The 72,089-nt window shown below is 44.6% G+C and overlaps 1 protein-coding gene across 2 annotated transcripts; it reads right to left on the reverse strand.

Moving 5' to 3' along the window:
* Window positions 1–4,113: 4,113 nt before the first annotated feature.
* Window positions 4,114–35,287, reverse strand: SDHAF3 (succinate dehydrogenase complex assembly factor 3). Of its 2 annotated transcripts, none has more exons than XM_075269890.1 (3): window positions 35,203–35,287; window positions 32,953–33,136; window positions 4,114–4,676 (listed from the first exon to the last, which is right to left on the reverse strand). In XM_075269890.1, the coding sequence occupies exons 2-3, from the start codon at window positions 33,121–33,123 to the stop codon at window positions 4,473–4,475; spliced, it is 375 nt and encodes a 124-aa protein (XP_075125991.1). In that variant the 5' UTR covers window positions 33,124–33,136; window positions 35,203–35,287; the 3' UTR covers window positions 4,114–4,472. The 2 variants fall into 2 exon arrangements, with proteins under 2 accessions (XP_075125991.1, XP_075125990.1); XM_075269889.1 differs by having other exon boundaries at window positions 35,208–35,273.
* Between the last annotated feature and the right edge of the window lie 36,802 nt (window positions 35,288–72,089).

Consider the following 72,089-nt stretch of genomic DNA (forward strand, 5'->3'; position numbering starts at 1 on the left):
TGACTGTACCAGCAGAATAGTGAGCGCAGCTCTGGAGTATAATACAGGATAAGTAATGTAATGTATGTAGACAGTGACTGTACCAGCAGAATAGTGAGCGCAGCTCTGGAGTATAATACAGGATAAGTAATGTAATGTATGTACACAGTGACTGCACCAGCAGAATAGTGAGCGCAGCTCTGGAGTATAATACAGGATAAGTAATGTAATGTATGTACATAGTGACTGCACCAGCAGAATAGTGAGCGCAGCTCTGGAGTATAATACAGGATAACTATTGTAATGTATGTACACAGTGACTGTACCAGCAGAATAGTGAGCGCAGCTCTGGAGTACAATACAGGATAAGTAATGTAATGTATGTAGACAGTGACTGCACCAGCAGAATAGTGAGCGCAGCTCTGGAGTATAATACAGGATAAGTAATGTAATGTATGTACATAGTGACTGCACCAGCAGAATAGTGAGCGCAGCTCTGGAGTATAATACAGGATAACTATTGTAATGTATGTACACAGTGACTGTACCAGCAGAATAGTGAGCGCAGCTCTGGAGTACAATACAGGATAAGTAATGTAATGTATGTACACAGTGACTGTACCAGCAGAATAGTGAGCGCAGCTCTGGAGTATAATACAGGATAAGTAATGTAATGTATGTAGACAGTGACTGCACCAGCAGAATAGTGAGCGCAGCTCTGGAGTATAATACAGGATAAGTAATGTAATGTATGTACATAGTGACTGCACCAGCAGAATAGTGAGCGCAGCTCTGGAGTATAATACAGGATAAGTAATGTAATGTATGTACACAGTGACTGTACCAGCAGAATAGTGAGCGCAGCTCTGGAGTATAATACAGGATAAGTAATGTAATGTATATACACAGTGGCTGTACCAGCAGAATAGTGAGCGCAGCTCTGGAGTATAATACAGGATAAGTAATGTAATGTATATACACAGTGACTGTACCAGCAGAATAGTGAGCGCAGCTCTGGAGTATAATACAGGATAAGTAATGTAATGTATATACACAGTGGCTGTACCAGCAGAATAGTGAGCGCAGCTCTGGAGTATAATACAGGATAAGTAATGTAATGTATATACACAGTGACTATACCAGCAGAATAGTGAGCGCAGCTCTGGAGTATAATACAGGATAAGTAATGTAATGTATGTACACAGTGACTGTACCAGCAGAATAGTGAGTGCAGCTCTGGAGTATAATACAGGATAAGTAATGTATGTACACAGTGACTGCACCAGCAGAATAGTGAGCGCAGCTCTGGGGTATAATAAAGGATAAGTAATGTAATGTATGTACACAGTGACTGTACCAGCAGAATAGTGAGCGCAGCTCTGGAGTATAATACAGGATAAGTTATGTAATGTATGTACACAGTGACTGTACCAGCAGAATAGTGAGCGCAGCTCTGGAGTATAATACAGGATAAGTAATGTAATGTATGTACACAGTGACTGCACCAGCAGAATAGTGAGCGCAGCTCTGGAGTATAATACAGGATGTATATCAGGAGATATACGTATATATATGTAGAATAAGTGCAGTAACATTGTGTAATAAGATGAGTTTCAGTCCTTTGCTTAATTATTTATGCCATGAACTAATATTTTGGTTATTTTTATCTCTGTACCTGCGAATTCTCATTAATTAAACCAGAAGCGCTCGCTATGACGAGTAACCCAATAAAATCCTGGTTATTACATTACTTACTTACGTTCCAGAGCCATTAAGAATAGAATCACGACCTGCGCTTTGTATCCCATAAAATAGGAGCAGCTTTTATTGACATGCAAATAAATTCATTTCTGATCTGCAGTAATTATGGGATGGGCTGATATTGATCATCTGTCCTGTGAGGACTTTAATGGCAGATAATTGTAGACATCTGAATAATGGAAGGAACGTTACAACAATTCATCCCATTACAAACAACCTGAAACAATTATCTCTCTCCGCAGAATACGAGGATTTATGCCGACAGCAAATACGGCGAAACATAAAATAAACTGAAACCATGGCGAGCTACGAGAGGAGCGTGCGGGGAATTATTAGGGGAGGTCAGGGGTCCGGGATAAATAATATTATTCCAAATTTTTAATGAGAGTTCTCAGGGGAGAAAAACAGCAAAAACACTCAAAACTACTCCAAAAGTTGCAATAATAGAACTTTCCGTCACCGTATCTACTCACCTTGTGGTGTCATGACCGTCACATACATGGACCAGACTGTTGGACACAACAATAATGGTCCGGGCCACACAGTGTTTTACATGCTGCACAACCCATGTCAGTCACTTGCCCCCTAGTGATGATGAAATGACTCTGTATATGAAGTTCTATTCTATACAGCAAAGATACCAAGCAAAGTGCTGAAAATAAGATGTGTCAGCCTGTTATGTCCACAATTAAAAGTGGACAAGAACATCTGTACAGGTGGAACGTGAGCCCCAAAATCTTCTAGTGGGCCCAGAAAACCCCTGTCCGACACTGTCTATGCATTACAGAAATGTACAACACAAAAAACACTTAAAGGGATCCTATCATTAAAACTCATTTTTTTCTGCCTAACTCGTAGGAATAGCCTTAAGAAAGGCTATTCTTCTCCTACCTTTAGATGTCTTCTCCGCGCCGCCATTTGGTATATAATCCTGTTTTCATCGGTATGCAAATGAGTTCTCTCGTAGCACTGGCGGTGGTCTCCATAGCTCAAACAGCACTGGGGGCGTCCCCAATGCTGCGAGAGAACTCTACAGCATTGCCTCCATCTTCTTCAGGAACGGGTCTTCACACGTCTTCTTCCGGCGCTGGCTTCAAACTTCTAGGACAAAGACAACTGTGCATGCCCGCCGGCCACAAGAAAATGGCCGCTTACACAGTATTGTAAGCGGCCATTTTCTTGTGGCCGGCATCCATGCGCAGTCGGCTGCCCGAGGCCTAGAAGTTTGAAGCCACCGCCTGACGAAGACGTGAAGACGGCCCGTTCCTGAAGAAGATGGAGACGGCGCTGGAGAGTTCTCTCACAGCATTGGGGATGCTCCCAGTGCAGTTTGATATTTGAGGACCGCCCCCAGTGCTGCGAGAGAACTCATTTGCATACCGACGGAAAACAGAATTTTTACCAAACGGAGGCGCGGAGAAGACATCTAAAGGTAGGAGAAGAATAGGCAGAAAAAAATGAGTTTTAATGATAGGATCCCTTTAACACATTTTGTCTGATCATTCCGAATCCTGCAAGATCAAACCAGAAATAATTGGGAAAAACAATTTCCCAGAAGTTCAGGATGACAAAGTCTGATCCAGATCTGACGGTTTAACTGTGTGATACTTGGGGGTATGTCAGAAAATCCCAAATAGCAGAATATCAGATGACGTTATCTGTCACATTGTGTTGTCTCACTACAATGAATAACAAAAAATAAATTTCATTATTTTCCCTTTGTTTGTTTTTTCATTGTGTGCTGCACATGTGACAAATGTATCTACACAGTTTGGTGGAAACGACAATATAAGTGTCAGTCACTATCAGTGGCGTAACTAGGAACGGTGGAGCCCCGTGGCGAACTTCTGCCATGGGGCCCCCACCCCCTTCCTGACCTCCCCCTCCTCCTAATACACAGATATCAGGACACTGTCCTCTCTCCTCCTCCACACCACACATACATACATACACACTCACACACAGACACACACTCTCCATCCTGCATCTCCCTGCCCCCCTCCCCTTCAGTACCTAGCAGCACATCTCTCCTTCTCTTCATCTCTTGTAGGACTGCACAGGCTATAAAGACATGCCCACCTAGTCATGTGATGGCTGACGTCACACAAGGTCCTTCAAGCTTTCCCCCCATCTTATCGCAGTTACAACAGTTTGTCTGTGATAAGAGCGGGGGTAGCAGGGGTAGCTGTCACCAGGTCCCTAATGTCCCGGGCCCTATGGCAGCTGCCTCTGCTGTTATGGTGGTAGTTACGCCACTGGTCACTATAATGATCAGAGGAAGTCACTGAAGATTATACATGGGATACATATACATATAGATTTTTTTCCCTTACAGTGTATACGATGGCTCACACAGGACAGGGTTGCATTGTTTTTGTGTATTTATTTCATTCATACAGAAAACTGGATTTTGTCTGGTTTTCTAGATTTTCCCAATTCAAGTCCTTAATAGGTTCACAAACATCTTCTTCCATATCACTACTTGCTCTCCCTCAGATTTGGAAATTTTTGGATCTTTGAGACTGTATTTGGAATGGCCTATTCATTACAATGGGACCGCATGTATAGAACCCATTAAAAAATATCTAGTTATTACAATGTGCCCGAGTTCTGTTTGCTCAGTTTCGGTTTATCGGCAGGTTCAAATTTCTGGACGTTTTGCTTCTCGATATGACTCATGTAAGTTTTGACAGAATATAATAATATAAAAATAAAATCTCATCCTAGAACTTCTATTTTTTCTTCCCGGCATCTTCCACGACATCAAACTGCGTTTTGGGTTTTGTGGCTTCTTGCATGAGTTCATGTAGTTGTCCGATCTGCTCCTCATTGAACCAGTCCAGTTTCTCCTCCGTTATATGAGCGCCATACTCCGATTTGGGCTGTGAATGTTGGATTCCTTGTCTGGCTTGTTCCCATAGCATTGCTGCATAGCCCTGGAGGACACAATGTTACAGTCAAAGACATGATAAATACTACAAATAGGTGATGTTCTCACGTTTACCTCTTTTTTTTAGAAGATTTCGTGCCAGCTCGTTCCAGCAACACGTTGTATTTGGTATAATAGGAGGATCTGAGATGGAACGCCAAGTCGCGTCACTGCAGCTCTAGGAACACCGCGAGAGAATCCACCGCCCGGACCCCAATAATACTGACCGCTGGTCACAATGGCAGAGGCCAAAAAGTTCAATTCTCACTGAAGTCTACAGAAGTGACGCGGATACATATATGGCTACTGAACAGGACTCATTGGCAGTGGGTTGAAAAAAAGGCTCATAACCATTGTTATGGGATCATTGTGGATATAGGGGGTATTGTGGCCTTTATGGAGTACATTTTGGCTACTATAGAGGCACTGTGGTCATCATGGAGTGCATGCTGGCTATTATGGGGCATTGTGGCTGCCACTTAATGTATAATGGCTACTTTGGGGCACTGTCACTGTCATGCAGTATATAATGGTTCTTATGGATACATTGTGACTGTCATGTGGAGCATATTGGATATTATGGAGACATTGTGGCTGTCATGTGGAGCATATTGGATATTATGGATACATTGTGGCTGTCATGGGGAGCATATTGGATATTATGGATACATTGTTGCTGTCATGAGGAGCATATTGGATATTATAGATACATTGTGGCTGTCATGTGGAGCATATTGGATATTATGGATACATTGTTGCTGTCATGAGGAGCATATTGGATATTATGGATACATTGTTGCTGTCATGAGGAGCATATTGGATATTATAGATACATTGTGGCTGTCATGTGGAGCATATTGGATATTATAGATACATTGTGGCTGTCATGTGGAGCATATTGGATATTATGGGGCGTTGTGGCTGTCATGGGGAGCATATTGGATATTATGGAGACATTGTGGCTGTCATGGGGAGCATATTGGATATTATGGATACATTGTTGCTGTCATGGGGAGCATATTGGATATTATTAGGCATTGTTGCTGTCATGGGGAACATATTGGATATTATGGGGCATTGTGGCTGTCATGGGGAACATATTGGATATTATGGGGCATTGTGGCTGTCATGGGGAGCATATTGGATATTATGGGACATTGTGGCTGTTATGAGGAGCATATTGGATATTATGGAGACATTGTGGCTGTCATGGGGAGCATATTGGATATTATAGATACATTGTGGCTGTCATGGGGAGCATATTGGATATTATGGGGCATTGTGGCTGTCATGGGGAGCATATTGGATATTATGGAAATATTGTGGCTGTCATGGGGAGCATATTGGATATTATTAGGCATTGTTGCTGTCATGGGGAACATATTGGATATTATGGGGCATTGTGGCTGTCATGGGGAGCATATTGGATATTATTAGGCATTGTTGCTGTCATGGGGAGCATATTGGATATTATGGGGCATTGTGGCTGTCATGTGGAGCATATTGGATATTATGGAAACATTGTGGCTGTCATGTGGAGCATATTGGATATTATTAGGCATTGTGGCTGTCATGTGGAGCATATTGGATATTATGGGGCATTGTGGCTGTCATGGGGAGCATATTGGATATTATGGAAATATTGTGGCTGTCATGGGGAGCATATTGGATATTATTAGGCATTGTGGCTGTCATGTGGAGCATATTGGATATTATGGAAACATTGTGGATGTCATGTGGAGCATATTGGATATTATAGAGATATTGTGGCTGTCATAGGGAGCATATTAGATATTATGGGGACATTGTGGCTGTCATGGAAGCTAGGTAGTGTAACGTTCCTCAGACTTGCGCCATATCTAGAAGAAGACATTGTGCTGGTCTAGGACACATGAAAAAGATGCCGGTAGTGAAAGGACTAAAATCAGTAAAATGTTAACTGTGCCTGGTCAGTACTGCACTTACAACTTCGCTATATACAAGGTTATGTTATGGCAGTATTATTTATACGGTAACACATTTAAAAAACAAAAAACAAAACAGAAATGGACCGCAAATCCCAATATTATACATGGATCTTATGCTTCTCAGCAAACCACCAGGTTCTTAGTATATATATTGATCAAGGTATATAAGCCCAGTAGCCACTTCACGGTGACATCTGTATAGTGGGTCTGTAGACTACCGCCGCTGCTAGGCCAAGTCCCCAGGATTAGGAATATTCAGGATTTCTGTGCAGTGTTTATTTCCTGTATAACTGAAAAATTCTACAACTTTCTCAGTCTCAGTTCGTCACCATTTCCAAGACCTCTGCTTGCTGTCAGTGACTGTGAAGACTCTTGTTTGCATTCCTAGTCAGTGACCCTGTACATAGCTAGTCCTGCTCTCAGCTGATACAGCTGTATCCAGTCTAGACAATGCTCTGTGAGCTCCGCACATCATCAATAGCTGCTAAAGTCTCCCTGGCAGTTTGCTACAATGTATCAGCCTAGAGTCCAGGTTGTCTCGCTCACAGAGCACAGCACCATACATTTGTGCCGCAGCTGTGCTTGGTATCGCTTGAATGGGACTGAGGCCATGTGACCGATGAATGTGACAACACATGGACTTTGAAGTGGAAGTAGCACCAATGCCGCTTCACATAACCGATCTGTGTGGATCCCGGGTGTCGGATCGCCGAGTATCTTAAACCTACTCAAGGGATAAGTCATCGATTAAGACAGTCCCCCCAAATAAAGGGCACATCCATGTATGTACAATATTTTACACATCCCCTTTAAGGACCTAATACTTTTGACTTCTCATAAGGCCATTTTTGTTACATTGCTACACGACATCTTATAGGAAATAAGGAGAAGAATTTTGGTAACAAAAAGTTGACTTTCGGTAATTTCAGGCTCGGCTCTTCGCGATGCGTTAGACGTGTTACCATAGTTTCATCACAGTCAGATTCTCCTCTACTGATGTGACAATTTCTCCGACGCCGCACGTAAACGACTCGTGTGTAATTTAATGTTGCGTTTTGATTTTCCCTCAAACACTGACATTTTACTTCCAGACACACAAATCTGTTCCCCCCGTAGTTCAGACCCCTACCGGAGCGGCCGATGCAGAAACTTCATGACAATCACGCGTATAATCATTGTCTACCTCGCCTGCCTGTCAGTGGCAGCATTATAATGTCAGACAAAGGGCATCAGTTAGGAAGACTCCGCGTTCCGGCCGCCACATACAGCTCCGATGATACAATATGTTATGAAGTCTCCGAGTCTTCCGGGCTTTCTAGATCAGCATAATATCAGAGTACAATGCAACGCGGAGGAGACGGCCGGGGATCGCCGCGGTGAGTCAGAAGATGACAGAACTTCAAGGATGAGGACGGCGGAGACTTGTCATTGTGAAGACGCGGGAATTCGACCAACTTTTACAACATTCTCTCTTAGAGTTAAAGAATCTCAACTTAGGCTGCATTCACACAGAGTAACGCCAGGCGTCATTTGTGTGACGCCTGGCGTTACTCTGTGTGAATGCAGCCTAAAACTTACAGGTCGGTTTACTCAGACAATTTGCGGCTTAAAAATTCTCTGATTAAAGACTCAACAAATTTTGGAATAATCGTGAAATATTCTTCTGACCCGATTTACCATCTGCGCTCTAGTTCATCTTGGGCCTTGGATGAGGTTGAGGTCAGAGCCCCATGCGGCCAGTCACTGGCTACAAACTTACACAACAATGCCTTTATGGGCCTTGCTTTGTCTAATGGGGCAGAGTCATTCTCGAACAGAAATGAAGTCTTCGCCAAAGTGATGCCACGGAGATGGAAGAAGCAATTGTCCAAAATGTCTTGGTCTTGGTCATTAAGATGAGAGGGGTTGTCCAGGATATAGAGTGTTTTGCAAAGAGGCTGAGGAAGGTGAAAAGAACCCTCCAAAACTCAGCTGTCCCCAGGGTACTGATGTCACCTACCAGAGTCTGGTTGAGCTGCTGCCAGGGTCGTCTTCTGGTGGAAGTCCTTGTAGCACGTGACTGCTGAGGCCTAAGGAAAGTACAGAGGACGTCACAGGTGATGTGCGTGTCCAAGTTTCTTTCCTTAGGCCATTGAGGTGAGGAACACCAAAGAACACCAAGGAACTTTCACCTGTTTCCTTGTGGATAATGTTATATCTTGGACGACCTCTTTAAGATTTCCCTTCATAGGACCTAAAGGGCTAGGGTCGACTTCTGAACACTTGTACTTGGCAGTCATGGACAGTCATGACAAAGACTCTGTATGGCAAGGCTGTCTGGAACAGTCACCACATAGACATGAGAAGTCTGTCTTGGACGGCCACAACATAAATTTGAGAAGGATGGCGTCTCTCTGTTATCGGCTGGTTGGTGCCCTCTGTACACCGGCCAATAGTTGGGAGCGAGCGCTGATATAAACGCTCACTTGCCCGATCATTGGCCCCTGTAATCGGGTCTTCAGTATTGAGCTCCTACCAGTTCACGCTCAATAATCTCTAGTAAAGGCGAATTTGCCCCCAACAAGACATTCCCTATTTGTCTCCACGGCCTCTTAATGCCCAGAGGGAAGGGCCGTCCGGCAGCCATGGTTCCCCAGAGGTTTCCTCTCCTGCCGGATGACTCTCCATGAGTCCGGGCCTCGGATATTTCATAATCTAATAACTGACCTTCTAATTACAATTATTACTAATAAATCAGGTTTTGTTGGAAACTATTCTGTGTCTGCTCCATTACTATTATAGTGTGATAAGTCTCATACACCTCCGAAAAGCCCAACACCAATAATACCGCAAACAACCCATAGAGACACTGTGTGGATCGGGAGCAAAGAGACAAAACCTATCCATCTGTTCCCAGTTATCAGCCATACAGGGGTCCGGCAGCCTCATCCGGGAGGAGAATGGGTAGGTGGTCGCACATGTGCATGAGCAAGCGAGCAACAACCAAGAGAGAATGGCGCTATTATAGTAACTAATAATCTGCACACTTATGGGACATGGTGCGGGGTGAAATATTTATAGACACGGTCATGGGTTTATTTGGTAGTCGTACAGGTGTAGTATTTGGGCACTCTATGGCAGCATCATTTATCACCATGAGGTGCTATAATATCAGTATGTTTATTGAGTCCTCAATATAGTAAAATTGGTGCTAGATTACCGAAATTCTGGGTATGGGTATAAGATCTCTGGCTGCTGCCAGTAAATAAGCCATCACTGCTGGATCCGGGATACCCCTTTAAGCTTTTTTGATCGGTTGCCAAAAGAAAAAACATTGTAGTCCCAGCAGATAATGTGGCATTGTACTGGAAGCATCAATTAGCCGGGACAGAATAATATTAAGAGGAAGGTCATCCTGTATGGAGGCTCGGCTGCAAATCACTCACGTTCCAGGGGTGAAGGCCAAAAACTCTGAAGCAGGAAATCAATAGAGGTAGAGCGATCATTCAGGCAGCAATTAAAGCAATTAGGAGTGGGCAGGATGACGGAGGCGCTCGCTCATTGGGGCAGGATGACGGAGGCTCGCTCACTGCATACTGGGAGTAGAGCGCAATACATAGACCATGGCGGAGGACACGTCCATCAAGCACAGGTCATCCCCGTCTACGTGCGCTCGCACTGCCTGACTTATACAAGAATCCATGCTAGGCTTGTAATGAAAAATATAATAATCAGTTTATACAATATGCAGGTAGAAAGGTACTGGAAGCAGCAGATCCTCGACTGTGCCGGCCGGGTGGCAGAGCTCAATAGTGTTACCTGCTGCGCCTGCACAGACCTCTGCAAGCCAGTGCTGATGACATGCCAAGGGTCTACGCACTGTATGACACGGTGGCCATGACCGGGTGGTCAGTCCTACACAATGCATGAAATTCTAGCAGGGGTTGTCTTCAAGAGACAAGCCCTAATGGACTCATCTAGTATAAGCCATTCACATATTAGCCCTTTAGTCCCATTCACAGTTACTCTATGGTGTCGGTGCTATGCAGTTACTGCCATGGGTTTACGGCGAGCTCAGAAGCAGAGCTCACACCGTCTGCACATTACTGCAATAACTGGGGTTGTTAATAACTCCCTTCTAAGGGTAAGTTTACACGGAGATTTTTGGTCAGGATTCTGAGGCTGTATCCGCCTCAAAATCCTAACCAAAAAGACGGCTCCCATTTAAATCAATGGGAAGAGAGATGCTCATTCTTCAGGCCGTTTCGCCTCGCGATTCGGCCTGAAGACACTCCCTCCTCCGGATCAGACCCATTCATCGGGCCAAATCCGGAATGCAGTGTGTAGCTGGATGCCGATGCACTGTATTGGCATTCAGTCGCGGCTACCCGTATTTTGGACCGGAACCTGGGGTGGCCTCCGCCTCAGGTTCCAGACCAAAAAACCCCCTCTGAACTTACCTTCAGCTACTGAACTCCTCAGATCCTCTAGGTAGTAGCGACAATGGCATCTACCTGGTAAGACAGAGAATGGGTATCAACTAGAGATGAGCGCGTAGTATTCGATCGAATACCTCGCTGCCATAGGAATGCGTGTAAACGGCCGATCACCAAGGAGTTAAGCGCACTGAATATCCGATTCACTTAATCCCTTGGTGTTCGGCCGCTTACACGCATTCCTATGGCAGCGAGGTATTCGATCGAATAGTACTCGCTCATCTCTAGTGTCAACCCATAGGCAACCTTACTGTGATATTGCAGGGTGTCCATAGGTTCCCATGGCAGGCAGGGTGTTGCCACCACCAAATGGTCACCCCATTAATCTAATTAATTAGGGGTTGTGCAAACTGGATGATCCCACTTAGATAACCATGGGACCCAAACCTTACAGTGTTTCAGTTAGTTTCGACAATCCAAAATAAGCAAAGGAAAAAGCCCAAGAACTTTATATGAGGCCCAGTGAAATCCATGGACATTTAACAGAGGATGGTACCTCATGGAGAGACCCCAGATCGGTGGACGCCCTCTATTACCACAAAATGGCCCAACGCATGGGGACTTCATATATGGAATAGCAGAATTTGATTCTTGGGAAGCGTTCCTCTACAGTTGATTCAATATTGGATCCATAGGGGGTCTCGCCATTGAAGGCATGGATCGGAGCCAGTCGATTTTTGCGTCCAATGACAAACTACTCACTACTGTATCCACCACTGTGCGGAAACCAAGGAAAAATGACAAAAAAAAGCTACGACTACCCATAAAATTCCCATAAAAGATTTAGATAACACGATGAATTCCGACCCGATCAGTTCTCCTCCGGAGAGTCATTTACCTTCTGTTTTTTACACTAGACTTTCGGGAACAGCTTGTACTTCACACTGTGGCGGTGGACTAGCTGGCAGAAATCCTGCGTGCCAAGAAAACATGATGGGGAAGAAGTCACCCGAGTCTCCTGAAAGCGCCCGTACGCCCATCCTCCATAATAACGCTCATTATAATTAAGTCACTTCATCATAGCTGCGAGACAGTGGCACAAACACGGCCCAGACAGAGGTGTAGTATTGTTTCCCTCTTAAATGCTTTTAATCCTAATGACTGTTCCGTCTAATTGGATAATACAATTTATCAAAATCAATAATGACATATTTCATCTTCCTATGGTACCGCACCAAAGGGAAACAAAAATTAACTCTTTGAAGTGATTCTCAATGTTGGATTCTATGAAAATAAGATGATTGCAGAGTATCTGGCTCTGCGACGCCCCCCGTGATCAGCTGCAATCTGTTTAGGAACCGGATAAACAGGGTTTAATCCCCTGCAGCACCTCCGGAGGGAAAATGAAGAATTGCACCGTGTCCATTCAAATCGACAGGATGTCTATGTAACGCATGAACATGTCATGTCCTTCACAATGAAGATGTTATTTGCTTCAATATGAGGGTCCTCAAAGGGCAGCCCTCCCCCCATTAGTTCAGAATTTCCATAATAGGGTATTTGGTTATCTGGGATAGAAATTACATTTTCAATCTAATGTCTACCATTGACTATTTGAGGAGAGGTGAACACTGTTTCCTTTAAGCTCCATGACTGCACAGACTAGAAGCTACTAGAAACAGACTTCCCAATCTGCCCCTTAATGATCAGGCAGAATGCTTCTGAAACACTCTACCCAATCATACAGAGAACTTTGTGGCTGTTCAGTTACAGCTGCACAGTTCTCTCTATCTCCTCCCTGCACTCAAATGAGAACAGGGAGAGAAAAGGAAGCGGAATAATCTGTGATCACTTTCTGTTTCGGACAGGACAACACTGAAGAAGCCTGCTAGACACCTATGGATACTGGATATTGACATGATCCTCCTTCACAGTCCTAGACCACCATGGATACTGGCTACTGACATTAACCTGCTCCTAGTCCTAGATCCCAGGCATCCTTATAGGATCCTTTAACGTCCCTAAACCTCCAGAAACATTGGCATTAACCTCTTCAGTGTTATAGACCACCAGGGAACTTGAAATTAACCCCTCGTCTGCCCTAGACTACCAGGAATACTGACATTAATTTCTTCACTGCCCTAGACCACCGGGGATACTGACATGAAATGGTTCTTTTTACTGTGCAAGACCACCAGGGATACTGGAATTCTCCACTTCATTGTCGTAAACCATTCTGAATTCTTATGTTAACCCTTTCACTTCCCTCCCATGCCCATTCTAGAAAACATAGCCACAACAAGAGTTTACTCAAATTTAGAAACATCATTCTACTATTCTAATAGTTTTTGCAAAAAAATTGGAAGTGGTAGGGACTCATCCTCTTGACAAGGGCAGTGGTAACACCCACTTGTCTAATAATCCTGGACTATGCAAAGACTGTGTGGGGAATTCAATTATTTTCTGGAGCAGAAATGTCCGGAGAGGTGACAACTTCTCTATAAGTCCAGCGACACGTGAAGTGACGTCCCTTCTGGCTGGAGATGGCCTCTTTCCTCATCTGGCCCAGACCACCATGTTGACTTTTCCTGAGGATTTTGCTGCTGACACATCCCCTAAACTATTATACCCCAAACACTTACATACTGTACAGCTGTAACTTTGCCCCCTGGCTTGAAGACCGGCACTCATATGATCAGGTGACCAAACATATGCAGATCCTTCTAAAGTAACAGGTCTTGCAGACATTTATGCAGAGACCACTGCATATCACACTGACACTGATCTCTTTCCTCCCCTAGATCACCAGGAACCTTGAAATTAACCTCTTCACTACCACACACTACAAAAGTACCTGACGTTAACCTTTTCACAATGTCCAGGGTTACTGATAGCACGCCTTTACCCCTCTAGCCCAGAGATCTTGAAATCAGCCCCTTCACCCCCCAAGACCACAAAGGATCCTGAAATTAACTTTTTACTGTGAACAGAGTTAATATTAACCCTTTAATAATCTAGATCAGAGATTCTGGAATCAACCCCCTCACTGCCTTTGACCACTAGGGATGCATATGAGAACCCCCTTCACTACCTTAGACCACCAAGGGTTCTGGAATTAACAAAGTATGCAGACAATACCCCCTTCACTGTCCTAAATATGCAAACTGTATTAGGCTCCGTTCACATATTGATCATGGCTTCTAGTCAGTACACCACTTGATTTTGCCTTCACTTTTCCAAGTAATATTGTGAGAAACTGGTTAAAACTAACATAAAAAAAAAAGAATTGATGGATTATAGTTTATTAAACCCCCCCATGTAGAGCGGGAAGGTACAAGGCGCAGCGAGAGAATCGCCGGTGTTACATGACATAATATAGGCTCATCAGAAGCGATTCTGTGGATTTGCTGCTTGCACACAATGACGCCGTTTATACAAAGGAGAGAGACGCTTCTGCAGTTTTCTGCCGTAAAGGTCAGGATACAATGAAACCTGTAGGAGTCGGTTATTGAATTTTATCTATGCTGAAAAATACAATATACAGTGTCTATATCCACTTCAGGTGGTGCGTAATATTTACTTATTGTAATATTCTATCTCTGGCTTACAGCGTATGGGATGTGAATATGAGATAGATAGATAGATAGATAGATAGATAGATAGATAGGAGATAGATGATAGATAGATAGATAGATAGATAGATAGATAGATAGATAGATAGATAGATAGATGGAGATGGATGATAGAAAGATAGATAGATAGATAGATAGATAGATAGATAGATAGATAGATAGATAGGAGATAGATAGATAGATAGATAGATAGATAGATAGATAGATAGATAGATGGAGATGGATGATAGAAAGATAGATAGATAGATAGATAGATAGATAGATAGATAGATAGATAGATAGATAGATAGATAGATAGGAGATGATAGATAAATAGATAGATAGATAGGAGATAGATAGATAGATAGATAGATAGATGGAGATGGATGATAGATAGATAGATAGATAGATAGATAGATAGATAGATAGATAGGAGATAGATAGATAGATAGATAGATAGATAGATAGATAGGAGATAGATAGATAGATAGATAGATAGATAGATAGATAGATAGATAGGATGTAATGGTGTACTGTATAGCGGGCCAAGTGTAGGACGTGCCTGTGCTCCTGACTCTTTATGTGCAGATACACAGGATCAGTGGCTTTGAGTCTCGAAAAGAAAAAAAAAAAGAGGTGGCATGGTCACTGAATTAAAATGAATGTAAGAATCCATATAAAAAATAACCACAAATCATGGCCACCTCTCTACAACTAACTAGGACCAAGAACATCTCCTTCTCGGACTGGTGGACGTTGACAAGCAATGTAAAACTCAAGTGTGATCCCTTCAATTTCAATGAAGAATGACCCAAGCATGGCCACGTCTCTAGTGTTGGTGAGACCAGGAATAGCTCATTCGCAGGATTTGTGGAGGTCCCTGCTGTTAAGTCTCGAACAGAAAAGAAGAGTTGGAGGAATTCCATTAAAATGAACGTAAGGTTTCCATAAACCCCGTTCTTAGAAATGGAGAAGGTCAACAACCCATGGCCACCTCTCCAACGCTGGCCAGCACCAATAACCTTGACCTTGGACGTAGGTCTAAGCTGCCAGTCTTGATCAGCAAAGGATAGTTTGGTCACTCCTTGTGGTCATTCCACTATGTTTGGTCAATCCAATGTTGACCAGGACCAGGGATGGTTAAAGCTCAGAACTGGTGAAGGTCTCAGATTCCAGTTTTGACAAAATAGCGGCAGTACATGCGGTCAAGTTAATGAAGTGGATGGAACTTTTTCATCTATTTCAATGACAAATGACCGAAAAACAGTCTTCTCTCCATTGCTGACCAGGAATAGCTCATTCGCAAAATCTTGTGAAGGTCCTCGCTTCCAGTCTCAAATAACAAATGAAGAAGTGGAGGTTCTAACATGGCCATTCCAAAAACTTAACCATAAGGAACCATAAGCGTTGGAATGGAGAAAGATACCATGGCCATCTCTCCAATGCTAGCCTGAACCAAGAACATCTCAACTTCAGGACAAGTGGACATCTCAGCTGCCAGTCTTGACCAATTTTGAAGATTTGGAAGTGTATGTGTGGTCAGTCCACTCAAATGGAAAAAATTCCTCTGTTATGGTTAGAGCTCAAAACTAGTGGAGATCTCAGATGCCAGTCTTGAAAAAATGGTGGCAGTATGTGTGGTTGGACTCATGAAATGCATGGAAGGTTTTCAATGGCTCCATCGATTTCAATGAAGAAGGAACCAAGTTTGGTCACCTCCTCACTGTTGACCAGGAATAGCTCATTCGGAGAGTCTTGTTGAGGTTCTCACTTCTAGTCCCAAGGAGAAATAAAGAGGTGGAGATGCAAACATGGTCATTCCATTAAAATGAATGTTAAGGAATCAGGAATGACCACAACCTGTGACCTTGCCAGAACCAAGAACATCTCATTCTCTGGACCACTGGACGTCCCAAAATGACAGTGTTGACCAGAAATGAACCGTTGGCAGTGCATCTATAGTCACTTCATCTAAATGCCAAGGTTCTCCTCTGCTAGCCTGGACTAGTGATGGTGGAAGTCCCTGATGGTGATCTTGACCAGCGAGGTGGCAGATCCATATCTGAACACTACATTAAAGTTCATGGAAGGTTTCCAAAGGTGACATTTTTATGAATAATGAACCAGCCATGTCTGTTTCTCCGCTGTTGGTCAGGGCAAGTATTAGCTCTAGAGGTCCCAGTTGCCAGACCCTCACCAAGTCCAGAAATTCTCTTTAATATTCAATACATTACATCCCATTACAATGCAGATGGCAGTGGGCACTACCCGCCTCCCCTGAGCATTTTATCAGTCTGCAGTAAGAAACAAAGAAAATAAGATGGAAAATTCAGAACAACAAGACGTAGGAGGCTGTCAGAGTGAGAAGCGCAGTCTCCCGGGAGCGGCCACATCTCGTGTACTGAGTGCAGGTCTAGAGACACCACCGTCTTATCCAGCAGACTTACTATTCTGGCACATGAACCAATTGTGTTAAGCAACTATGATAACCCTGTGTATGAATTTCACTACTTCCCCCGGGACCTCCCAAATCGAGGACTTTGTATAGAGGACGCAAATAGAATTATTAATAAATTGCTTATAGGAAGCATCTGCTTTTTTATAATAAAAAGAGATCGCAAATAGGTCGATACAGCAAGTGTTCAATTCTCCTGCAGCACCTCCAGTGGAGTAATGGAGAACTGCATGTTGGCCAATGAAACGAATGTAATACAGAGAAACACTAGGTTTGTCCAGAGACATATTGTAGCCACGCTCTACCCTGGTTCGTGGATTGAGGTCTCCACCATTAACATCCCTCGCAGAGAATGCTCTCTATGCAGAGCCCTTTACATATGCTTTTTATAGAGTATATGGGGATGCTAAGGGGTTTCACAATTAGCACTGCTACTAAAGAGCTACTAAAGTATGCTGGCAACCATCCAAGGTGTCATTCAATGACAAGCAGCTCATCCTTCACAAGGAATGTATTATTTTACTTACCAAATTGTTTCCATTTGATCCTGGTGGGCTACAATATTGTACATTCCAGTACTATGTAATATTTTGCTCACCAAATAGATCCCCAGTTGATCCTGGTGGGCTACAATATTGTATATTCCAGTGCTATGTATTACTTTGCTCACCAAATACATCCCAAGTTGATCCTGGTGGGCTACAATATTGTACATTCCAGTGCTATGTATTATTTTGCTCACCAAATGGATCACCAGATGATCCTGGTGGGCTACATATTCTATATTCCAGTACTATGTATTATTTTGCTCACCAAATACATCCCGAGTTGATCCTGGTGGGCTACAATATTGTATATTCCAGTGCTATGTAATATATTGCTCACTAAATAGATCCCCAGTTGATCCTGGTGGGCTACAATATTGTATATTCCAGTGCTATGTATTACTTTGCTCACCAAATAGATCCCCATTTGATCCTGGTGGGCTACAATAATATATACTCTTCAGTTCTATGTATTATCATTTCAGTCACCAAATAGTTGCCAGCTTGATCCTGGTGGGGTACAATACTATATACTCCAATGCTCCAGTTGATCCTGGTGGGGTACAATACTATATACTCCAATGCTCCAGTTGATCCTGGTGGGGTACAATACTATATACTCCAATGCTCCAGTTGATCCTGGTGGGGTTCAATACTATATACTCCAATGCTCCAGTTGATCCTGGTGGGGTACAATACTATATACTCCAATGCTCCAGTTGATCCTGGTGGGGTTCAATAATATATACTCCAGTTCTTTGTCTTACTATTATTTCACTCGCCAAATGGATCCCCAGTTGATCCTGGTGGGCTACACTACTGTATTCTCCAGTTCATGTATTTTGTGACAACCATCTTCTTATATATCGTCAATATAATAACTGAGAGGTTTTTGTATCCCCTCCTGTTACTAATAAAAGATAATGGGTGGAGTAGGCATTATAGATCTACAAGCTGGTATGTGGTCACGTGATGCACCACATGTCACGTCATGATCGTGACGGTGGGATCAGACTACGCTGGGCTTGGTTGTAGTCTATAACCATAGAGACACATAAGTCTGTTCACAAGCTGTGTACACAAAACGGGAGGAGTTTTTAAGCAAACTATTTGCAACATTACATTCTATTTCCTGTTACATTGCAGCAAAATAAAGTATGTGCCCCCCTTTCTTCCCATATCGGTGCGGTATGGAGGGCTGATTTGGTGGTGAATCAGACTTTTCTCCTCTACTCCTCCTCCACCACCTCCTGCCACCCAAGTATAAGACGAGTTTCCTGAAGGGCATTAGAATAAATAGATTAAAGAAATATTAAAATATTCTCAATCCACAAAAAGCATAATAAAACAGGCGTCAGGAGCGGAGACGTCGCTAAGAGCGATTTGTGTCACATGACCTGCCACGGCCCAGAAAATCCTACTAATAAGATTCCCCATTTCATTATGGGAGTGATGTCATGTGAGCACATGAAGCGTCTTCATCTTAATAAACCTCGGCTTCAGGCTCCGCGCTTCCCTCCGCTCACCAAATAAACCCAGACAGGTCTCTGATTACCGGCAACCAGGACCGGACTGCGAGACGCAAGACGTCTTCACTTGCCAAAGGAGGTAATTAGGAGACTGGAGACATGTTCTCTTAATAAACACTCATCTCCTTAAAGGGACACTACACCTAAAATCTATCACTCCCTGTCATCGGTCACCGCAGGATGGAAAGAGATAACTGTAGCCATCTTCACTACATGACTACTCTATGTTATATATCTGCAGTGCTGGGAACCTCCAGAAACTACAGCAATGCAAGGGTTACTGCTCCGTCACCATCAGAAGTAAAGAACCAGAGTCATGTCATTCCAACCGGATAACTTATAAGAATTGTGAGCGCAGCTCTGGAGTATAATACAGTATAAGTAATGTCATGTATGTACACAGTGACTGCACCAGCAGAATAGTGAGCGCAGCTCTGGAGTATAATACAGGATAAGTAATGTAATGTATGTACACAGTGACTGTACCAGCAGAATAGTGAGCGCAGCTCTGGAGTATAATACAAGATAAGTAATGTAATGTATGTACACAGGGACTGCACCAGCAGAGTAGTGAGCGCAGCTCTGGAGTATAATACAGGATAAGTAATGTAATGTATGTACACAGTGACTGTACCAGCAGAATAGTGAGCGCAGCTCTGGAGTATAATACAGGATAAGTAATGTAATGTATGTACACAGTGACTGTACCAGCAGAATAGTGAGCGCAGCTCTGGAGTATAATACAGGATAAGTAATGTAATATATGTACACAGTGACTGTACCAGCAGAATAGTGAGTGCAGCTCTGGAGTATAATACAGGATAAGTAATGTAATGTATGTACACAGTGACTGTACCAGCAGAATAGTGAGCGCAGCTCTGGAGTATAATACAGGATAAGTAATGTAATGTATGTACACAGTGACTGTACCAGCAGAATAGTGAGCGCAGCTCTGGGGTATAATACAGGATAAGTAATGTAATGTATGTACACAGTGACTGCACCAGCAGAATAGTGAGCGCAGCTCTGGAGTATAATACAGGATAAGTAATGTAATGTATGTACACGGTGACTGTACCAGCAGAATAGTGAGCGCAGCTCTGGGGTATAATATAGGATAAGTAATGTAATGTATGTACACAGTGACTGTACCAGCAGAATAGTGAGCGCAGCTCTGGGGTATAATATAGGATAAGTAATGTAATGTATGTACACAGTGACTGTACCAGCAGAATAGTGAGCGCAGCTCTGGAGTATAATACAGGATAAGTAAAGTAATGTATGTACACAGTGACTGTACCAGCAGAATAGTGAGCGCAGCTCTGGAGTATAATACAGGATAAGTAATGTAATGTATGTACACAGTGACTGCAGCAGCAGAATAGTGAGCGCAGCTCTGGAGTATAATACAGGATAAGTAATGTAATGTATGTACACAGTGACTGCAGCAGCAGAATAGTGAGCGCAGCTCTGGAGTATAATACAGGATAAGTAATGTAATGTATGTACACAGTGACTGCAGCAGCAGAATAGTGAGCGCAGCTCTGGAGTATAATACAGGATAAGTAATGTAATGTATGTACACAGTGACTGTACCAGCAAAATAGTGAGCGCAGCTCTGGAGTATAATACAGGATAACTATTGTATGTACACAGTGACTGTACCAGCAGAATAGTGAGCGCAGCTCTAGAGTATAATACAGGATAACTATTGTATGTACACAGTGACTGTACCAGCAGAATAGTGAGCGCAGCTCTAGAGTATAATACAGGATAAGTAATGTAATGTATGTACACAGTGACTGTACTAGCAGAATAGTGAGCGCAGCTCTAGAGTATAATACAGGATAAGTAATGTAATGTATGTACACAGTGACTGCACCAGCAGAATAGTGAGCGCAGCTCTGGAGTATAATACAGGATAAGTAATGTAATGTATGTACACAGTGACTGCACCAGCAGAATAGTGAGCGCAGCTCTAGAGTATAATACAGGATAAGTAATGTAATGTATGTACACAGTGACTGTACTAGCAGAATAGTGAGCGCAGCTCTGGAGTATAATACAGGATAAGTAATGTAATGTATGTACACAGTGACTGCACCAGCAGAATAGTGAGCGCAGCTCTGGAGTATAATACAGGATAAGTAATGTAATGTATGTACACAGTGACTGTACCAGCAGAATAGTGAGCGCAGCTCTGGGGTATAATACAGGATAAGTAATGTAATGCATGTACACAGTGACTGCACCAGCAGAATAGTGAGCGCAGCTCTGGGGTATAATACAGGATAAGTAATGTATGTACACAGTGACTGTACCAGCAGAATAGTGAGCGCAGCTCTGGAGTATAATACAGGATAAGTAATGTAATGTATGTACACAGTGACTGCACCAGCAGAATAGTGAGCGCAGCTCTGGAGTATAATACAGGATAAGTAATGTAATGTATGTACACAGTGACTGCACCAGCAGAATAGTGAGCGCAGTTCCGGAGTATAATACAGGATAAGTAATGTAATGTATGTACACAGTGACTGCAGCAGCAGAATAGTGAGCGCAGCTCTGGAGTATAATACAGGATAAGTAATGTAATGTATGTACACAGTGACTGTACTAGCAGAATAGTGAGCACAGCTCTGGAGTATAATACAGGATAAGTAATGTAATGTATGTACACAGTGACTGTACCAGCAGAATAGTGAGCGCAGCTCTGGAGTATAATACAGGATAAGTAATGTAATGTATGTACACAGTGACTGCAGCAGCAGAATAGTGAGCGCAGCTCTGGAGTATAATACAGGATAAGTAATGTAATGTATGTACACAGTGACTGTACCAGCAGAATAGTGAGTGCAGCTCTAGAGTATAATACAGGATAAGTAATGTAATGTATGTACACAGTGACTGCACCAGCAGAATAGTGAGCGCAGCTCTGGAGTATAATACAGGATAAGTAATGTATGTACACAGTGACTGCACCCGCAGAATAGTGAGCGCAGCTCTGGAGTATAATACAGGATAAGTAATGTATGTACACAGTGACTGTACCAGCAGAATAGCGAGCGCAGCTCTGGAGTATAATACAGGATAAGTAATGTAATGTATGTACACAGTGACTGTACCAGCAGAATAGTGAGCGCAGCTCTGGGGTATAATACAGGATAAGTAATGTAATGTATGTACACAGTGACTGCACCAGCAGAATAGTGAGCGCAGCTCTGGAGTATAATACAGGATAAGTAATGTATGTACACAGTGACTGTACCAGCAGAATAGTGAGCGCAGCTCTGGAGTATAATACAGGATGTAACTCAGGACAAGTAACATTCTTACTATATGATCCAGTATTTCCGGTATGGTTTGGATGGTTGGTACAGTTTCCATGTTGGATTTCATTCAGCCTTAACAGCCCCCTGTGGGTCACCTAAATAGCTACTTTAAGGTTCTTATACACTTCACAGCAGTGTACTCTGTATATATACTGCATATATATCGCTAGAGAGCCCACCTCAGACTCCTCCGCTGTTAGGACCTTCCAGGATGATGTATATTCTGCTTCATTGTCTTGTTCTACAATATTCTCTCCATACAGAGACAGTGGGAGATAAGTGACCGAGGTGTGAAGTTACTAATATCCTCCATGTGTATACAGAATACGTACAACAGGGTTTCTCTTTGCTTACATGTCCTGGCGCCTACTAGTGTATTAGTTGCTAACTGCAGGCCCATCATGAGGATCCTTTACCCAGGACTCCCTGAGATCTGATGTGGCACTGCAGGAAACATGGAGAGTTAAAATTAACCCTTCAAACGAATAGAGGATGATTTCAATGTCCACAGGCTGGTTGTGCCCCCCCCCCACCCCACACACACATTCCAAAATAGACAGTTTGTTACAATGTAACAGCGCAGGTAAAGGGTATCAATCTGCAGTCCTGGCTATCTTCACGTATCTCACAGAGGATTGCAGAGACTCAATACAACTGTAGCAAACACTAAGCTGTGAGAACAGGGTGACTTTTACCAGAATGGTCTGTTCACAGCAAGCAGAGATCTTGAGATTGGTAAGACACTGACAAAATAAGTCAGAAAGTTCTGGACCTTCTCCTTAATCAATGATTTAACTTCATTTACATAAAATCGGGAACCCTTTTATATTAAACTTCCAATCTCACTGATATAGCTTCAGCTCCTCCCTGTGGTAGGACAGTGACACTGCAGGCAGTAAAATCCACCTTAGGCTGAGGCCCCACGTTGCGGAAACGCAGCTTTTTTTGTTGCAGATTTTTTTGTTGCAGATTTTTTTGGAGCCATATCCAGGAGTGTATTGAGCAGAAGGGAGAAGAGTAAGAACTTTCTATATATTTCTTATTCCTTTGGTAGCCATTCTTGGTTTTGGCTCAAACTAATTCTGCAACAACAAAAAGCTTCAGTTCCGCAATGTAGGGCTCTGCCTTAAAATCCATGTTATAGGTGTTATCCAGGGTAAGTGTCTTTTTTTATGGAGGCCCAGAAAGGTTAAAAAAAAACCAAAAACAACAACCTATAACCCCCTGTCCCAGAGCTCCGGTGTCTCCCACCGTGGTCCGGGCCCCCTGCTCCGGGGTCTTGTTTGGGCAGAAGTCCTTGTGACCACTGAGGCCAATCATAGACCTCTTCATTATCGTAAACACGTGTCAGAGTCAGCGCTTTGAAACAGAATCCCATTGACTTCAATGGGTTCCGTCTTACGCGCGCTACACATTGAAATCAATGGGAGGCTTTTTAACCCGTTGATTTCAATGTGTTACGCGCATTAAATGGAACCCATTGAAGTCAATGGGATTCTGTTTCGAAGCGCTGACTCTGACACGTGTTTGCGTGTCAGAATGAGCGCCGTGTTACATCGTGGAAACCGCCCCGAGAAGGCCATGCTGATCCTCATAGTCTATCACTGGAGGGTTTCTGGTTCCTTTCATTCACCCGCCCCATAATGTAATGGTTGTCCTGCCCACTTGCTGCTGGAACCCCTAGAAATGAATACTGGGGACTTTAAGAACAATTTGTCTTTGCACATTTTTAATCTTAAATACATTTATCATCTAAAATCCTACTAATATTATAAGTGTGAAAGTTTGTGTGTTTGGATGTTTGTGAGTTTGGATGTTTGTTCCTCAATCACGCTAAAACACCTGGACGGATTTGCGTGCAATTTTCCACAAACATAGTTTTCCCTTAGGATTGAGTCACAGGCTACTTTTGGTGCCACTAAACAACATGGCTTCCTAGCAGGAGACTCACAAAAGCAGGACTCCTAGCCCCAGCTATAGACTCCCACACACTGCCTGGCATTTCCTGCCTCTACCTGCCTGCACACTCCTTACTGTCACCTCAGGAGTCGCCCTCACTCTACTCACTCACATTTACATATAGATTTCCACTATATAACACATCACATTGTCTGTATCACGACATACACAATACAACACATCACATTGTCTGTATCACGACATACACAATACAACACATCACATTGTCTGTATCACGACATACACAATACAACACATCACATTGTCTGTATCACGACATACACAATACAACACATCACATTGTCTGTATCACGACATACACAATACAACACATCACATTGTCTGACACAATATAACACATCACATTGTCTGACACAATACAACACATCACATTGTCTGACACAATACAACACATCACATTGTCTGACACAATACAACACATCACATTGTCTGTATCACGACATACACAATACAACACATCACATTGTCTGACACAATATAACACATCACATTGTCTGACACAATACAACACATCACATTGTCTGACACAATACAACACATCACATTGTCTGTATCACGACATACACAATACAACACATCACATTTGCTATCCCACCAAACTTTTGAAAGCACTTTTACAGTTTCACACGTCTGTGTCCGCCCGATTCTCAAATCACCGCAGACGAAGTCGCGGGTAAAAGCTAGTGACAAATAAAGCAGTGTGTGTTGTTCTGCTTGACAGTGGAAATCTCTAGTGTGAACAGAGTCAAAGTAGAAAATCTTCTCACCGACATGTCCCATCCTATCATAAGTCTTTGCTGCCACCTTGTGGTGATATTCTATTATTACACTAGCTGTGTTCAAGCGTCTCCAAGAGTTTCTTTACTTCCTAACACACAATGGCCCATATAGGCTAAGACGTGTGCCCCTAGGAAGCCCTTAGATTGCCACCCCACTCTTCCCACAGCCAAGGCGGGGGCATTCCATACCAGGTGCCACCACTAGTGTACGGATCCAGAGCTGTATACAGGGTACAGATCTCTATACACTGTACTGGGGGTGCCTGTAACTGCAGCCCCGCTCCCCTTCATTTGAATAGGAACAGGGCTGCTTTAAAGGGATCCTATCATTAAAACTCAATTTTTTCTCCCTACCACATAGGAATAGCCTTAACAAAGACTATTCTTCTCCTACCTTTAGATGTCTTCTCCGCGCCGCCATTCGGTATATAATCCGGTTTTCGGTATGCAAATGAGTTCTCTCGCAGCACTGGGGGCAGTCCTCAGCACTCAAACAGCACTGGGGGTGCTAGTGTGTATAGCTGCAAGGCTGCTATACACACTAGACAGTTATCTGGAATCATAGGATCAGTCAATACAGCTTTTCGGCTGTATTATTAACATCACTCCACACAGAGAACTAAATGATCCTGCAGTGTGTCTGTTTCTTTCTTTTTAGTTGCTATGATTCCTAGGATTTCTCTATCTGCCATGAGCTTGTATGTGTTTCTCTCTTGTTATATACTACTGTACTATCTATGAAACTGTATCACTGAAATTTCCCCATTGTGGGACTATTAAAGGAATATCTTATCTTATCTTTATAGACGGTATGAGCCCAGACTGTTTAGCTTCCAGAAAATTCTCTAAAGTAAATACAACTGCAACAAAATGTCAGCTATTAGGTCTGTATGTAATAACTACAAGTAATCTGGGAGTAATGGTGGAGGAGGATGAGGAATAAAGCGATCTATTACATGCCTTCTTCTCTACTGTATTTATCATCCGCTAACATGATTACAGGTAATGTAGATTTGCAATCATATGTTCCCTACTTAACCGAGGAGGAAGAAATCGCCGGGTCCAGATCACGTACACCCCCGAGTTCTGAGGGAATTATACAAAAAAAGACAGAACTTTCCATCTAATATTTAAGGATTCAGTAGGGTTGAGTCGATCTTCAGATTTCAGGATCGATTTTAAAATCCGATTTCCGATCATTTTCCATCCATTCCCAATCCTGATCAAGATCGTGAAATTTACTCGATCGTTCAACCCTAGGATTCAGTAATGACTGGGACTGTTCTACAGGACTGGTGTATAGCAAATGTGGCGCCAATAACATAGTACCAGCATGGGTTTATGATCAGACTAATCTGAGGAGCTCAGCTCTGGACATGGGTATTGCGGTAGATGTAGTATATCTGGCCTGGACATGGATAATGCGGTAGATGTAGTATATCTGGCCTGGACATTGGTATTGCGGTAGATGTAGTATATCTGGCCTGGACATGTGTATTGCGGTAGATGTAGTATATCTGGCCTGGACATTGGTATTGCGGTAGATGTAGTATATCTGGCCTGGACATGGATAATGCGGTAGATGTAGTATATCTGGCCTGGACATGGATAATGCAGTAGATGTAGTATATCTGGCCTGGACATGGGTATTGCGGTAGATGTAGTATATCTGGACTACACATGGATAATGCGGTAGATGTAGTATATCTGGCATGGACATGGGTATTGCGGTAGATGTAGTATATCTGGCCTGGACATGGATAATGCGGTAGATGTAGTATATCTGGCCTGGATATTGGTATTGCGGCAGATGTAGTATATCTGGTCTGGACATTGGTATTGCGGTAGATGTAGTATATCTGGCCTGGACATGGGTATTGCAGTAGATGTAGTATATCTGGCCTGGACATTGGTATTGCGGTAGATGTAGTATATCTGGCCTGGACATGGATAATGCGGTAGATGTAGTATATCTGGCCTGGATATTGGTATTGCGGCAGATGTAGTATATCTGGCCTGGACATGGATAATGCAGTAGATGTAGTATATCTGGCCTGGACATGGGTATTGCGATAGATGTAGTATATCTGGACTACACATGGATAATGCGGTAGATGTAGTATATCTGGCCTGGACATGGATAATGCGGTAGATGTAGTATATCTGGCCTGGATATTGGTATTGCGGCAGATGTAGTATATCTGGCCTGGACATTGGTATTGCGGTAGATGTAGTATATCTGGCCTGGACATTGGTATTGCGGCAGATGTAGTATATCTGGCCTGGACATGGGTATTGCGGTAGATGTAGTATATCTGGACTACACATGGATAATGCGGTAGATGTAGTATATCTGGCCTGGACATGGGTATTGCGGTAGATGTAGTATATCTGGCCTGGACATGGATAATGCGGTAGATGTAGTATATCTGGCCTGGACATTGGTATTGCGGTAGATGTAGTATATCTGGCCTGGACATGGGTATTGCGGTAGATGTAGTATATCTGGCCTGGACATGGGTATTGCGGTAGATGTAGTATATCTGGCCTGGACATGGATAATGCGGTAGATGTAGTATATCTGGCCTGGACATGGATAATGCGGTAGATGTAGTATATCTGGCCTGGACATGGGTATTGCGGTAGATGTAGTATATCTGGCCTGGACATGGATAATGCGGTAGATGTAGTATATCTGGCCTGGACATTGGTATTGCGGTAGATGTAGTATATCTGGCCTGGACATGGGTATTGCGGTAGATGTAGTATATCTGGACTACACATGGATAATGCGGTAGATGTAGTATATCTGGCCTGGACATGGGTATTGCGGTAGATGTAGTATATCTGGCCTGGACATGGGTATTGCGGTAGATGTAGTATATCTGGACTACACATGGATAATGCGGTAGATGTAGTATATCTGGCCTGGACATGGGTATTGCGGTAGATGTAGTATATCTGGACTACACATGGATAATGTGGTAGATGTAGTATATCTGGCCTGGACATTGGTATTGTGGTAGATGTAGTATATCTGGCCTGGACATGGATAATGCGGTAGATGTAGTATATCTGGCCTGGATATTGGTATTGCGGCAGATGTAGTATATCTGGCCTGGATATTGGTATTGCGGCAGATGTAGTATATCTGGCCTGGACATTGGTATTGCGGTAGATGTAGTATATCTGGCCTGGACATTGGTATTGCGGTAGATGTAGTATATCTGGCCTGGACATGGGTATTGCGGTAGATGTAGTATATCTGGACTACACATGGATAATGCGGTAGATGTAGTATATCTGGCATGGACATGGGTATTGCGGTAGATGTAGTATATCTGGCCTGGACATGGATAATGCGGTAGATGTAGTATATCTGGCCTGGACATGGGTATTGCGGTAGATGTAGTATATCTGGCCTGGACATTGGTATTGCGGTAGATGTAGTATATCTGGCCTGGACATTGGTATTGCGGTAGATGTAGTATATCTGGCCTGGACATGGGTATTGCGGTAGATGTAGTATATCTGGCCTGGACATGGGTATTGCGGTAGATGTAGTATATCTGGCCTGGATATTGGTATTGCGGCAGATGTAGTATATCTGGCCTGGACATTGGTATTGCGGTAGATGTAGTATATCTGGCCTGGACATGGGTATTGCGGTAGATGTAGTATATCTGGACTACACATGGATAATGCGGTAGATGTAGTATATCTGGCCTGGACATGGGTATTGCGGTAGATGTAGTATATCTGGCCTGGACATTGGTATTGCGGTAGATGTAGTATATCTGGACTACACATGGATAATGCGGTAGATGTAGTATATCTGGCCTGGACATGGGTATTGCGGTAGATGTAGTATATCTGGCCTGGACATGGGTATTGCGGTAGATGTAGTATATCTGGCCTGGACATTGGTATTGCGGTAGATGTAGTATATCTGGCCTGGATATTGGTATTGCGGCAGATGTAGTATATCTGGCCTGGACATTGGTATTGCGGTAGATGTAGTATATCTGGCCTGGACATTGGTATTGCGGTAGATGTAGTATATCTGGCCTGGACATTGGTATTGCGGTAGATGTAGTATATCTGGCCTGGACATGAGCATTGCGGTAGATGTAGTATATCTGGCCTGGACATTGGTATTGCGGTAGATGTAGTATATCTGGCCTGGACATTGGTATTGCGGTAGATGTAGTATATCTGGCCTGGACATGGGTATTGCGGCAGATGTAGTATATCTGGCCTGGACATGGATAATGCAGTAGATGTAGTATATCTGGCCTGGACATGGATAATGCGGTAGATGTAGTATATCTGGCCTGGACATGGGTATTGCGGTAGATGTAGTATATCTGGACTACACATGGATAATGCGGTAGATGTAGTATATCTGGCATGGACATGGGTATTGCGGTAGATGTAGTATATCTGGCCTGGACATGGGTATTGCGGTAGATGTAGTATATCTGGCCTGGACATGGGTATTGCGGTAGATATAGTATATCTGGCCTGGACATTGGTATTGCGGTAGATGTAGTATATCTGGCCTGGACATTGGTATTGCGGTAGATGTAGTATATCTGGCCTGGACATGGGTATTGCGGCAGATGTAGTATATCTGGCCTGGACATGGGTATTGCGGTAGATGTAGTATATCTGGCCTGGACATGGATAATGCAGTAGATGTAGTATATCTGGCCTGGACATGGATAATGCGGTAGATGTAGTATATCTGGCCTGGACATGGGTATTGCGGTAGATGTAGTATATCTGGACTACACATGGATAATGCGGTAGATGTAGTATATCTGGCATGGACATGGGTATTGCGGTAGATGTAGTATATCTGGCCTGGACATGGGTATTGCGGTAGATGTAGTATATCTGGCCTGGACATGGGTATTGCGGTAGATATAGTATATCTGGCCTGGTCATGGATAATGCGGTAGATGTAGTATATCTGGCCTGGACATTGGTATTGCGGTAGATGTAGTATATCTGGCCTGGACATTGGTATTGCGGTAGATGTAGTATATCTGGCTTGGACATGGGTGTCACGGGATGGTTAGAGTCCGGCAATAGGCAATGTGTAATATATATTTCATGTGGAATGTATTCTCTAACCTGTTGTAAACATCAGTGTGTAGTTGGCTGATTAGGGTCTAGTGTGTTAGCACATTGTATGCAAATACCTCTAACTAGTGAGGACCAGTGAGGACAATGGGTGGAGATAATCTGATCAGTGTCTCCAAGAAGATGTTGGATGGTGCATTGTCCATAGTAGACAGGGAGTCTGCTCTCCTTGGTATAGGTGAGGGGGGAAGGATCTGTGACTCAGCCCTTCCCACCCACAGATATAGGTGTAACAGTTTTAGTATATAGTTGTAGCTGCAGTTAGTATGTGTTAGCCGGACTGTGCACAGCTCTGTAGAGAGCCAGGATTTAGTTACAGGACCAAGGAGCCAAAGATATCATTGGATTGTGACTTCTGTGGACTTATTGTTGTTACGGTTGATGTGACCGCCACCGGCTACTAACTTTGTGGATTACAATAAATTGCTGTTGTCTCCTGACCTCTTGCGTCCATGTTGATTCAAGATATCCTCCGAAGGAAGACGTATACCTTTGCTCCGTGACAATGGGTATTGTGGTAGATGTAGTATATCTGGCCTGGACATGGGCATTGCGGTAGATGTAGTATATCTGGCCTGGACATGTGTATTGCGGTAGATGTAGTATATCTGGCCTGGACATGGGTATTGCGGCAGATGTAGTATATCTGGCCTGGACATGGGTATTGCGGTAGATGTAGTATATCTGGCCTGGACATGGGTATTGCGGTAGATGTAGTATATCTGGCCTGGACATGGGTATTGCGGTAGATGTAGTATATCTGGCCTGGACATGTGTATTGCGGTAGATTTAGTATATCTGGCCTGGACATGTGTATTGCGGTAGATGTAGTATATCTGGCCTGGACATGTGTATTGCGGTAGATGTAGTATATCTGGCCTGGACATGTGTATTGTGGTAGATGTAGTATATCTGGCCTGGACATTGGTATTGTGGTAGATGTAGTATATCTGGACTGGACATGGATAATGCGGTAGATGTAGTATATCTGGCCTGGACATGGATAATGCGGTAGATGTAGTATATCTGGCCTGGACATGGATAATGCGGTAGATGTAGTATATCTGGCCTGGACATTGGTATTGCGGTAGATGTAGTATATCTGGCCTGGACATGGATAATGCAGTAGATGTAGTATATCTGGCCTGGACATGGGTATTGCGGTAGATGTAGTATATCTGGCCTGGACATGGATAATGCGGTAGATGTAGTATATCTGGCCTGGACATGGATAATGCGGTAGATGTAGTATATCTGGCCTGGACATGGATAATGCGGTAGATGTAGTATATCTGGCCTGGACATTGGTATTGCGGTAGATGTAGTATATCTGGCCTGGACATGGATAATGCGGTAGATGTAGTATATCTGGCCTGGACATGGATAATGCGGTAGATGTAGTATATCTGGCCTGGACATGGATAATGCGGTAGATGTAGTATATCTGGCCTGGACATGGGTATTGCGGTAGATGTAGTATATCTGGCCTGGACATGGGTATTGCGGTAGATGTACTAGAAGAGTCCCGTTACCCATGGGGCACCAAAGGCATCAGTACTAGAGTAATCACTGTTAGCATTTGGATACCATAGGGATCACCATTATCAGTAGGGACCAGTAGGGTACCACAGAGGTCAGTACTAGAGGGGTCACATTTATCAGTAGGGTAACACAGCGGTCTGTGTAGGAGAGATCCCCATTTCCAGAAGGGTCCGGCACGTTACAGACATTTCTAACCTCAATACATCTAAGGGGGTATTCACACTACGTTTACTGAAGCTTATTCTGAACGTAAAACACGTTCAGAATAAGCGGCGTATAAAGCAGCTCCATTCATTTCTATGGGAGCCGGCATACGAGCGCTCCCCATAGAAAGGAATGGGCTGCTTCTTTCGCTGCGAGCAGTCCCATTGAAGTGAATGGGAAGTGCCGGCGTGTACGGCTCGGCATGAGCAGAGCTTGCCGTATACGCCGACACTTCCCATTCACTTCAATGGGACTGCTCGGAGTGAAAGAAGCAGCCCATTCATTTCTATGGGGAGCGCTCGTATGCCGGCTCCCATAGAAATTAATAAGAAGTGTTCGGCTGTGATACACGCTGGCGTTACGTAGTGTGAATGCCCTCTTAAGGATGCATTCACACGGAGTAACGTGCCGCGTGACCTGGCACGTATACGCCGTGTGAGATTTTGAGCGCCGTATACGCTCCAATCGATTTCAATGGGAGCCTGGATCGCATACGACGCGTTATTTTGCGGCCGTGATTTTGTGACCGCAAAATCATGGCCGCAAAATAACGCGGCGTATATGAGACTAACTCCCATTGAAATCAATGAGAGCGTATACAGTGCTCAAAATCTCACACGGCGTATACGTGCCAGGTCACGCGGCATGTGAATGCACCCTAATACATACATCCAGCTTGAGAAGGAGCATAGATTTTCCTAGGTACACTTTAGGGAACTACTCTTTATTTACTGAAGGATGGACCTCCCCTTTAAGAGGCACAGCGCAGTACATACCTCCCATTCCTTCATGAAGAGTTTGGCTTCGGCGTGACCTACGCTCTTGTGTCTCCTGAACTCGTCCTTTACATACTGGTCTCCCAGCGCCCTCAGATGGAGCGGTAACGTCCGGTGCAGGAGGAGGATCTTCTTGTACAGAGCTCTCACCTGTGACACGTGAGATGCCATCCCCAGCGTGGCCCTATAGACAACAGAAAAGCCGAATTTAAAGGGACAGACACATTTTATATTGAGGCCTGCCACACATGGGACGTGTAGTGCATTTTAGCAGGTCTGAAGTGTAAAGGACTGATCATGTGACAACCCAAATGGACTCATTCTTGTATGAGGGTCTAGGATTGGGTCTGCACCCCAGCACTGCTGGTGAGAACGTGTCAGGTTCCCTTTAAGACACAGGTGAGAATAGGTCATGGAGGAGCAGAGGTACGTGCAGAAGATCCAGCAGCCATCTTGGGCTTCTTCATTGGTGCTGTAATGGGGGAGCTGGCTACCTGACGCCTTCTTCAGGCCATAGCTGGTTGGTATTCTAAGGCTACATTCATGCGGACGTTATAAAAAAACACAAACGTGAAAATCCATCCATTTGGGAGTCGTTGTCATGAAACCCTCATAGACTTAAATCAGTAAGACGTGTCCTAATGGTCCATCAAATCACATGCGGATAGTCTAAATGGGGGGGATTTCTGATCCCATCTACGGCGGGTGGGTGATGACGTGTCGCTAGGCCCCTTCTTCAGCCACATCCTCTGTTCTGTGATGGCCATTTGGTGAGGATTTTGCGAGCAGTACTGTTAGGTCTCATGCACACGGCTGAGGGGGTTCAGATTTCGGATGACATCAGAGCGTCTTCCATGATACATTGATTTCTATGGGAGGTTCTGTCCCATCAATTTCCACATTGCTGGACAGGACACAATCCTAAGGCCGCACCCCCACAGGCCGGAAACACCGCGATCTGTCGGGGGCGGAAACACCGTGGGAAAAATCATGGCATTTTACAGTACTTGCAAAGTGGATGGGATTCATGTGAACCCCATGCCCACTTGGCGGAAAAAATCGCAACGTGTCCGTTTTTGAAAATTGCAGCGTGTCAATTATATCTATGGAAATATCGGCGGCTTCCCTGTATATATAATTCTAACAGAGTGTCCGCGGAGGAAAACTCTGTGAACTTTCTGTCCAAAGCGCTGCGGAAGAACCCTGATGCGTTCACGCTGCGGTTGTTCCTGCAGCGCATTAGGGCTAGTCCACACGTATTTTGGTCCTGATTTGGGGCAGGAAGCCATGTCAGAATAGGACCAAAATGCGCCTGCTGCAACTGTCGCGGCTTCCCGCTCCGTAGTAGGCCCAATTGAATGGGCCTAGACCGGAGGGTGGTGTCGCAAGGTGGACGCCGCGGCTTGATCAGCCTGAAGAAAGGGCAGCTCGCTTCTTTTTTGTGCAAGCAGGAACACACCGCTCACGTAAAAAAGAACACTAGCGGTCTACACAGACCTCTATTGTGAGGGGGCGGATTTTGAGGTCAAAATCCGCCACTTCTTACCCTGTGTGAACGAGCCCTTAGCGAAGTGTTTCCGGCCCTTGTGGCCTTAGCCTAAAAGTGGAAAGAAGCATCAGAGGCCCCTAAGCCTGCAGACGCGGCCATGTGCATGAGGCTTATGGGGGAGACGGCTGGCCCGGTTATGGTGAGATGTCCGCCATTGTTATGGGAAGGTGGAAGGGATCGCTGTGTCATGGGAAAACTGGACCGCTTGCATTTTATATGGATGACAGGTGACATTGCATGTGTTGGGAATAGTACAGGGATGACAATGCTATGAAGGGGGGGGTGGCTAAGATGGCTGCAAGAAGCTGGACGGCGGGAAATGTAATGGGGGGAGGGTCTGTGGCCAACACCCGGGGGTACATGAGGAGCAGTAGGTGGTGCAGGGGTTGTGGTCACTACCGGGCCCTGGAGCCTGAGGGGGGCCCCAAACGTCTCTCAGCCACCTGTATGACACAGACATGGAGGGGCCCCATTATAGAGGCTGCATTGGGGCCCAGGAGCCTGTATAGACGCCTCTTCCTTAGTTTTTGGGCATAGACATGGCTTGTTGTGGGTATCTGTGGCTGGCACTATAGAGGGCACACTGTCTGTCCTTATGTCAGGGTCACATTCTCTTACACAACCAGCCAGGTACTGTTATCCACAGGGTAGGACACAGTACAGACCTGTATAAGTTACACAGACGAGTAATACGGAATAACCTTACCACAAGCGCGATTTTATCCCCTCTTCTTAGTTTTGACCTTTTCGGCCACTGTACCGCCGGCTGCAGAGCGTCACGTGACCACGGGGATGCCGGCCGCGCGTAGGAAGTAGCGGAGGCGCCATCTTTGTTATGGGTAGAACGTTAGGTGTAATGCGAGCAGGTGCCACTAGATGGCGTTGCAGTACGTGCGGCAGATGCTAACACTGCGGCCATGCTATATACTGTAATATCACATATAGCACATCACATATATCACACAGGGGACAAGACTGCTCTGTGCACACTGATATTTGGGTCAGACAGTAATTCTTGTGGTAAATGGGGGTGGGGGTCAGAAAGTCACTCCCTTCCCCAAATAACACCAACATACACACTTGTATATTGTATGTTGTATATGGCTATTGCTCCTCCCCACCCATCATTTTTATGTAAGACCGGTGCGAGGGCTTAGTTCTTGCATCTTATTGATGCCATTTTATGGGACATAACATTTTTTGATCCATTTTTTTTACATATTTTCGGTGACTGACAAACAAAAAAACGGCGCAATTTATTTATTTTTTTGTTCTGCCATTCACGGTGCCGGAAAAATAACGTAACCATTGTATTGCTCAGGTCATTACAGACGCAGCAATATCCAATATGTCTGTCATTGTACTTAGCATTTATTAATAATGTTGTTATATTTTCTGTTTTTTTACAGGTGATCACATGGGTCACGTAGTGTAGTGACGCAAATGCTACGTAAGAGTCACTTGTGTAGGCCGGAGCCCAGGACAGGTAAGTAACACTGTGTTTATGTCTGGTCACCTCATTGGAGCATTATACTGTGTGCAGGGGCCACTATGGGGGATAATACTGTGTGCAGGGGCCACTATGGGGAATAATACTGTGTGCAGGGGCCACTATGGGGCATAATACTGTGTGCAGGGGCCACTATGGGGGATAATACTGTGTGCAGGGGCCACTATGGGACATAATACTGTGTGCAGGGGCCACTATGGGGTATAATACTGTGTGCAGGGGCCACTATGGGGAATAATACTGTGTGCAGGGGCCACTATGGGGCATAATACTGTGTGCAGGGGCCACTATGGGGGATAATACTGTGTGCAGGGGCCACTATGGGACATAATACTGTGTACAGGGGCCACTATGGGACATAATACTGTGTGCAGGGGCCACTAAGGGACATAATACTGTGTGCAGGAGCCACTATGGGGGATAATACTGTGTGCAGGGGTCACTATGGGACATAATACTGTGTGCAGGGGCCACTATGGGGGATAATACTGTGTGCAGGGGCCACTATGGGGCATAATACTGTGTGAAGGGGCCACTATGGGGCATAATACTGTGTGCAGGGGCCACTACTATGGGGACATAATACTGTGTGCAGGGGCCACTAAGGGACATAATACTGTGTGCAGGGGCCACTAAGGGACATAATACTGTGTGCAGGGGCCACTAAGGGACATAATACTGTGTGCAGGAGCCACTATGGGGGATAATACTGTGTGCAGGGGTCACTATGGGACATAATACTGTGTGCAGGGGCCACTATGGGGGATAATACTGTGTGCAGGGGCCACTATGGGGGATAATACTGTGTGCAGGGGCCACTAAGGGACATAATACTGTGTGCAGGGGCCACTAAGGGACATAATACTGTGTGCAGGGGCCACTAAGGGACATAATACTGTGTGCAGGGGCCACTAAGGGACATAATACTGTGTGCAGGGGCCACTAAGGGACATAATACTGTGTGCAGGGGCCACTATGGGGCATAATACTGTGTGCAGGGGCCACTATGGGGCATAATACTGTGTGCAGGGGCCACTATGGGGTATAATACTGTGTGCAGGGGCCACTATGGGGGATAATACTGTGTGCAGGGGCCACTATGGGGCATAATACTGTGTGCGGGGGCCACTATGGGGGATAATACTGTGTGCAGGGACCACTATGGGGGATAATACTGTGTGCAGGGGCCACTATGGGGTATAATACTGTGTGCAGGGGCCACTATGGGGGATAATACTGTGTGCAGGGGCCACTATGGGGGATAATACTGTGTGCAGGGGCCACTATGGGATATAATACTGTATGCAGGAGCCACTATGGGGTATAATACTGTGTGCAGGGGTCACTATGGGGGATAATACTGTGTGCAGGGGCCACTATGGGGCATAATATTGTGTGCAGGGGTCACTATGGGGGATAATACTGTGTGCAGGGGTCACTATGGGGGATAATACTGTGTGCAGGGGCCACTATGGGGGATAATACTGTGTGCAGGGGCCACTATGGGGCATAATATTGTGTGCAGGGGCCACTATGGGGGATAATACTGTGTGCAGGGGCCACTATGGGGTATAATACTGTGTGTAGGGGCCACTATGGGGTATAATACTGTGTGCAGGGGTCACTATGGGGGATAATACTGTGTGCAGGGGCCACTATGGGGCATAATATTGTGTGCAGGGGTCACTATGGGAGATAATACTGTGTGCAGGGGTCACTATGGGGGATAATACTGTGTGCAGGGGCCACTATGGGGGATAATACTGTGTGTAGGGGCCACTATGGGGTATAATACTGTGTGTAGGGGCCACTATGGGACATTATACTGTATGGAGGGGCCACTGTGGGACATTATACTATATAGGGGCTGCCATGGGACTGTGGCAGTTCTTATTTTACATGTGGAGGGCATTATATGCTGGTGCCATTATACTGAATCGGAGGACACTCAGGGGGCCTTTACATAATTGTTAATGACGCTCCCAATAAAGTCTTATTTTGTTAACATTTCCAAGTGATCATTACTTTGGGATTACTCGGTTTGGACGTTTTCTCAGCAGGGGGTTCTACTGTCCTGGGGGGCTGTAACTTGTGATCTCCTGACCACTTGTATAATCCACTACCTGCACAGTGCAATATATTCTAGTACCTAACACCCTGCAGCATAGCCTAATAGGAATATACAGAAGGCAGATCTGGGGACCCTTGTTAGGCCTCTGACTACCAGGTAAAGGGACTGGCACCTGGCAATTGTGTGTTCATACACCTTGAGGATGGAACCCCCTCCAAAACTATTTCTGTGTCACAGTTTCTGTTGACCACATCATCTAAAGGGTTAAACGCTTGGCATTAGCAGTTTTTTGGGTGATCCCAGATGTGAAGACTATGGGTACACAGCCGGGCACCGACATCACACAGTGCGGGAGACCTTACACTATTCCATGTCAGTCACCCCTAGGGTTAAGTCTATTTACTGTCGACACAGCTGAAGGCTTGTTTTTTGTTGGACAAGTTGAATTTTTTAATGCCCCTGTTTTGGGGTAAATACAATGTGTCGAAAAAAATTTTAAAAAGCAATTATGTGATTGTTGGGGTTTCTTGTTTTTCAGCATCGGCGTGTGAACGATACGTGAGCTATATTCTGCCAGTGGTTATAAGTTTTCTTTATATTGTTTTATTACAGTTATAGTTTTTTATATCGAGGCTTTTCCTTTCCTCTCCGTTCCGTGCACATGTATAAGTGACAGATATCTTATTACAGACACATGTTACGGTATTTCTATTATGTTTCTCATCATTTTATGTTACTTTTATAGTTTTATTATCACGTCAGTGTCCGAGCCCCGGAGACCTTATAGATTTGTTATAGAACATGTTCTCCTCCTCCAGCAGCTAAGGGGGCGCTCACACCAGGTATTTACATACAGGTTTGTACCGTCTCTTTGTTGTGTGCTGTCTATCTGAAAAAGGATGCATAGAGGAAATGGGGAAAACCGGAATGTATACTCAGCCAAATCGCAGCATCAGATCAGTCTCCAGCATGTAGTTTTTTCCACCCAATTTGGAAGCTCAGCTCGGAATACACTCCCTCGGCTCGGAGCTTAATGATGAAGAAATCCAAAAGTAAAAGTTGATTCCAGCCAAGTTTCGTGGAAAATTGAAAAATTCTTCTTTATTGATTAAAATAACATAATAGAGATGACAGCACACATCTCAACAGGAGCATGGGCGTCAGACTATCTGAAAAAGGGTCTGTGTACCCCAAAACACATTATATATGAGAAAAGAAACAAACTGGATGAACTTACACGTCCATTAATAAGCAACATCTACCTGCAAATGGGACCATGTGCTAAAATTTGCACCACTCTATATAGTATCCTGTACTGTGACATCACTGTGTATTATCTCCATACTGTGACATCACTGTGTGTATTATCTCCATACTGTGACATCACTGTGTGTATTATCTCCGTACTGTGACATCACTGTGTGTATTATCCTGTACTGTGACATCACTGTGTGTATTATCCTGTACTGTGACATCACTGTGTGTATTATCCCTGTACTGTGACATCACTGTGTGTATTATCTCTGTACTGTGACATCACTGTGTGTATTATCTCTGTACTGTGACATCACTGTGTGTATTATCCTGTACTGTGACATCACTGTGTGTATTATCTCTGTACTGTGACATCACTGTGTGTATTATCCTGTACTGTGACATCACTGTGTGTATTATCTCTGTACTGTGACATCACTGTGTGTATTATCTCTGTACTGTGACATCACTGTGTGTATTATCCTGTACTGTGACATCACTGTCTGTATTATCTCTGTACTGTGACATCACTGTGTGTATTATCCCTGTACTGTGACATCACTGTGTGTATTATCTCTGTACTGTGACATCACTGTGTGTATTATCCTGTACTGTGACATCACTGTGTGTATTATCTCTGTACTGTGACATCACTGTGTGTATTCTCTGTACTGTGACATCACTGTGTGTATTATCTCTGTACTGTGACATCACTGTGTGTATTATCCCTGTACTGTGACATCACTGTGTGTATTATCTCTGTACTGTGACATCACTGTGTGTATTATCTCTGTACTGTCACATCACTGTGTGTATTATCCTGTACTGTGACATCACTGTGTGTATTACCCTGTACTGTGACATCACTGTGTGTATTATCCTGTACTGTGACATCACTGTGTGTATTATCCCTGTACTGTGACATCACTGTGTGTATTATCCTGTACTGTGACATCACTGTGTGTATTATCTCTGTACTGTGACATCACTGTGTGTATTATCTCTGTACTGTGACATCACTGTGTGTATTATCCTGTACTGTGACATCACTGTGTGTATTATCCTGTACTGTGACATCACTGTGTGTATTATCTCTGTACTGTGACATCACTGTGTGTATTATCTCTGTACTGTGACATCACTGTGTGTATTATCCTGTACTGTGACATCACTGTGTGTATTATCCTGTACTGTGACATCACTGTGTGTATTATCCCTGTACTGTGACATCACTGTGTGTATTTTCCTTGTACAATGGCATACACGACCATGTGGCTGCTGTACGGCCTCTGAAGAGTTGGGGTCCGCTCTCTGTCGGCTATATCTCTTCTCCATACAATCCCAGTTATCTCTTAGTTAGTACAATATTATAGAAAATCCGGTTACACAGAAAAGCTGGAGCATTCGGTCACATGACAAAAGGGGTGGAGCTAATGGTTTTCTGTTTACAGGGGAAACCAAAAGAGAACAACGGAGAAACTTATTCTAAAACTATCCAATTGTTAAGCGACCAATCACAGCGCAGCTTTCATTTATCAATAGCATAATCTGAAATGAAACCTGCACTGTGATTGGTCGGTAGGGACAGGAATGGCGCAGTCTCACTTTAAATGTGTAGAAATTGGGGAAATGATCTAAAGTCGCTTAGAATGTGTCCAAAAATAGTCGGAAAGTTGGTCTGCGGATGAAACCGGCGAAAGAGGAATTACCCTTTAATACTGTAAGTAATAATTATTATCCTTTCAATAAAAACTTACTGAAAAGCGTCCTGAACGGCGGCCAATGTAATCACAACCCCCCCCCCCTCCCCCACCCGTTAATTATAGATTCTATGAAACCTGTCCGATCAGGACGGAACGTGTAATTACGGCTAAGTACCTGGATCTCAGGATTTCCCCATCACAAAACAAACAAAAACGTGGTAAAAAAAGGATCCTGCAATCCGATCCCAATCTTACAGCAGCGACATAAAAGCGCAAGTAACACATTGGCAGTGTTATACGGCTGCAACCCCCCGCCGCTGCCGCCACCGCCTCGTAACTTCTCCCCAACATGTCACCTACGTAAACACAACTCGGTACAGTATACGCTTTTCTTTTCACATATTTGCTCCCGAGCCAAGAAAAATTGTAAACTATCCTTTCACTCGCTGCTTAAAAGCTTAGCTGAAGTCTGGACGCTAAAGCTTCGCCTCTCAGGTTTCCGTTTCTGGGAAAGTTGGGTGTCAAATCATGACATTGGCCTAGTGATGGCTCCCAAATCAGGGTGTGAGCGGGCAGATTTGACATGCTGGAGGACGGGAAAGCTGGGTTGGAGCTGTAATGGTGGACAGAAGAGATTTAAAGGGGTGTGATACCCAGGACCCCTGCGGATCAGCTCTATGGAGCGGCAGTGGGGTGTCCTGTTAGGTCACATGGCCTGATCGTAGCTCAGTCCCATTCAAATCAAGGGGCTGAGCTGCAATACCAAGAACAGCCACTATACCAATGGATGGCGCTGTGTTTGTTTTGTAGTAAAGAGGCTGCAGAACTCATCCAAGCACTGTGGCCCCTTCAAACAGCAATTGACTGAGGGTCCTGGGGTCGGACCCCAGCCTTTGCTTCCCCTATACCAGTGATGGCGAACCTTTTAGAGACCGGGTGCCCAAACTGCAACTCAAACCCACTAATTTATCACAAAGTGCCAACATGTCAATTTAACTTTAATAATGTGCGGATCCACAATTGCAAACAATTACAGACCTGCAAAATATGGTTATACGAGGCTTTATAGAGATTTCTGCTCCACTGTGACCCCCACACAGTCCAATCTGCTTCACAGTGGCCCCCACACAGTCCAATCTGCTTCACAGTGACCCCCACACAGTACAATTTGCTCCACAGTGGCGCCCACACAGTACAATCAGCTCCACAGTGGCCCCCACACAGTCCAATCTGCTTCACATTGTCTCCCACCCAGTATAATCTGCACCACAGTGACTCCCACCCAATATAATCTGCTCCACAGTGGTCCCCACACAGTACAATTTGCTCCACGGTGTCCCCCACACAGTATAATCTGCTCCACAGTGACCCCCACACAGTACAATCTGCTTCACAGTGACCCACACACAGTATAATCTGCTGCACAGTGGCCCCCACACAGTACAATCAGCTCCACAGTGACCCCCACACAGTCCAATCTGCTTCACATTGTCTCCCACCCAGTATAATCTGCTCCACAGTGGTCCCCACACAGTATAATCTGCTTCACATTGTCTCCCACACAGTATAATCTGCTCCACAGTGGCCCCACACACAGTCCAATCTGCTTCACAGTGACCCCCACACAGTACAATTTGCTCCAAAGTGACCCCCACACAGTACAATCAGCTCCACAGTGACCCCCACACAGTCCAATCTGCTTCAAATTGTCTCCCACCCAGTATAATCTGCACCACAGTGACTCCCACCCAATATAATCTGCTCCACAGTGGTCCCCACACAGTACAATTTGCTCCACGGTGTCCCCCACACAGTATAATCTGCTCCACAGTGACCCCCACACAGTACAATCTGCTTCACAGTGACCCACACACAGTATAATCTGCTGCACAGTGGCCCCCACACAGTACAATCAGCTCCACAGTGACCCCCACACAGTCCAATCTGCTTCACATTGTCTCCCACCCAGTATAATCTGCTCCACAGTGGTCCCCACACAGTATAATCTGCTTCACATTGTCTCCCACACAGTATAATCTGCTCCACAGTGGCCCCACACACAGTCCAATCTGCTTCACAGTGACCCCCACACAGTACAATTTGCTCCAAAGTGACCCCCACACAGTACAATCAGCTCCACAGTGACCCCCACACAGTACAATCTGCTTCAAATTGTCTCCCACCCAGTATAATCTGCTCCACAGTGGCCCCCACACAGTCCAATCTGCTTCACATTGTCTCCCACACAGTATAATCTGCTCCACAGTGGCCCCCACACAGTACAATTTGCTCCACGGTGTCCCCCACACAGTATAATCTGCTCCACAGTGGCCCCCACACAGTACAATTTGCTCCACGGTGTCCCCCACACAGTATAATCTGTTCCACGGATGGGTGCCCAAAGAGAGGGCTCTGAGTGCCACCTCTGGTACCCGTGCCATAGGTTCGCCATCACAGCCCTATACCTACACACCGCAACGAACTATTATGAGGGCACTATGGGAAGTTTTTATGTGGGTTCTGTTATGGGTTCCTGTTATGGCTGTTTTATGGAGATATCCCTAATATTGTGTCATAGGGCCGCGGTGACTTTATACAAGGGCAAGGATTTTGGTCAAAGTATTTCAGAGCAAAACGTACAGTATATAATGTCAACTTTTTAGAATTTTTGTTAGTGTAAGTGCCACAATGACCAGTAGGTGGAGACATAGCTCATAGGATTCCCACAGGCAATAACTAGTCGCCATACCTAATAATGTACTTATACGATATATGACTATATACATGTACTTATACAATATGGTGGTAATTGGAGGTAATTGGTATAGACATTGCAGGATGCCACAGGCCAGACCATCCGGGGAATGAAAACCAGGACTTAAAATTGTACTAAACACCGAAATTTGACCATTTGGACATGGAGGATTAGATGTATAGCTTTACTATCATAGGAATTCAGGAGTCCGTCTCACCATGGTTGGAGGAGTCGGAGTTGGGCCGTAGAAAAATAGAGGTGTCAGAGTTGGTGGAAAAGGAATAAAGAGTCACATGTGCCCCAAAAAGGTACCAATATAAACTACAGCTAGTCCCACAAAAATAAAGACCTCGCACATCTATATCAATTAGAAATATTAAAAAGTTGTGATATGGGTCTCTATTCCCTAAACCTGACGACCCCTTTAAAGGGGTATTCCGGTAATTTCCAATGATCCCTTTCCCACAGGTAGTCCCATAGAAATGAATGGAGTGGCAGTGTACATGCCCAACCTGCCGCTCCTTACATATAGGGTGAATGGGACCCCTGTCCTTGTGATCGGTAGTGAGCCTCCTAGTGGTCAGTAAGTTATCTCTGGACTTGTGGGTAGGGACTATCCCTTTAAGTTTGTTTCCATATGGATGTGATCATTTTGTGCTCTCCGTCACCCCAGATTCCCGGGCCAGGAATAAATCTGATATTGGAACGACACTAATCCATAATACTGGAGATTCTCAGATGATTTTCTGTGACCTCTGTTTTCCGTATCACCTCCGCAAGTTCAGTTATGTAATATTTGTTTCCTAAGATCCGGCCAGGAAGGAAAGTATAAACAGGCGGCCGGACCCGCGTAGGACATTGGGATAAAGAGACTACTGCACAACGTGCACACCGAAACAGATTGATGTCCTTATTGTGTATGTGGTGCAGATATGTGGTATTTTAAAGGTGTGGTCCCTGTCCAAATCCCCCGCTTCTACAACGATAAACCCCCTCTATTAGTAAGTAGAATAGTGAGCGCCGCTCTGGAGTATAAGGGCTAGTTCACACGTGAACTGCCCGCACGGGTTTTGACACCGAGAGAGACGCGGCAAGCCGCGTCTCTCTCTTGTCAAAACCCGCCTGCCGCGACCATCGCGGTCGCGGCTTTCCCCTCCGCTGTCGGCTCAAATGAATGAGCCGACATAGGAGGGTGCTGCCGGGGGCGGAAGCTGCGCGGCTGAGCCCGCGCGGCTTCCGCCTGAAGATAGGGCAGGTCGCTTCTTTTCTCCGCTAGCGGCAGCCCGCCCGGCGGTCTACATAGACCAGCATTGTAAAGGGGCGGATTTTGAAGCGAAATCCGCTGTCAAAATCCGCCCCTTTGCCCACGTGTGAACTAGCCCTAATACAGGATGTAACTCAGGATCAGTACAGGATAAGTAATGTAATGTATGTACACAGTGACTGTACCAGCAGAATAGTGAGCGCAGCTCTGGAGTATAATACAGGATAAGTAATGTAATGTATGTACACAGTGACTGCACCAGCAGAATAGTGAGCGCAGCTCTGGAGTATAATACAGGGTAAGTAATGTAATGTATGTACACAGTGCCTGTACCAGCAGAATAGTGAGCGCAGCTCTGGAGTATAATACAGGATAAGTAAAGTAATGTATGTACACAGTGACTGCACCAGCAAAATAGTGAGTGCAGCTCTGGAGTATAATACAGGATAAGTAATGTAATGTATGTACACAGTGACTGTACCAGCAGAATAGTGAGCGCAGCTCTGGAGTATAATACAGGATAAGTAATGTAATGTATGTACACAGTGACTGCACCAGCAGAATAGTGAGCGCAGCTCTGGAGTATAATACAGGGTAAGTAATGTAATGTATGTACACAGTGCCTGTACCAGCAGAATAGTGAGCGCAGCTCTGGAGTATAATACAGGATAAGTAAAGTAATGTATGTACACAGTGACTGCACCAGCAAAATAGTGAGTGCAGCTCTGGAGTATAATACAGGATAAGTAATGTAATGTATGTACACAGTGACTGTACCAGCAGAATAGTGAGCGCAGCTCTGGAGTATAATACAGGATAAGTAATGTAATGTATGTACACAGTGACTGCACCAGCAAAATAGTGAGTGCAGCTCTGGAGTATAATACAGGATAAGTAATGTAATGTATGTACACAGTGACTGTACCAGCAGAATAGTGAGCGCAGCTCTGGAGTATAATACAGGATAAGTAATGTAATGTATGTACACAGTGACTGCACCAGCAGAATAGTGAGTGCAGCTCTGGAGTATAATACAGGATAAGTAATGTAATGTATGTACACAGTGACTGTACCAGCAGAATAGTGAGTGCAGCTCTGGAGTATAATACAGGATAAGTAATATATTTACAATGTGACTTCCCATTTAATGTTGATCACCTTGGTAAGAAAACAGAGAATCAACAATGGTAACTTTGAGCTATTCCATGTAGGAAGGAATTCCTGTTGTCTGGTCTCCCCCTTATAATGAGCCGTGTTGTGTACATGGACATATAAATACACACTGTGTGGTTTTCCTGGCAGCGTGCTCTTCTCAGTAAATACTCGGCGGTATCATTTTCTTTCCCCTCGTTAACCTAATTACTCTTTAAAGTTTCCGAGACGATCTGTGTGGCTTATCTAGCTTTGGCATTACAGGCAGAGCAGGAGAGTGCTGGTCTAATACCCGGGAACATCAGTCCCAACATCCTCCATCTATTCACATATTATTCATTGTAATTGAAGCTGAATTATCAAATCATTCTCACAATTGACTTTTATGATGCCAATTAGCACATAGCTATATATTATACCGCCGCAGATGGAGTGTAGTCACAATTTTATGTCTCACCTGCATATTTTGGATCGTTCTTCATTTCGTTGCATGGCTATTGTGAATATACTGTTCTCCCTTGCACGCTTTCTTACTAGGTATGGTGTAGTTACCGCTCCATTTACTACACTGGTTAAGGTTTATTGTTAACTAGTTACTAGTAGAATTATTTGGCTTCATTTGTTTGTTGCTACTGAATTGGAGCCAAAATCTTATAAAATGTCTAGGTGTGTACACTCACCGGCCACTTTATTAGGTACACCTGTCCAACTACTCGTTAACACTTAATTTCTAATCAGCCAATCACATGGCAGCAACTCAGTGCATTTAGGCATGTAGACATGGTCAAGACAATCTCCTGCAGTTCAAACCGAGCATCAGTATGGGGAAGAAAGGTGATTTGAGTGCCTTTGAACGTGGCATGGTTGTTGGTGCCAGAAGGGCTGGTCTGAGTATTTCAGAAACTGCTGATCTACTGGGATTTTCACGCACAACCATCTCTAGGGTTTACAGAGAATGGTCCGAAAAAGAAAAAACATCCAGTGAGCGGCAGTTCTGTGGGCGGAAATGCGTTGTTGATGCCAGAGGTCAGAGGAGAATGGCCAGACTGGTTCGAGCTGATAGAAAGGCAACAGTGACTCAAATAGCCACCCGTTACAACCAAGGTAGCCAGAAGAGCATCTCTGAACGCCGCACAGTACGTCCAACTTTGAGGCAGATGGGCTACAGCAGCAGAAGACCACACCGGGTGCCACTCCTTTCAGCTAAGAACAGGAAACTGAGGCTACAATTTGCACAAGCTCATCGAAATTGGACAATTGAAGATTGGAAAAACGTTGCCTGGTCTGATGAGTCTCGATTTCTGCTGCGACTTTCGGATGGTAGGGTCAGAATTTGGCGTCGACAACATGAAAGCATGGATCCATCCTGCCTTGTATCAACGGTTCAGGCTGGTGGTGGTGGTGTCATGGTGTGGGGAATATTTTCTTGGCACTCTTTGGGCCCCTTGGTACCAATTGAGCATCATTGCAACGCCAAAGCCTACCTGAGTATTGTTGCTGACCATGTCCATCCCTTTATGACCACAATGTACCCAACATCTGATGGCTACTTTCAGCAGGATAATGCAATGCCATGTCATAAAGCTGGAATCATCTCAGACTGGTTTCTTGAACATGACAATGAGTTCACTGTACTCCAATGGCCTCCACAGTTACCAGATCTCAATCCAATAGAGCATCTTTGGGATGTGATGGAACGGGAGATTCGCATCATGGATGTGCAGCCGACAAATCTGCGGCAACTGTGTGATGCCATCATGTCAATATGGACCAAAATCTCTGAGGAATGCTTCCAGCACCTTGTTGTATCTATGCCACGAAGAATTGAGGCAGTTCTGAAGGCAAAAGGGGGTCCAACCCATTACTAGCATGGTGTACCTAATAAAGTGGCCGGTGAGTGTATGTCAGTGAGGCTAAGAAGGAAAGGACTTACGTGTTTCTAGTGAGCATACGAGTCAACAGATGTGATAAGGAGGCAGGCCCTTGGTAAGTAGGTCAGTGGTGCCATATTTTACTTATTTACCCAGTCTCAAACAAAAACGGGTGGTTGGTTAGGGAAGCCTGGCCTAAAACTGTGTGTATGTCAGTGAGGCCAAGAACAAAAGACCTGTGAGCTTCTTAGTGTCAGCCGTGGAGGCAATGAGAGTTCTGGCCTTCGCAGCTGACTTCTGCACAGATCTTCGGGGAGCTCGGGGGAAATTGGGATTATAGTAGTAGTAAATGCATTGGCTAAGCTTTATTACTCCCTGGATAACCCCTTTAAGACAATCACAGGTCTCCTCTTCCCCTGTCACAGCATGTAGTTTCACAGAGACCTCCATTTGTAGACAGCTCTGTGTCTGAGTCCTTGCTCATCCTCAGTATATAGTTTTGGTTGGATGGGTGAGGTCTCCTCATGGAGATCCAGTTGGATACCAATGAGCTCTCCTCCAGAAGACGACTGTCCCACTAATGCCATCTAAGTCTACAGGTGGGTGCCTATGGCTGGGCTCATATCCCTAGTCCTAAGTATTTTCTTTAGTGGGAGAAGCATTGACTTACTGGGCAGTTACCTATAGGTGGCACTATAAAGCCAGTCTTATATACATACTTGCCTTTGGCTAACCTGCAATACCAGACACAGCTCTTAGCCATGAGTGGTGCTGTTTCTAAGTCCGGTACCAGGCATCCAAGGATGTAGGCAGAAACAAGGGCTCCAGTAGAACCCTTTAAGGAAATTGTCGGCTATCAACAAACTCCAGCTATTCATCATACCACCATAACCAATGTCCTGACTCTGCCTTGCTGTAGCCACCATAGTGAGTACTCTGGGCCTGTTCTCTTAAAGGGCCAACACACAACTTGCTGAAGGTGAGATGTTGGACCGTAGCTAAGACTATCACTACAGGCACCAGGTATAATATACAAGGATGTGGGCAGAAGCAACCTGGAACAGGAGAATGAAATGCCAGATTGACCAGTGACCCAATATAGCTGACAACCGAGATGGAGCATGTCTGGTAGTCACACTGGAGTGCAACACAATGAGCTACAACTATCATCCATCATTCTTGGAGACTACTTTGAGGTTGTGACCTAAGAATTCCCTTATTTAAAGGTAAAAATCAAACAAGATGCCCCTCATTACAGAATAACCTAATGTTTGGCTGTTTGGTTTCTCTGCAGCATTCCCACAGGTGAAAAGAAGTATTACACATTGAAACTAATGGGCTGTGCAGGTAATGAATGGAAGTGTCAGGTCCTCCAGAACAATAGACACACCTTTTAGGCAAATAGGCCTCATTCACATCTGCGTTGTTATTCCGTCCGGGGGAGCCCGCATGAGAACCCCCCCCCCCCCCTGAACGGAATACCAAACGCAACTGCAAGTGGTATCCCATTGAAAGCACACAGACCTCATAGACTATAATGGGGTCTGAGTGCTTGCCGCCAGATCTCCGCATGCGGACAGGAAAGTAGTTCCCAATCTGCTTTCCTGCCCGTATGATTTGTGCACATAGACCCCATTATAGTCTATGGGGTCCGTGTGCTTTCACTGGGACTCCGCTTGCTTTGGGGGTACCCATGCGGACTCCCGGAATACCAACGCAGATGTGAACGAAGGGTAAGTGAAGGTCTGAAACAACCACACTCTATTAACCCCGAATTACCTAATAGGGCATTTGAATATCCCCTATAAGAATAATATTGATACATGAACCCTATCATGTTACCCCAATGCCTCTGTCTCCGTGTTCTTACACCTCTCCCATCAGTACTGAGTCAACGTCCCCAGATCTCAGATTTCCAGTATGTTTTTTCCCAGGGTCCGTCTCCAACCCCCCCTTCCCCATTCACATTCAAAATCTGCGTCCTTCATTAAACATCCAGAGAATTTTACCCCAAGACAATTGCCAAGTGCAATGATTTGCAAGTCGTAACGACGACGGAAAAGCGAAATGCCATCGCTAATAAACAGTGTAAACAGCTTTTATTGGGGTTTTAATTATAGCCTAGGTGGAGGCATGAAAGATCTTTATGTCATGAAACCCTACCACCCTCACTCTGGCATTCAGGCACCTATACCACCCACACTGAATGCTAAGTATGGACTCAAACAGCGGTGAGAAGTGAGCTCCATGTTTATACAATTCCGCAGGTTCCCACCCATGAAACCTCAGCAGAATCAACAAAGTCACATTTCACAAAAAAAAAAAAGTGTTGGTGGTGTTCAAAAATATGTCAGCAAAATATAGAGGAGACGTATGGACACATATACAGTGGTAGGTCCTATTAACCCCTTCCCCATATCCAGATGAACAAACTTCACCAAGTTGCGCAGTATTTAAAGGGAAAGCAGCGGCGGTCGATGACCTCACGTTTTTTTGTTAAACATATTTTGAAAGAATTTTTGGTGACGTTTTTAATTTCCTGTGTTGTTATCTATGTTCAAAAAATTAGCAATTTCAACTCTTGCCACTAAGCCTAAAATTGTGTGTGACTTCCCGGCTCCTGGAGATGAACCAAGGTCTGGAGTCTTCTGGGCATGCTCTGTGACATCTGAAGAGGGGTGTAAGATAAGATGTGACCTATTCTATTCTCACTGGTTTATCTAAATATAGTATATGTGTGCTGTAAGTGAGGTGACTGCTGCAAAGAAATCTACAGGAAGTGTGAGCCTATTATTTGGCTTAGTGACCAGAGACAGAACTGCAGGATTTTTTATTTTTAATATGGAAAATTTTGAAAAACATCACCAAAAATTCTTTAAAAATATATTTAACATAAAACTTGATAAAAAATAGGTGATTTTATGATAACTCATTCTGTTTAAAGGGGTTTTCCCAGCTGAAAATACTGATGACCTATCAATAGGTCATCAATAGCTAGTCAGTGGGAGTCTGACACCTAGCACCCGCACCCACCAGTTCTCTGCAGCTGATACACAAAGAATGGAACAGGAAGCGGACAGCGCTGTTCTCTGTGTAGTGGTCAGACCAGGTACTACAAATCAACTCCTAATTACTTGGGAGCTAAACTGCAGTGAGTCTGTCCAGCCACTACACAGAGAACGGCGCTGTCTGCTTCCTGCTCCATTCTTTCTGTATCAGCTGATCGATGGGGGTGTTGGCGGTCAAGCCCCTCCAGTCTGATATTAATGACCCATCCCCTTAAGTGGTTATTTACAAAATAGGGTGATTTTTAACAGCACAAGCCTTATTTAATGGATCTTTTTATACAAGTGTGCTTTTAATGGATCATGTGACTAATATGATAAAAAATAAAATGTTTCCTATATTGGCCCAGATGTAATCTGTAGAAAAAACAGCGCCACTACTGGAGAAATTCAGCATTACATAATGCCCATTCGAATCATTGGGTTGTCTATGTAATACAGGACGAGGCGGGTCCTCCAGAGAGAGACACTCTTTGTAAGTGTTGTCCTCTCTGGTCCAGAGTTGATCCTGAATAATGGGCCCCCTTTAATAACATATATCGATATGGATTTTTTTTTTTGTATTATTAGAATGTACTACCTTGCAGTACCAGGAAAAGCCCCAACCAAATGTATGGCGCTGTTCCTGATTCACAATGAAGTGGGACTGGACTCTTCATTCTGTTGACCGGTGATGACGCCAAAGTCATATTGCCACTGATCAGATATTGATGACCTATCTTGAGGTCCCTTGCAGACAGCCATGGGCTAATGTTGGCCATGATTGGACCCGGACAGCACACTGACCAAGCCCATGGTTGTCTGCATAGGGCCTAAGAGTAGGGAGCTGTTGTGTTTACCCAAGCCAAACCAATTGTCACCCAATGGGTCACCATCCTGTCCACGGCAGGTCCACTATTCTGATCATCATCCACTTGTCATAGATGTTACCTCAGAGTAGCCCATGGCCATTGGCACTAGCTTCGGCTTCCATCATGGATATGCAGGAACCACTCCATGTAACGGGAGACATAAGACTATCGGGGGTCGGTATAACATTACTCTTCGGTCGGTCCTGGGGCCGGCTATGTGGCTGCCGCTCCCTACAAGGCCTGACAATGTTTATTAGCTTGGCCAATATCGGATCTTTCCAGCGTATTATTTGCAGAGCTTCTGCAGCCCTCGGCCGCTCCAACTCACATATTTACTGTTTCCCCTTTCGACACATTTCGATGTTGTTTTCACTTCCTCAGTAACCGCAGGGAGTTTGCTGACTGGTGTCATGTCGTAGCCGGGTGTCAGGGGGCTCGTAAACATGGTTTCTTTACTTCAGTGCCAGCGCCGGGTGAATTAGGAATTGACACCTACAAAGGTTCACGAGTCACGGAGAATGAGAAAGTGGAAGAGATCTTGGCTTCGGACGTATTCACACAGGCCCAAGGAGCTCATAGAATAACAGACGTTGTCACCTTAGCATACTCCGCAGCCTCGCACTATCGCTTCTGTAAATGGGATTTTCCAGGGGTGGAATATTTTTGCAAGTTATGTGGCCCCAGTGTTATAGGAAAGGGATTCTACCATTAACATCAAATTTTTTCTCGATCATACGTCGGAATAGCCTTAAGAAACGCTATTCTTCTCCTACCTTTCGATGTCTTCTCCTCGTGGACGTTCCATTGAAATCCCGGTTTTCGTCGGTATGCAAATGAGTTCTCTCGCAGCACTGGGGGCGGTGCTAAGCACTCAAACAGCACAGGGGGCGTCCCCAATGCTGCAAGAGAACTCCCCAGCGCCGCCTCCATCTTCTTCAGGAACGGGGTCTTCTTCCGGTGCTGGCGGTCAAACTTCTAGGCCTCGGGCAGAGCCAACTGCGCATGCCCACAGGCCACAAGAAAATGGCCGCTTACTTGCTGTGTAACCTCCAGCGCCGGAGGAAGATGCATGCGAGTGCTGCGAGAGAACTCATTTGCATACCGATGAAAACCGGGATTTATACTGAACGGCGGCGCAGAGAAGACATCTAAAGGTAGGAGAAGAATAGTCTTTCTTAAGGCTATTCCTATGTGTCAACGAGAAAAAAAAATTAGATTTTAATGGCAGAATCCCTTTAAAGATGTGAGCAGGGGTCCTGCTATAGGGGGTGCAGTGATAGCCGTCACACCAGGGGCCTGCAGATGGCAGATTGTGGGCCCAGTTGCAAATTTTTTATTGGGCCCCTAGAATTTATATAATATATGATGAAATATTGAGGTTTACGCCATTGAATATCACTCAAGTCATCCTGAAAAACTAAAATGGCTGATAACAGAGAAACATAGGATGACTGAAACCACACAGAGCCGCAAGAGTAATCTGACTAGGATCAGGGGTCAGGCTGCTATATGATCTATTCAAGTGAATTGCACTGAGCTGCAGTACCAGGCACCGCCACACTCATATGTATGGTGCTGTGCTTGGGCGAACAGTTGTGATTGGTGATTGACAGTGATCCCAGGGCTGCACCAAACATCAATGTAAGCCCCAGAAACCCTATTAGTCCTTTGCAGTCTTGTTTGGTACATGCAGTATATGTAATTCTAGTCTAAGCTTTCGTTACTTGTATCCTCCGACCCCCAGTGGACCCCCCATCTCCAGATTAGGACTGGATGTTAACAAATTCTCTTTCACTGATGACATATTGGGCCCCCGGCCGCTTTCTGTATCTGCGTTGCGGCCAGTCCTGTGTCTGCCATATATCAGCGCTCCGTAATAATGACAGAATCCCCCCATAGCACAGTAAGGAGACCCCGGAGAGAATATTGCAGCAGATTTTCAAAGGGAAAAAATTCCATTGAACCCAAGTAAACCCCGGGCTCTGCTAATCGTAGTCCATTGTGTTCACAGTCAGTTCAAAGCGCCCTGCTCCGAGGTGACGTTGATAAATGACCCCCTAATATATTCAAGGACTGTTCGCGGCAGTGACTGCGGAGAAGCTTAAGATGAAACCTGCGAAAAACAAAACATCACTTTCTATATCTCGGCAATGGTGGACTGATCATTCAAGCACTAGGGCCCTCAGCCAAAAGGGGCCCGGAGCCCCTGAGTCACATGCCAAAAAGTGTAGTCTCAGATATGTGAGATATGTGCTGCTCAGAGAAGGGGTCCCACAGCAATGGGCATACATCCCAACCGGCCCAGATCAGGGTAAGGGACCCAGATTTTATGCGCTGTCCCGGACAGTGGGCGGTAAGCCCCAAATTGTCAGCTCCCTGCTCCACCATTCGCCCTCTTTCGCCACTGCCAGCATTTTGGACACAGGTAGGGGCAATGTAGTGACATCACTAAACCACTGCTGCTGCTCCAATCTGAGAACAGAGAGCTGTGCAGGGCCACAAGGAGGACATTATACTGTGCGGGGCCACAAGGAGAACATTACACTGTGCAGGGACCACAAGGAGGACATTATACTGTGCGGGGCCACAAGGAGAACATTATACTGCGCAGGGACCACAAGGAGAACATTATACTGTTCAGGGACCACAAGGAGGACATTATATTGTGCGGAGCCACAAGGAGGACATTACACTGTCGATGGCGAGGTCAGGTTTTGGTGAGGGTCGATGACGCAGGTCAGGTTTTGGTGAGGGTCGATGGCGCATGTCAGGTTTTGGTGAGGGTCGATGGCGAGGTCAGGTTTTGGTGAGGGTCGATGGCGAGGTCAGGTTTTGGTGAGGGGCGATGGCGAGGTCAGGTTTTGGTGAGGGGCGATAGCGAGGTCAGATTTTGGTAAGGGTCGATGGCGAGGTCAGGTTTTGGTGAGGGTCGATGACGAGGTCAGGTTTTGGTGAGGGTCAATGGCGAGGTCAGGTTTTGGTGCGGGGCGACAGCAGAGGCCAGGTTTATGACTCAATCCTTACTAGGATGCCTGGATGAATATCCCATAGATTGATGAATGTGTCCGTGTTCTGTATCTTCTCCCACGCTGGGTGATTTGGACTCTGATGTTGTCGCTCGGCTTCCCTATTATTACTTTTATATAATGTACACATGTAGCGTATAATTATAGGATAGTGTTAGGATTAGGCAAACATATATTTAATTCATTTGTGGTTTACACTCTCATGTTCCCTCGCAGCTCCAGGGCACAGATCTCCGGGGAGAAAATTTATTGCACTCATGATCATAACTGGAGATGAAGTATGGAGGAATTGCCACCTAAGCCACCCCCAAAGGTGATGGGATTGCTATTTAAGCAATTTTCTAATAACCAGCAGATAAGTGACCGGACCAGCAGATAAGAAGTCAAGAAGATACCTATAACCCTATACCTCTCTGGTTCACAGAGTCTGATGCTACCTCCAGGTCTGTACCAGAACCTACTACAAGGAAGGATGGACTTTGCTACTTGGGACCTGGAGGCAAGAGAAGGTGAACCAACAGTAAGACAAATCAGTAAGCCTGGAGATGATCAGAAAGCAGGGAAAAGTAGTGGGAGCGAATTCTGAGAACATAGAGCCTAGAAAACTAATGTAATCACAGGCACCAAAGCAAGGGAAGTGTCAGGTTACAATACCCTGCCTCAGATTGGATGCTGAACTAGAGCCCTGATTGGCTCTCCATCTCTAACCTCTGATTGGCTGAACAGATCCAGCCAAAGTTTGACTGGCAGACATAGCAACGTTGAAGCAACAACCATGTAGCAAATGTAGATGACATACAGAATCTCCCCAAGCAGAAGAGAATAGTAAGTGCTGGGTGGAGAAATAGGAGATTGCTGACAATAAGTTGGGTAGTCGGAGGAGACAGAAGACCAATTAATTAATTAATTCACAGACAGCATTGCAATAGAAGATAACACCTCTATAGATAACACCACTGACTAATCATTACATCACTACTGACAATAGATGATGTCACAGCATAGCTCCTCCCCCTCTCTGCACAGAGCATTTCTAGAAAACTCTTCCATAGACCTCTATGAGTTGGCTCCAGACTATTTTTGCCCATGATCAAGAGACTGCTGTAAAGCATACCACTAAATGCTGTTAACAAAGCAGAAGAGAAGCTCAGGCAAGATGGCCGCCTCCATAATCATGGACAGAAAATAGAATTGCGCTGATTTTTCAGGGGGCAGTGACCGGTGGTCTTAGCAGTCACCTCTCTGCTTCTGGTACGGTGGGTCTAAGCATGGGAGGGAAAGGGGACCAGGATTGGAAAATGGAGCGGCGGGGAAAGGTATGTGCATGCAGCACAGAGTATTTCAGCGCGCTGATCTTCTAGCGGCAATGACCTGTTCACCGCTGTCTTGTACTGTATGAGTAAGGAAAGGATCAGCATCACATCATCTGAGAATGAAGACAGAACTCCGTGAAATTGATCAGATCTTGCGGATGGTCACAGTTGTAGGAGATGAGAATTTCCGTAGCCATCGATTGCAGTCTGCCTCTTATCACGTCTGTATCTCACAGTCATTCCTGATGCTGAGACTACCCAGATGGGGGATAACAACGATCCATTCTTGTCAAGTGAACCTTAGCGCGCCAAAATCTGAAGGCAAGACGAGCATGTGAAGGTCAGCAGAACCCCTGTCCCTGCACAGTAAGCACTGGAGCAGCTCAAACAACCTGCGGATGAACCACATGTTCTGGGATCTGGCCAAGTCTTCCTGAGTCTTCTTCTCAGAGAGCAGATGAACACCTGGCATTGTGCAGGCAGCGCTCCATCTGACATGGGTTATTATGGTAATTCAGGGAATAAATCAAGGATTTCAACAGATACGAGCTGTAATGTTCTCTCATTAGATGAAGTCTACCAATTGTCTCAGGTGCAAGAAAAACTTCTCTGAAGATTTATGGACTTTAGCAATCGCTGAAGATCTGTCAGGACTGTGCGGGAGGATGGAGGTTGTGAACCCGGGTATAGAATATTCATCAGAGTCTGATAGTATCTAAGGCAGAGAACACAGATATATGGGCAAGTGGGTTCTGAGAATGAGCGTGCCCAGTTCGATAGATAGATAGATAGATAGATAGATAGATAGATAGATAGATAGATAGATAGGAGATAGATAGATAGATAGATAGATAGGAGATAGATAGATAGATAGATAGATAGATAGATAGATAGATAGATAGATAGGAGATAGATAGATAGATAGATAGATAGATAGATAGATAGGAGATAGATAGATAGATAGATAGATAGATAGATAGATAGATAGATAGGAGATAGATAGATAGATAGATAGATAGATAGATAGATAGGAGATAGATAGATAGATAGATAGATAGATAGATAGATAGATAGATAGATAGATAGATAGGAGATAGATAGGTAGATAGATAGGAGATAGATAGATAGATAGATAGATAGATAGATAGGTAGGAGATAGATAGATAGATAGATAGATAGGAGATAGATAGATAGATAGATAGATAGATAGGAGATAGATAGATAGATAGATAGATAGATAGATAGATAGATAGGAGATAGATAGATAGATAGATAGATAGATAGATAGGAGATAGATAGATAGGAGATAGATAGATAGATAGATGATAGATAGAAATATAGATATGAAATAGATAGATAGATCGATAGATAGATATGAGATAGATAGATAGATAGATAGATAGATAGGAGATAGATAGATAGATAGATAGATAGATAGATAGATAGATAGATAGGAGATAGATAGGAGATAGATAGATAGATAGATAGATAGATAGATAGATAGATAGGAGATAGATAGATAGATAGATAGATAGATAGATAGATAGATAGGAGATAGATAGATAGATAGATAGATAGATAGATAGATAGATAGGAGATAGATAGATAGATAGATGATAGATAGATAGATAGATAGATAGATAGATAGATAGATAGATAGGAGATAGATAGGAGATAGATAGATAGATAGATAGATAGATAGATAGAATAGATAGAATAGAATAGATGAGTGGATGAATAGACTACAGAACACCCTGTAAGTATCTGTAAATAAAGGCAATGTCTGGGAGAAGGGCAAGAAATGATAGGAACCATAGTCCTTTACCTGAGAATCCCACTCACTGTAAGGTAAGCCCTAGCAACATCAAAACAAAGCTGCAGCACAGAGCTGGGAAGATAATGGCAGTATAATCACTTTCTAAGCATTTAGTTGTTCATACAGGAAACAACTTGCGCATCAGAAGATCTCCAGAAGTGAGCACATAACTTCTCAGTATACCCAGGTCAGTAAAGTATTCCATAACATTACACCATACCAAATAGGGATGGGAGGATTTTTTTTTTTTTTTTATGGAGTGCTCCTTTAGCTCTCGCTACTTGAGGGGGAAGTAATTTGAGGTTCTGTGTTAGTTCTGACCCCTATAAAATTCTATTATAAAATTGATTTCGGGCCTATTTAAACAGTTAAAACAAAATTATAGTGACGCCAACCGCTTCACCACCCGAGACCACATTGAAATTACAGTTACCGCTTTACTACAAAACCATCAAATATTACACTGCTAAACTCTGCAGTCACTATGGCTGGCACTGAGCTGGCACTGGCTAGAGAGAGGACTGTGCTCCTGTAGCTATGATGCCACTATTATTAGGGTACCCGGGCGGTTGTTTTTTGTGCTATGTTATTTATGTGTATCATTTATGGTGACATTTATTATGCATGTAGTTTAGCAGTGTCATGACATATGGCAACGTTATCAGTCTGTGCGGTATGGTGATACACTTTGTTGACCATGTTGCACAGTGCAGGTAGTCCGCTGCCATTATTATAGAAGGCACGGCACTAATCATGGGGTACTCTAATGGGGCACTGACTAATGTTATATAAGTGTTATTAGTTTACTGTATCTGGAAGTATTACGGTAGTTATGAGGCATGGCAGTATTATTTTTGTGAACAGTACGGTAACATTTGTGTACAGTACGGCAGCAATACTTTTGTCAGCCATATAGTGGTATTAGTTACGTGTTCAGTATGCACTATTATTTTGTGAACTGTATAATGGTATTTGTTATCTTTATAGTATGATAGTAACATTTGGGTCAGCGCTATGGAAGTATTAATTATGTGTATAGCATGACAGTATTTTTGTGAACTGTATAATGGAAGGTATATGTACAGTATGGCAGCAATATGTCTGTGAGTTGCATAGTAGATTTAGGTTTTTGTACAGTATGGCAGTATTTTGAGGACAGTATTATGGTGTAATTTATGTGTATGGTATGGCAGCAATATTTTGTGAACTGTGTTAAGGTATTGTTTATGAGTACAGTATGGCAGCAATAGTTGTGTGAGTTGCATACTGTATTTAGGTTTGTGTACAGTATGGCGGAAGGAATCTTTTCCCCTGAAATGGGGCAATTGGTATGAGCCTCCCCTCCCACTGTAGGGGATTGTAGGGTTATAGGTTGAACTTGATGGACTGATGTCTTCATCCAACCTCATCTATTACGTAACTATGGCAGTATTTTGAGGACAGTGTAATGGTGTAATTTATATGTACGGTATGCCAGCAGTATTTGTGTGAGTGGTATAGTTGATTTTGGTTTGTTGTACAGTATGGCAGTAGTTTGAGGACAGTATAATGGTGTAATTTTTGTGTATGGTATGGCAGTAATATTTTGCGAACTGTATAAAGGTATTGTTTATGAGTACAGTACAGCAGCAATAGTTGTGTGAGTTGCATACTGGATTTAGGTTTGTGTACAGTATGGCAGAAGGAATCTTTTCCCCTGAAATGGAGCAATTGGCATGAGCCTCATGGGGTTTTTTGCCTTCCTCTGTAGGGGATTGTAGGGTTATAGTTTAGACTTGATGGACTGATGTCTTCATCTCACCTCATCTACTATGTAACCATGTAACTATGGCAGTATTTTGGGGACAGTGTAATGGTGTAATTTATATTTACGGTATGGCAGCGGTATTTGTGTGAGTTGTATAGTTGATTTTGGTTTGTTGTACAGTATGGCAGTATTTTGGGGACAGTGTAATGGTGTAATTTATATGTACAGTATGGCAGCGATATTTGTGTGAGTTGTATAGTGGATTTAGGTTTGTTGTACAGTATGGCAGTAGTTTGAGGACAGTATAATGGTGTAATTTATGTGTATGGTATGGCAGTAATATTTTGCGAACTGTATAAAGGCATTGTTTATGTGTACAGTATGGCAGCAATATTTGTGTGAACTCTATGGTGGATTTAGTTATGTTTACAGTATGGCAGCATTGTTTTGTGAACTATAGAAAGGTATTATTTGTATGTACACTGTAGCAAAGCTATTTAGTATTAGTTATATGTACGATATGGCAGCATTATTTATACGTACTGGCAAATGTTTTGTGTGCAGTATGGAATTGTACGAATGTGTCCTGTATGCTTTATTGTGTCATATAGTGTATTTGTATGTGTGTATACCCTATATACAGCTCTTTCATATAATACCCCTGACCCCCCTGACCTATATACGTTCCTACATTTCATTACTGTCTTGTTATCAGGCCCATGTCCCAGTCCCCTGATAGTTTAGCGACCTCTAAAACTACATTGTGAAGGTGACGAAGATAATTTCAGAAGACGTAAACATTTGCTCCATCCATCGACAATGAGCCGTAGAGACAACGCCGCTAAATAGTCATTGATTTCTGCCACTTGTAAAACAATACGCTTCAATCACTATCATATTACACGCCGCACCAAGGCAGCCATAGTATTAATGCCGGCGGCCGGGATATTCCGCGCCCCCTTTTTTGCTTTAATGCAACATTTCCTAAACTCTATTTTTATGGGCAGACACTGTTTACCTGACATTATTGATTTTCACATTTTCATCGCCTTTCTTTAATTTTCTTCCGCACACTGGTAGTTTTAGATAATCCAGCTGGGTTCTCTTTGTGCAGCGGACGGTAGTATCTATCGCAGCGGGGGAACCTCTTACAAGACTCAGCCTATGTTTGCCTGCTTGGAAAATACACTGACGCTAGTAAATAGAATTGGAAGGGGGTCTGATCTTCCTGCTGGCTCGGCTAATAATTTAGAAAAAAGATTAAAGGGGGGGATAGATAAAATATTAACGGTAACAAGATAGGTGAGCGCGTGGTCTCGAGCATTTAGAGGGCAAGGATTTATACGCGGAGAGAACCCATAGAAAGCATAAGGAGGAATATCATTAACATGATCAGGTCCGTATATTAAAGGGGTTGGTCAGTTTTACAAAACTTGGAATACATGGTGATGTGAGTATATTTTTCTTGTCCCATACACATAAGCAGGTCACTTTGAGAATCTTCAGTGCGTTGACTTGTCTTGAATTTCCTCCATTTCTACACAATCTGTCTGACTATGAACTGGTGGAGTCCAAACTCTTTAGAGATGGTTTTATAAGCATTTCCAGTTAGATGAACATCAACAACTCTTCTTCCGAGGTCCTCAGATATCTCCTTTGTTTGTGCCGGGATACATTTACACAAATATGTGGGGGGGGGGGGGTTAGATTTATATACAATCTGATCTGACTAACTGGATTGGTGGTGTTCAAACCCTTTAGAGTTGGTTTTATAACCTTTTTGAGGCTGATAAACATCAACAACTCTTCTTCCTAGGTCCTCAGATATCTCCTTTGTTTGTGCCATGATACACTTCCAGTTTCATGTCCGTCCCTCCATCTCTGTCCCCAGTTTCATGTCCCCCATCTCTACCCCCAGATTCATGTCCCCTCCATCTCTGCCCCCAGATTCATGTCCCTCCATCTCTGCCCCCAGATTCATGTCCCCTCCATCTCTGCCCCCAGATTCATGTCCCCCCATCTCTGCCCTCAGATTCATGTCCCCTCCATCTCTGCCCCCAGATTCATGTCCCCACATCTCTGCCCCCAGATTCATGTCCCCTCCATCTCTGCCCCCAGATTCATGTCCCCTCCATCTCTGCCCCCATATTCATGTCCCCTCCATCTCTGCCCCCAGATTCATGTCCCTCCATCTCTGCCCCCATATTCATGTCCCCTCCATCTCTGCCCACAGTTTCATGTCCCCCATCTTTGCCCCAGTTTCATTTCCCCCATCTCTGCCCCCAGAGTCATGTCCCCTCCATCTCTGCCCCCAGATTCATGTCCCCCCATCTCTGCCCCCAGATTCATGTCCCCTCCATCTCTGCCCCCAGTGTCATGCCGTCCTCTCCATCTCTGCCCCCAGATTCATGTCCCCACATCTCTGCCCCCACCTGTGTCCGCTCCTTGCTTCAGCCGTGTATGTCTTCAACTCAGATCTGTGTCTTCTGGACGCAGATCTGAGTTGAAATAGGACATACAATGACTGCTGCGGGCGCCAGGGGGCCGGCACACGGTGGCGGGACAAGACCGGGCCCCCCCCCCCCTCCATTTTTCAATTTGGCCGGGCCCCTGACGCCAGTAGCAGTAGTACTGCCCTATCGGCGGCCCTGCTTCCACAAATGTGCAATCTGAAAATTAGATTTTTATAGATCCCAGTTCAAAAAACAGGTCACCCGCTTGCACCTGATTGTCATCCCATTGTCTGAAAATACCTGACTCTAATTTCCAGAACTTTGAGGAACAGTCTGAGCATATTTGGGTATGTCTTGACCAGAAATGGGGACAAAGTGGGGAGACCCAGTCAATTCAGGGATAAAAGTGGGTGGTCCAGGGTATGAGTTGGTAGGTATGAGAATACTAAGTATAATAAGTTTTTATCACCTCTTTCTGCTAGTTTAGCAGATATTGCCAAACAACCATGTCATAGATGAGCAGACCAGGTCCAGAGATCTGCCTTGTTAGTGGCCTTTTACTCAAGCTAATAGTGGGGGTCCCGAGAAGAAGACCAAGCTCCGGGATGTCTATCCTCCCCATCATCTGTCATCATGAGAAAAAATGCACACTGCTTGGCCTCTGTAACTGGGCCAATGATCAGAATTTTTTATGGAGCAGGTAAAGTTTTGTAAACAGGTCAATGAGCTCCCGAGTGTAAATTATATGACGGTGACCAATTGGTCCCAACCATTGCTCTGCTCATTGGCCCCTGTAAATGAGCCATAACTCTGTGATACTGTAACATAATAACCTGGAGCTCCTTATACCTTGACTATCTCCATTATGCCTCTTGCTCTCTCTCGGTCTCGTCGGTGACGTTATGCATCCGGGGTCACTACTGACGCCTGTGATTGGGTGCATGAGGTCACCAGGAGAACACCAGACACCGCGAGGAGGCCCCAAAGAGGTGTAGAAAGGTGAATATTAGGGTTGAGCGATCAGGATCGGAAAAGATCGGATTCCAATCGGTGATCAAGTAAATTTCACGATCGCCATCAGAATTCTGATACCGATCTTTTCCAGCGGAATCGAGGTCGGAGGTTATCTCAAGATCGGCTCAACCCTAAAAGTGACTTTTCCCATAGAGAAGCATTGACTAGGGTTGAGCAAACAGAATCGGAAAAGATTGGATTCCGATCGGCGATCGAGGAAATTTCATGATCGGGATCGGCTGGAAAATGATCAGAAATCGGATTTTAAAATCGATCTTGAAATCTCGAGATCGGCTATGTTTTTTGGGTTTTTGTGATACCTCCGCTGATCCTCCACCCATTATGCTCTGGTCTGAAAAGACCCCAAAGTATAATTATATACCACTATACATGTCATGGTGGCCATTTTAGTTGTTTGGAATATTCAGGGTCGTAAAACATCGGTTCGCCCATTTCTAATCCGGAGAAACGTTACACTAGGTTCACGTTAGTGTTCGGCTCTCCGTCAGTTGGAAAGGTCTTCTAATCCAAAGAACATTTAGTACTCACAACATCTAATACCCATGACCAGACTAGAAGCTGAACCTCTCCCTATTCTGTTCACCGATGTTATTACAGACCTTGGCCAGCAGATGTCCCCATAACAGAAATAGACAAACCTGAGCGCCGATCGTCTGATCTCTAAGTGATCAAGCCTAAAATAGGCCAAAATCATAGATGATAGGCCCGAGTTGTAACATATGCAGAGAAAAGGGTTAACATCAGAGAAATCTCCCGGAGTGCTGCCTTTTTAGTAATAATATTAATATAGAGATGTTTCCCCTTTAATATGATAATGTGAATTCTAATAAAAGATCATCTGGTATAGAAAGAACATGCCACCATGCTCCTCAGCGCGGTCGGAGAGTAGTGCCGGCTATTCTTCCCCTGCCTCCTTCATGAAATAGTTGTTCTTATGCCACCAAGAGAGACTAATCCTCATTGTTACGGCGGTCATTTGATCCGGGCAGAACACTGTGTACAGACGGAGAATCGCCTCTACACCTGTTCACTCCATTTTCATGGGTGGATTGAGAGAGAATGCAAAAAAAAAAAAAAAAAAATCTTGCGGCTTGAAACCTACGCGATAATCTTCTAAAGCGTTAGGACCTGTCTTAATCTCTCCGTGGAGGGCATCGTTCAGAAATCCGGAGACTTGTCTACGCTCATCATTTAGCTCAATTTTATTTTTTTTATTCTTATTTTTTTTCTGTTTCACACTGACTGCTACAGCACATGCAAGAGGTGACACTGTTTCGGTTTCTGCAGTTCAATTTTCAGCTTTGCTGTGTAGACTGAGGCAGCATGAGCAGAGTCATCTCATCAATATTAGAGGGCCGATGACTTAAAAGGGTTGTCAACAATATTTTAGTATTGCGGTTGCAGGATGAGGGAGGGTCCCTGGTGCTGTTCGGTACCAGCATTGCCGTTGGTCTGTTCCGGTGGAAATCCCTGCTGCACGTGAACACTGAGGCCAATCAGCGGACTCAACAGCCTAAGGAAAGGAAACAGAACGTCAACTGTGACGTCTGTGAGTGATGTACCGAGTCCTTTCCAGGGTGCCGCAGTGACTGGACAGTGGCCTCAGACACCAGAGCATCATTTTTTTTCCGATACAGCAACGTTCGGACACCATTATAAGTGAATGAGGTCCATCAGGAACCATTGATGACTGTTTTGTGGATATCTTAGAAGGTGACTGTCACATGGATGTCATAGAGGGTGGCTGTCATGTGGATGCCATAGAGGGTGGCCATTGTATGGATGTCATACAGGGTGGCTGTCACATGGATGTCATAGAGGGTGGCTATTGTATGGATGTCATACAGGGTGGCTGTCACGTGGATGAGGGTGGCCAGTATGGATATCACAGAGAGTGACCGTCATAGATATCACTGAGGTTGGCGGTTATGCAGATGTCTTAGAAGGTGGCTGTCACATGAATGTCATAGAGGGTGGCCGTCATGTGGATGCCGTAGAGGGTGGCCATTGTATGGATGTCATAGAGGGTGGCTGGTATGGATATCACAGAGAGTGACCGTCATAGATATCACAGAGGTTGGCGGTCATGTGGATGTCTTAGAAGGTGGCTGTCACATGAATGTCATAGAGGGTGGCCGTCATGTGGATTCCGTAGAGGGTGGCCATTGTATGGATGTCATAGAGGGTGGCTGGTATGGATATCACAGAGAGTGACCGTCATAGATATCACAGAGGTTGGTGGTCATGTGGATGTCTTAGAAGGTGGCTGTCACATGGATGTCATAGAGGGTGGCCGTCATGTGGAGGTCATAGAGAGTAGCTGGCATTGTTTCTTCAGACCACTGAGTATAATACACCAAGACCCAGGGGAGTTACAAAAACATAATAAATGTCAAAGTATCATGTGTAAGCTGATGGCTGGTCAGGTAGTGGAGGGGGTGTACATCTCACCCAGACTACTCAGCTGGGTGAGATGAGAAAACTCCAGGAATGTTTGTTCTCAGCAGACAACTTTCGTCTGCTGAGCAGTTTGGTAAATGCTCAGTACTGGGCTGGATTTTTTAAGAATGGCAGGTAGGTTGGTAGTGGGACCTGTCATTCCACCCCCCTCCAGTCCACACTTTGGGGATGTTCCGGCAACGACTCAACTGCAGAGAGTCTCCTCGTCAAGGAGGCTTAAGAAGTTGCTCTAGCAGCAGACTGGGGGAGAGCTTGACTGGAGAGCTGACAGAGAGGTCATATTTTTGGAGCTGTGTCCTGAATGATTCTACTGGCTTTTGATTTCTGTTATTCTAGGTGAGGTAACCTATTCTATGTTTAGTTAGTGCCTAGCCGGGCAGGGACTTATTTTTGTATTGTTTCCTTTGTTGCTGCACTGCGTTTTTTGAGTGAAAATAAACTTTGTTTTGGACTAAAGAAACTGGACTTTTGTGTCTATGCCACCCCACCTAGCAACCCCAGACCCTGACACATGACATCCTCACAGGCCTCGGTGGTCCACCAGGGCACATGACATCACCCAGGAGGTCGGAAGAGGACCAAAATGGAGCACCAAGTGCCACAAGGGCGCCCAAGAGAAGTGAGGCAAGGTGAGTATAAATGTTTATTATGTTTCTGCCCCTCAAACTCTGAAGAGACCCCACAGTATAATAGCCATATGTCGGTGATGAACCCAAAAAATTTCAGTTCTTGCCAAACCCCAAATTTTTGGAAAGTCCCTAATGAACCCAGCACGTTACAATCATTGCAGTCTCTATGGGTCAGTCCTTTTTTCCTATAGCGGTCACCCCATGTCAGACTGTCAGTCATATGGATGGCTGCCCATGTAACACAGAGGGCGGTCCGAGGCCTCCCATGTTCGAGACCCTATGATGTCTAAGTCCCCTAATACACATAGGAACTGAAGACATCTTCATGAGATGACCCCTTTTATACAACGTAAGCGGGCGGGGGTACTATTTACGTCCTTCTGCTCCACAACTCCATATTTGTATAAATCGAGGGGAACCTGGTACCTATAATTCATTTTTCGTCATAATACCCCTTTAAGGCCCCGTACATAAAGCTCACCTTGTGTCTCGGATATTTGTAGGATTTTATTGGCTACCTGAGTCCTCTTCTGGATAAACATATCCCAAAAAAAAAAATCCGAAACCCTGACTCCACATGTCGGTCGCCCCTCCCAGGCCAATAAACACCATCACCACTAAAACAACATGGAACGCGCTATGTCCTGAGCTCACCAAAGCTTCTGAATCATCCGGCCCTGCTAACATTACCGACAGCGGCCATTTCTAGAGCGTAAACACAACTTCCTTTTACAAATTCTTTCACACAAGGGCCACCAACTGCTGCCAACCACAGAAATAACCGGCTGCATAAATCCCGACTTGTCTCCAGGCGGAAAAAAAGTCTTTAGTGCTAAAATAAAAATCAGCTTAGCTGACATGTAAATCCGAACGGAGGCTGAGAGCGCTTAAAGGACAACTACACACGGGAAGTTCTACATGTGTTCTACATGGCAGGGGGCAGAGTCTACACGCTGCTATCTTGTGACAAGCCCAACGATCCCCGCACCCACTATCCTAGCGTATTATGTAAGATGTAACTGGTCAGGTTGCCTAGCATCGGCCTGACTTCCTGTCAGGTTGCTTAGCATCGGCCTGACTTCCTGTCAGGTTGCCTAGCATCGGCCTGACTTCCTGTCAGGTTGCCTAGCATCGGCCTGACTTCCTGTCAGGTTGCCTAGCATCGGCCTGACTTCCTGTCAGGTTGCTTAGCATCGGCCTGACTTCCTGTCAGGTTGCCTAGCATCGGCCTGACTTCCTGTCAGGTTGCTTAGCATCGGCCTGACTTCCTGTCAGGTTGCCTAGCATCGGCCTGACTTCCTGTCAGGTTGCCTAGCATCGGCCTGACTTCCTGTCCAGGTGACCACCCTGTCAGTACATGTAGTTGTTACTTATGTAGCTAGGCAACTGGATTCTATAGAATTATAGATTGCCATGGCAATCAGGCCTGAATATGTTGTTAGGCCTGAGAGCCTATTTAAAGGGGACTCCTTGTGCCATGGACCTAGTAATTAAAGGGATTGTCCGGGACTTATTATTTGGCAAGTGAGACGGTGCGTTTTGCGTTCTGTGGAAATTTTTGCCCTAACCATTTTGGACATGGTCACGCCACCTTTCGTGATGTTGGCATGAAAGTGCCGGTGGGTTATGTCATGCCCAGGAATTCTGCCCGCTCTTCCAGGAATCTGGGAGGTCACCCCTTTTTCATGGGCCTCCTAGAGGTACCGGGAGAGTTGCCAAGATGCCTTAGGATGGGTCATTGTCTGAGGATCAGCAGATTCAATACCTGTATTGATGTTTGGATTTGTAGCAGTAGTGCGTGAGCGCCGCTGACACTTCACAGGCCTTGTGACGTTGCGTTGTTCAGTCGCATGGCCTGCCCCAGCTCAGTCCCATACAAGCCACTATATGGTGTGTGGCGCTGTGCTTGGTAAGTAATGAAAAGGCAGCAGCACTCACTGGAAGGGAGGCCACAAGCATGGTGGGAAGGGCAAAAGGATGACGCTCTATCTCTCTCTCTATTTCTTTGCAGTCTCTTACTCTCTCGCTCTGTCTTGCTCTCTCACACAATCCCTCTCTCTCATTTGTTCTTGCACTCTGTCACGTCCTCTCTTTTTCTCTCTAGTTCTTTCTCCATATCTCTGTCTTGCTGTCTCTCTCTAAATCTCACGCACTCTCTAACACAGACTCTCTCACTTGCTCTCTTTCTTTTTTTTTTTACCCTATCAGTATGTCTTTTTTTTTTGGAATATGGAATGGAAATCCATGCAAACACGGGGAGAACATACAAACTCCTTGCAAATGTTTTTTTGCCCTTGGCGGGATTTGAACACCAGGACTCCAGTGTTACAAGACTGCAGCGCTAACCACTGAGCCACCATGTGGCCCCCGCGCTTGCTCTCTTTCTTGTACGCTCTCTCTCACTATTTCTGTCTCCGTATCTTTCTTGCTCTCTTTCACTCCTTTCTCTCCGGCTCCTTCTTGCTCTCTCTCTCTCTCTTGTTCCCTTCCTCTTTCTGTTTCCTTTGCTCTCTCTCTCTTGTTCCCTTCCTCTTTCTCTCCGGTTCCTTCTTGCTCTCTCTCTCTCTCTTGTTCCCTTCCTCTTTCTCTCTCTTTCTCTTTTCTTTGCTCTCTCTCTTGTTCCCTTCTTCTTTCTCTCTTTCTTTCTCTTTCCTTTGCTCTCTCTCTCTCTCTTGTTCCCTTCCTCTTTCTCTCTCTTTCTGTTTCCTTTGCTCTCTCTCTCTTGTTTCCTTCCTCTTTCTCTTTCTGTTTCCTTTGCTCTCTCTCTCTTGTTCCCTTCCTCTTTCTCTCCGGTTCCTTCTTGCTCTCTCTCTCTCTCTTGTTCCCTTCCTCTCTCTCTCTTTCTCTTTCCTTTGCTCTCTCTCTTGTTCCCTTCTTCTTTCTCTCTTTCTTTCTCTTTCCTTTGCTCTCTCTCTCTCTTGTTCCCTTTCTCTCTCTCTCTTTCTCTTTCTGATTCCTTTGCTCTCTCTCTCTCTCTCTCTTGTTCCTCTTCCTCTTTCTCTCTCTCTCTCTTTCTCTTTCCTTTGCTCTCTCTCTTGTTCCCTTCTTCTTTCTCTCTTTCTTTCTCTTTCCTTTGCTCTCTCTCTCTCTCTCTCTTGTTCCCTTTCTCTCGCTCTCTCTTTCTCTTTCCTTTGCTCTCTCTCTCTCTTGTTCCTCTTTCTCTCTCTCTCTTTCTCTTTCCTTTGCTCTCTCTCTCTTGTTTCCTTCCTCTTTCTCTCTCTTTCTCTTTCCTTTGCTCTCTCTCTCTCTCTTGTTCCCTTCCTCTTTCTCTCTCTTTCTCTTTTCTTTGCTCTCTCTCTTGTTCCCTTACTCTTTCTCCCTCTTTCTCTTTCCTTTGCTCTCTCTCTCTCTTGTTCCCTTCCTCTTTCTCTCTCTTTCTCTTTCTGTTTCCTTTGCTCTCTCTCTTGTTCCCTTCCTCTTTCTCTCTCTTTCTGTTTCCTTTGCTCTCTCTCTCTTGTTTCCTTCCTCTTTCTCTTTCTGTTTCCTTTGCTCTCTCTCTCTTGTTCCCTTCCTCTTTCTCTCCGGTTCCTTCTTGCTCTCTCTCTCTCTCTCTTGTTCCCTTCCTCTCTCTCTCTTTCTCTTTCCTTTGCTCTCTCTCTTGTTCCCTTCTTCTTTCTCTCTTTCTTTCTCTTTCCTTTGCTCTCTCTCTCTCTCTTGTTCCCTTTCTCTCTCTCTCTTTCTCTTTCTGATTCCTTTGCTCTCTCTCTCTCTCTCTTGTTCCTCTTCCTCTTTCTCTCTCTCTCTTTCTCTTTCCTTTGCTCTCTCTCTTGTTCCCTTCTTCTTTCTCTCTTTCTTTCTCTTTCCTTTGCTCTCTCTCTCTCTCTTCTTCCCTTTCTCTCGCTCTCTCTTTCTCTTTCCTTTGCTCTCTCTCTCTCTTGTTCCTCTTTCTCTCTCTCTCTTTCTCTTTCCTTTGCTCTCTCTCTCTTGTTTCCTTCCTCTTTCTCTCTCTTTCTCTTTCCTTTGCTCTCTCTCTCTCTTGTTCCCTTCCTCTTTCTCTCTCTTTCTCTTTTCTTTGCTCTCTCTCTTGTTCCCTTACTCTTTCTCCCTCTTTCTCTTTCCTTTGCTCTCTCTCTCTCTCGTTCCCTTCCTCTTTCTCTCTCTTTCTCTTTCTGTTTCCTTTGCTCTCTCTCTTGTTCCCTTCCTCTTTCTCTCTCTTTCTGTTTCCTTTGCTCTCTCTCTCTTGTTTCCTTCCTCTTTCTCTCTCTTTCTCTTTTCTTTGCTCTCTCTCTTGTTCCTGATTTGTTTCGGGTCAAACAATTTTGGATAGAACCGGCAGTGACATTATCATACCGAATTTTATACTCAGACCTCAGAGTATATTAGGTGGAGGCCCAGGGGAAGAGACCAAAATAAAAAAACATTGCTACTCCCCCTTTCCGCACCTCCTTTGGGCCCCTCACAGTGTCCGACGATGTAGTTCGATCTCCACACCAAGCGTCACGATGCTCATCATACCCATGTGACCACTGTGGACCAATCACATGCCTCAGCGGTGACCCCGGGCACATGACGTCACCAGCAGGGCAGTGAGGCCCAAAAGAGGTGACGGAGGTTTATCTTGGGACGTTGTGGGTTGGGACCGCCCATTATTGTCCGTGGGGTCCACAGAGTTTGGTTCTATTATTATACTCTCCGGTCTCTTTAGATCCCAGGGTATAATTACCCGAGGCCCAGGGGAAGGCAGATACATAGTAAACACTCATAGTCACCTTACCTCACTACTTCGCTGAGTCTGGCCATCTTTCCCGGCATCTTCTGGCCTCTTCCGACCTCCTGTGTGACATCAGCAGCCCTGTATCACCACTCAGGCCTGTGATTGGACCTTAGCAGCCACATGGTGACATCATGACGTTGATCAACCCACATGACCACCAAGGCCCAACTCCTCAAGGTGCTAATGTCGCCTACGAGGTCAACACAGAGTATAATTGTTCAATATCTTCCCGCACTTCCCCGAGCCTCCGCTTATTATCCTCAGTGATCTGAAGAGACCCGCAGAGTATAATAACGAACCATGGGTGGGAACCCCCAAAATTTCTGGTTTGGTTAAACCTAAAATTTTTTGAAAATTTGTTATAAACTCTGCTTGTTACAAACAATTTAACTCATCTGTTAGGATGGAGGATCTTTCACCAACTCCAACAGCCCCAACTCTTTGCATCCCCCAATAGGCGCCGATCCACTGATTCTGGCACATTTGGAATTTTTTCTCTAGCCCCCACCATTCCTGAGCAATCATTTACATTACCTTCAGCACTCAATATGCTAATTAGGTTCCTTACTGTCAGGTGGGCGGTCCCAGACTATATGCTCCAGCCAAGGACTGCTAAAACGACCACAAATGATTGCTCAGGAATGGCGGGGGCTAGAGGAAAAATTCCAATTGTGCCGTGCCTATTGAAGGAGTAAAGAGTTGGAGATGGGGAGATGGTTACATTGTAAATTGTGTCGTTATCATTGCACATTGAGGGCGTAGAACTGAAGCAAACATTATATACAAAATAATCCAAAAAGTTCTGATGGAACTTTTTGCTGCAGGACTCCAGGGAACCAGTTGAGGCTGGGTGGCATTAGTCAGACCCCAGGCCCACGAATCGACCCTTCAACCCCAGA

Source organism: Leptodactylus fuscus, chromosome 4, assembly GCF_031893055.1.
Source record: "Leptodactylus fuscus isolate aLepFus1 chromosome 4, aLepFus1.hap2, whole genome shotgun sequence".
In the NCBI taxonomy this organism is placed as follows: Eukaryota; Metazoa; Chordata; class Amphibia; order Anura; family Leptodactylidae; genus Leptodactylus; species Leptodactylus fuscus.

Excerpts from the sequence above, each read along its gene's own strand:
- SDHAF3 (XM_075269890.1), bottom strand. The coding sequence starts at position 33,123 with ATGGCATCTCACGTGTCACAGGTGAGAGCTCTGTACAAGAAGATCCTC. Across the intron at positions 4,677-32,952 it reads TCTTCATGAAGGAATGGGAG|GGCTATGCAGCAATGCTATG; the intron begins GTATGTACTGCG and ends TGTGTCCTCCAG.